At 51.0% G+C, this 71,375-nt stretch overlaps 2 protein-coding genes across 3 annotated transcripts; one reads left to right on the top strand and one right to left on the bottom strand.

Moving 5' to 3' along the window:
- Positions 1 to 11,993: 11,993 nt before the first annotated feature.
- On the bottom strand, positions 11,994 to 12,401 carry LOC112885384. Its single transcript, XM_025951016.1, has one exon. The coding sequence runs from the start codon at positions 12,399 to 12,401 to the stop codon at positions 11,994 to 11,996; it is 408 nt and encodes a 135-aa protein (XP_025806801.1).
- Positions 12,402 to 43,683: 31,282 nt separating this feature from the next.
- On the top strand, positions 43,684 to 50,256 carry LOC112886009 (alpha/beta hydrolase domain-containing protein 17B-like). Of its 2 annotated transcripts, none has more exons than XM_025951744.1 (5): positions 43,684 to 44,424; positions 46,507 to 46,543; positions 46,629 to 46,865; positions 46,982 to 47,035; positions 49,395 to 49,487. In XM_025951744.1, the coding sequence occupies exons 1-5, from the start codon at positions 44,123 to 44,125 to the stop codon at positions 49,485 to 49,487; spliced, it is 723 nt and encodes a 240-aa protein (XP_025807529.1). In that variant the 5' UTR covers positions 43,684 to 44,122. The 2 variants fall into 2 exon arrangements, with proteins under 2 accessions (XP_025807529.1, XP_025807528.1); XM_025951743.1 differs by having other exon boundaries at positions 43,709 to 44,424; positions 46,982 to 47,029; positions 49,379 to 50,256.
- The last annotated feature ends 21,119 nt before the right edge of the window (positions 50,257 to 71,375 follow it).

Below are 71,375 nucleotides of genomic sequence, written 5' to 3'. Positions count from 1 at the left end.
TGTTCGTGGAACTGAGAGCTTGTCCCACTAATCATGCGCGCTCTCCCTTTTATAGGCTCAAGGGGAGCGTGTACACTAAGCGGGGTCCCGACAGGTGGACCCGGCAACATATTGAATAACGTATACAATTGGAGCCTTGAATGCCACAGATTCGGAAATCTTCCTCTTCGGCCCCCGTGCATATCCTCTTCCAGGGTATGGTCATGTGCCGTCTCGCTTGCACAGGGTCTGTTGCCAGTGACATGCGTAGTGGGAGACATGCTGTCACTGTAGTGTCAGTTCCCGCTGACAGGCGAAGGGGCTATGTTGACCTGCCGTGCGGTAACCTCTTCGAACTGTAGTAGTGCACGCCATGGCCTTCCTGCAGCAGGTCATAATAATCCCTCGCTCACGCGCACGGCACTACGATGTGACTACATGCCCCCCTGCACACGCGACGCGGTGATGTGACGCGCCGCCTCAGTAACTAGCGGGCTTACCGTGGTGTCAGCGTACCCAACGTGTTAGTGGGCAGCCCATGCCCTGTCTCGGGCACGCGCGCCCCAACCACCCGCATTTAATGTGGTAGTTGGGCTGGCTCCTTGCTGAAGGCTGGCTGCCACCGGACACATGGCGGTGTTGGTTTAGCAGCCGTTTCCCCAGGGGCACGTGGCGACACCGGACCTCCTCCCCGGTGGGAAGGGGGGTCCAGGCCCCCACACGTTGGAGCCAAAGACCACCCCGCGGCGGTCCGGGTCCGCGGTAGCCGTTCCTGAGCACCTTGTTCTTGCGGGCACGTGGAGTCGCCGGACCTGCTAGAGCGTGGGGGGAGGTCCGGAGACCGTGTCCCCAGCTGTCAGGCCCGGGCCGTACGCCCCATCACCCCAAGGCTAAGTGCGAGATTACAGATAACCTCACGCCCCTCGGGCTGGACACTCTAGTAGGAGGTACCCTGTCTGTATGTACCGACAGAGGCCCCCAGGCCCACCTCGGTTGAGGAACGAACCCGCAAGTGGGGCCACAATCTTGTGCCGTGCTGGGTGGATAGCTTGCGCCCATAGCGAAGGGGCAGGAAGGACTTTCCCCACCGGCAAGATCTCCAAGGCATCATCCACTGCCCGCGTTCTGTGCGCCTGACGGTTCAGCTTCCTGTCTTATCCGTGCACGTCCTGCCGTACTGGCGGTTCGGATTCCACTTTTCCTCCCGCCTCCAGCGACCACACCTTTGACCAGCGGGCCCGGGCCCACCAATCATAGGGGGTGAGAACCAGGCGCCTGGTGCGAACGACTCTTCGGATTCCCCTCGGTCACCATGGAGTCCAAGGGGGGATCAGCTTTATATAAAGGCATGTGCCGTAGGGATCGGCTACCTTTTCGCACTTGCCTTCTCCAGACACCGCAGCGCCCTTTCATTTTCACTCGCACTTTTACAATTTGCCTTCTGTGCCCGGTGCTTTCTTCTCTTCCTGCATCCTTGCAATCCTTCCCCTCGCATCCGCAGTGATCTCCACCATGTCTCCTCTTAGCCATCCCCGCCGCTTCCAGCGCCAGGAAATGCTCGGCGTAGTGCGCCGCCTCTTGGGATGGACCACGCCGGAGCTCGCTGGGAAGATCTGGGCAGGCTCGAGCTCCCTCAATGACCTGGCCGCGGGGGAGTTTGTCCTCTTCAACGCGTATATCTCATGCGGGCTAGCCCCTCTGATCTCCTCCTTCTTCCTTCTGCTCCTGGAGGAGTTCGGTCTTCAGCTTCAGCACCTCACCCCACACTCCATCCTCCTCGTGTCCATCTTCGTTCACTTTATGGAGATGTTCATGGGGTCCATCCCTGCGTCACCATCTTCAAGCACTTCTACGCCCTGGTCGGGTTAGGGTACATCAGCGCCTTCTCCAATGCCAAGTGGGAGGACTGGCGCATGGACTGGGTCATCGCCATGATCGATGCCAATGACCGCCTCGAGCTGCCGATGAAGGGGCCCCTCCTCGACCGCAGCAGCTGGAAGGCCAGGCCGTCCCTACCGGCGGAGCTCGACCCAGTGCTAGATCGGGTCAAGACTCTGGCGAGGGGCGGCCTGACGTCCATGATGGTGCTGGGCGACTTACTGAGGCACCGCATCGCTCCCTTGCAACAACTATCCAAGATGGCCTGCATGTTCACCAGGGTGAACAACTGCAGCAGGATCGTGCACGGGGTAGGCTCAGATCTATCCGGCGCGGAGCAGGAGGTCCTGATTCGGGTGATGACCGGTGAGGCGTACGCCCCCGAGCTGTTGGTGCTCCCGAGAGGGATCAAGGCCCTGTGCGATGACCAGGCGATGCAGACAGTGGTCCTGGCATCGCTACCGACCCTCGACGAGGGCGGCCTGGCAGTCCGGCAGGTGAGGGGCGACCCCAATCGCGGGGTCCGGATCCTCGACACCTTGCCCGACAGCCACCAGCGCGCCGATCCAAGCCCCGATGGGTCCAACCGTGGAGGTCCGGCACCCTCCGGCAAGGAGAAGGTGCCGGAGGCGGCCACCTCGCGGAGCAGCCGGGATAGCGAGGAGGACAGGTCGCGGAGGCTCCGCCGTGGCGACGGATCCTTCGTGGGGCAACCGGCCCCCAAGCGCCAGAAGATAACGGAGTTAGGGGGCAGAGTAACTCCTGGGCTCCGTCGCCACCGCTGCATCACCAGCAGCCGCACGGGAGGCCAGAGGAGACGTGGCGGTCACCGAGACAGCAGCGACCACTGCCACCACCTTCGCCTCCGCCCCAGCGACGGCAGCAGGCCCCACCGCCGCCACCACCACCGCAGCAGCAGCAGGCCTCACCTCTACCACCAGAGACGCCTTCGGCGGAGAAGCCCTGCCGGTCGTCCGGGGCATCATCCACAGGAAGGAGGGAATCCCAAGTCTTCCAAGCAGGATGGGGGGTGCGGAGCTCCACGTGAGTGGTTAACTCCTAATGTCTTTTTGATTCATTCGTTCTTTGGGTCCTTATCTTGATGATGTTTGCCAGGACTACTCGCCCTGCCACAACCTCCACCTCCTCCGGCGACACACCGGCCGGGAGGTCCGGCCCCCAGCCGGCTTCTTCCACCACCACTGGGGAGCCGGCGGCATCGTCAACAGCACCACCGTCCCCACCCTCGTCCGTGGAGGCCCGAGCCAGAGCTCCGGCGGCCAAGGCCGTACCCCAGACGGAGGCGAACCCTCCAGCCGCAGAGGGCGGAGAGAACCGGGAGCCACGGCAGAGGCTCCCTCTGCAGAGCCAGCCGTGGAGGATGTTGCGGCGATGGCGAGGGCAGCCACAGCAGCAGGAGTCGCAGGGGCTACCAGCTCCGGCCCCCAGCCAGCGCAGGAGGACGTGCCGGATGTGGTGTACGGGAGGCACCTTCTCCCGAGCCCGGTGGAGGTCCCTCTTCCCCGCCTCCTGGTCAAGGCCCAGCGGGCGATCGAGGAGGCGGAAGCGGGCTTCCGGCGGCACTAGGAGAGGCTGGAGGCTAAGCGCCTTCGGCTCTCTGACTAGGAGCGCCGCCTGGGGGACCGCATCCAGGTGGTGGCCTCCCGCGCCGTTGAGGAACAGGCCCAGCTCGAGCGGGAGCATGAGGTCCAGCGCGAGAAGATGCGCAGGGTCATTGACCGGGAGATGGCGGTCGCCACCTGGGAGAAGGCGGTGACCCGGAAGGAGATGGAGGTGGAGTTGAAGGAGCGGTCTGCTCGTCACACAATCGACACTACCAAGGCCATGGCAAAGACGATTGATGACGAGCGAGCCGCCCTCAACCTTCAGGAGGTGGCCGTCCAGGAGGGGGAGGCACGCCTCACCGCCCACCGGTTGGACCTGGAGGCCCGGAACCGGGACCTCGAAGAGCGGGAGGCCAAGGTGGAGGGATTCCTGGCGGAGCAGCGCGCCGGGGTCGAGCGGATCGTCAAGTGGGTCGGTGAAGCAAGCACCACCCTGGAACCCCTTGGGTTAAGTCCCATCAAGGTTGCAGAGGCCCCTTCTTCACTTGGCGCCGTCCTTCCAGTGCTGGATTCTGCCGACAAGCGTCTGCAGCGCCTGGAGTCCATTCTCGTCGAGCGCCTCGCGGCTGAAGGATGGGAGCTCGCTCGGGTGGTGGTAGACCACGTCCTTACCTGCTTCCGAAGCCACGATCCCACCATCTCCTTGACTCCAGTCCCGGAGGGCCCCGTTCCAGAGGCCGCCGCCCGGGAAGGAGTGCAAGAAGCGGTGGAGATCGTGGCCGCCCGCTTCGAGTGTAGCATGGGGTCAGACCTGTAGAAGGAGAAGGCCCCTCCGGAGCCGAAGGACTAGGAGTAGTCTTTTTATTGTTTTTGTACAGATTATGAGTAATGTAACATTCTGTGTATGACAAGAAAAACTTAGCTATTTTTCCATTTGCTTGTTCTATCATGTGCTTTCTGGACTACCGAGGTCCCCTGGCCCCCTGGGAGGTAGTCGCAAGGGATTGGGACTAGCTACCATAAAAACGAGGTTTAGTCCTGCACATGACTTAGGATTGACGCTTAGCAATCGTTCCCACGGGGTCGCGGACCTTACCGACGAGAGTCCTTTGAGATGTAAGACTAGGCTTAGTGAATCAGAGCGCCAGGACCCAAGCTCAAGGATGGAAGGAGTCCGGACTTCTGGATCCGTGGTTCTAGGTACTATGGTACTTATCCTAGGGAGGTAGAGTGTGCGGGCTTAGGGTACAAAACTAGGCTAAGCAGCTACACAACTCTGGACCCCGCTAAGGACAAGTACGCTTAACCGAAGCCAGTCCACAGAAGACCGGACCCTTCCTTCCTGTGAAGGAGAGGTCCTGGGCGGAGACACAACCCAGCAACTCAATTTGGTCCTCAAGCATAGCACGAGGATAAAGGACCACATGGGGGTTAGGGTAAGCAGGAGACAAGAAAAAGAAACTGAATTGCATAAACTACAAAGGCAGGCGAAGAATAATTTTTTCCTTGATAAATTGGTACAGGTAGAACATGTGATGAAAGCTAGGGGCCGGGTTTACGAGGACGGACCTCCACCGCCCTGGTCCACACAGGGGTGCTACCATATTACAAAGGAAAAAATTTATTCTCGGCTAAGCCCCTAAGGATAAAACTTACGGAGGTGCTCAATGTTCCATGGGTTGGGCAGTTGCACGCCCTCCTCTGTAGCTAAGCGAATAGATCCAGGTCGACAGACCTTTGACACCTTGAAGGGGCCCTCCCAGCTGGGGGAGAGCTTGTGGAGCCCCTCTCGATTCAGGATTCACCATAGGACTAGGTCCCCGACCCGGAGCTCCCTACTAAGCACGAACCGTTGGTGGTAACGCCGGAGCGCTTGGTTATACCGTGCATTTCGGACCGTTGCGCGCCATTTTCACTCATTGACGAGATCTACATCTTGACGACGCTGCCACTCCTGCAATTCCTCATCAAAAGCTTGGACCCATAGTGAGCCCATGGTGATCTCCGGGGGAAGGCATGCTTCGGCCCCGTAGACCAGGAAGAAAGGGGTCTCCCCGGTCGCTCGGCTGGGTGTGGTCCGGTTCCCCCATAGTACGCTCGGAAGCTGGTCAACCCACTTCGCACCATGCTTTTCAAGATTGTTGTAGGTGCGAATCTTGAGCCCCTTGAGTATCTCAGCATAGCCCGCTCCACTTGGCCATTGCTTTTGGGATGTGCCACAGAAGCGAAGCATAGCTGGATGCCGATGTCCTTGCAGTACTCTTGAAAATGCTGGCTCTTGAACTAGGTCCCGTTGTCGGTGATGATTCAGTTCGGGACCCCAAATCTGCACAAATTGACATGAGGAATGCAATTGCCGATGCTTTGGTGATGTTGACCACAGGGGTTGCTTCCGGCCACTTGGTGAACTTGTCGATGGCAACAAAAAGGTACCGGAACCCGCCGACGGCCCTGGGGAAAGGTCCCAAGATATCCAACCCCCATACAGTGAAAGGCCAAGAGGGTGGAATCATTTGCAAAGCCTAAGCTGGAGTGTGTATTTGCTTTGCATGGAACTGGCATGCTTTGTAGGACTTTACCAGCTCAGCTGCATCCTGGAGCGCTGTCGGCCAGTAAAAGCCATGCCGGAAGGCATTTCCAACCAGCGTGCGGGATGAAGAATGACTTCTGCACTCGCCTCCATGGATCTCTGCGAGCAAGTCGCAGCCCTCTTCCTGGGTAATGCACCGCATGAGGATGCCATTGGCGCCATGGCGGTAGAGATCCCCTTCTACCACCATGTGTCACTTAGCCAACCGCACTATGCGCTCAGCAGATGCCTGGTCTTCAGGAAGGATGTTGTCTTTCAGGTAGTCCCGGATCTCGGAGATCCATGCATTGGGACCCCCCTAAGAAATTGGATGTGGCTCCTCGAGGTCTTCGGGACCCTCGAGGGTGCACACAATCCTTGGCGGACCCCATGGATGGAGCGCCGCCGGGACCGCTAGTTTCGAGGTGCTAAACTGACCCCCTTCGCCCAGTTCGGCAGGCTGGGCGGATGGCTTCAGCAGCCGTCTTTGAAAGACGCCCTCTGGCACGGATGCCTGAGTTGATGCCCTCGTAGAGAGTGCATCTGCCGCTGAGTTGCCCTCACGTGGAACATGTTGCAGTTCCAGTGTATCGAAATCCTTCTCCAGCTTCCTCACATGGATGAGGTATGCTGCGAGCTGGGGGTTGTTGCAACTGCACTCCCCCCGGACCTGCCTAATGACGAGTTGGGAGTCTCCCTTGACCAGGAGCTCCAGGACCCCCAGGGACAGAGCCACCATCAGTCCAAAGATCAGGGCCTCGTATTCCGCCATGTTGTTGGTCGCCTCAAAGTTGAGGAGCACCATATACTTTACTTGTTCACCATTTGGGTCGATGAGGACCACGCCAGCTCCAGCCTTCTTGTTGCGTGCGGACCCGTCGAAAAGGAGCATCCACTGGGATCCAGCGAATACCGGAGCCCTGGCTTCTGGAGGTGGGGTCCGAACCGTGGTCCGGACCCCCAGGGACGCTTGATGTAGGAGTCCACTCTGCAACAAAGTCGGTAAGGACTTGACTCTTGATGGCGTGGCGGGGCTGGAAGTCAAGTTGAAATCCAGCAAGCTCTGCAGCCCACTTGGCAATGTTGCCCATGGCATTGACGTTGTGGAGGATGGCCCTCAATGGGCAAGAGGTTACCACCATAATTTTGTGAGCCTGGAAATAATGGCGGAGCTTCCGGGACGCAATGAGTATAGCATAAAGGAGCTTATGCATCTCGGGATACCTGGCCTTTGCTTCATGTAGGACCTCGCTGATGTAGTAGACCGGCTTTTGGACAGTCTTAACTTTGGCAGCAGGACTGGGCCCTTCTCCCTGAGCTGGGGACACACCGGACCCCAGGTCTTCTGGCTCTTTCCCGGGTCGGGACCCGGCTGGACCCCCCGAAGTAGGGTTGGTTGTCACATTGGTGGGGATCGGACCACCACTTCCCATAGGGGGGTCCATGGGGGTCCCCTGCATGAGTTGCTCGGACCTCTCAGCGACCAGCACCATGCTGATCACTCAGACCACCACTTCCCACAGGGGGGTCCATGGGGGTCCCCTGCATGAGTTGCTCAGACCTCTCCGCGACCAGCACCATGCTGATCACTTCAGTTGTCGCTGCAAGGTACAGAAACAGCGTCTCACCCGGGTCCGAAGCTACCAGAACCGGCAGGGAGGTGAGATACTGCTTCATCTCCTGGAAGGCTTGCTCTGCCTCCTCAGTCCATGTGAATGGATTGGACCCCCTCATCAACTTGAAGAAGGGGAGGGCCCTCTCTGCCAGCCTTGAGATGAAACGGCTGAGGGCTGCAAGGGACCCCATCAACCTTTGCACGTCCTTGAGTCGTGCTAGGGGTCTCATTGCTTCGATTGCCTGGATCTTATCCGGGTTCACCTCGATCCCCCGGTGTGACACCAGAAGACCGTGGAGCTTCCCCGCTGAAACGCCAAAGACACATTTCTCGGGATTAAGCTTCGTGTAGGTCGCGCACAGTTTGTCAAATACTTGAGCTAAATTTTCTAGAAGTGAATTCGATTCTCTAGTCTTGACAACGATGTCATCAACATACACCTCAACTATGTCTCTAACCAAATCACCTAATGTAATGTTCATTGCGCGAGCAAAGGTGGGTAAAGCATTAAGCAGTCCATATGGTATTACAATATAGCAATAAAGATCATCCACTGTTACAAAAGTTGTATGCTTCCTATCAGCCTTGGCCATTTTGATTTGATAAAAACCAGAATAGGCATCTACGAAGGATAGAAAGTCACACCCGAAGGTGGAATCTACAATCTGATCTATACGTGGAAGTGGATAGGGGCCTTTTGGGCATGCCTTATTGAGGTTGGTGTAGTCGATGCACATCTGAAGCTTCCTGTTGGCCTTTGGAACGACGACCGGATTGGCCAACCACACAGGGTGATGGACCTCTTTGATGAAGCCAGCTTGCAGCAACTTGCGGACCTCTTCATGGATGAAGTTCTGCCGCTCGATGGACTGCTTCCGTGGCTTTTGTCGCACTAGCTTGGTGTCAGGGTGGATCTTTAGATGGTGCTCAATCACCTCCCTAGGGATGCCAGGCATCTGAGATGGTTCCCAGGCGAACACATCAACATTTGCCCGGAGGAAGGCGATGAGCGCGCCTTCTTAATTCTCTCCCAGATTCCCCCCGATACGGGTGGTCTAGGAGGGTGAAGCGTCCCCCTTATCAGGGAAGACTTAAAAGTGTTGCTTTATCAGTCCCAGGAGGCTGATAACACTTTTATTACATCGGATGGTACATCACCGTACAACTCTACGCGGTAATGGGCAGTGAAGCGCCACTATCGCGAGGATTACAACTAAAACCCACACTACTACACTGGCTACGAAAAGAGGGTCATCAGAGTCTTGCGCCATGCGGAACTCCGGCGGTGGCCCTGACCACAGGCAAGACTGGGTGCAGGACGAAACCCTACTCGACGTCTTCGGGATGTAGTCTGGACCTTCTGCTGTAAGAAGTAAGAATGGGGTGAGTACAAACATACTCAGCAAGTCCAATCACACCCACAGGGGGGAATATATCAGAAATTAATGCACAGGACAGTCCAAGGATAAGGTTAGGGTTCATTTACGGAAAACTCAGTTATGTGCAAAGGTTCGTTTAAAACAATTTTCCAAAAACAAGTTGTTAAGCATCAAGGAGCACATGGTGTTGATCCACACAGGATCCAAGTTTTAAACTGCTACCGGACTCCCCATCCGCCGTAGCACACGGCACAACTGCCGGACACTTTCCAAACAACCCACACTAGCTCAACCATTCCCAGAGAGAAACACTAGTTATGTGACCACACCATAACTTACCCAATACCGTGGGCACGGCTATTCGAATAGATTTTAACTCTGCAGAGGTGTGCAACTTTACCCACAGGTGGGGTACCACAGCACGATCACCTTAGTGTCGGTGCAGATCCCAACTAAGCCATTACCCACCTTAGCTAGACCTGACTAGCCACCACGGGATCCATCAAGGGGTCATTCGACCTATCTCCGAGGTTTAACCGGGGCATAAGCCACACAGAGCTTATCCCTTTTCCTTAATCACCCGTTGCTCTCAGCCCTCCTGATGGCTATCAGACTAACTAGTGGGATTTATGCTAAGCCGTTGCCCATACAACGGTCAAGTGGTTTGCATGACAGGAAGCTAGGTGAGATGACACATCAACTCGGTCCTTAGGGGTGACAAGATGGATATCTCCCTTCTTCGCTCTACCACACAGGTTCGAGCATACCCACGGCAATTCCCACAGAAATGCCATCCATCCCGTCTGACTCATCTTTCAAAACCACATTTTACCCCGTCCCACACACACGCACTTTCTTCATAAAACCAAGTAGTCAAGGTGTGGTTATCACAAACAAGGGTGGCTATCCTACCCTGTTTTCGACAGGCAAAACCATGCAATTTTATAAAACAGGCCACTGGGTCGTGTTTATAAAGACTAGGACAGAAACATGCATCAAAGGGCGGGATTGAACTTGCCATCATCAAATCCTTGCGGGAGGTCTTGACCGAAGCACTGTCCCTCGGGCTCGGGGTCGCAGAACTGGTCCTCGTTCGCTTGATCACAGTCAGAACCTTACTCGTTCACTCCATCTCCTACGACGCAAACAAACAGGCACACAATCAAGCGAAAGAACTAAAAGCTTTTATCGTTGGGCTTGAATCGGAAATAATTTAGTTATAGAGATAGGGGTAATATTTTTGGGCGGTTTCTTAATGGCATGGTTAGAACTATACTAGAAAGGGCGTGGTAAAGTTTCGAGTCGATCGGAGACCGTTTGGCGCATAAAATGACGAGTTAAAGAGGGTTCGGGGGTTAAACAGGGGTCCAGGGGCTCATTTGTAAATGGTTATGAAGCGGAAAAGGGCTTGGTTATAAATTTTAGGAACATTTGGGGTATGTTAGAAAGGTGTAGGGACCTAATTAAGATTAAATATATGAGACGGGGGTCTTAGTTTCCTGAATAGCTAAAAGCAGAAGGCCTATAAGCAAAAGTGGCACAAGGGGGTTCTTTTTAGGGAAAAAGGGAGAAAGCTAGGGGGTTTTGTGGAAAGCTTCCTCTTTCTTCCTCCTCTCCCCATGGGAAACAGAGGAGGGGAGGTGCAGGGCGCCGGCGGCGGTCGATCCGACTGGTCCAGGCCCGGCATCAGCCGTGGAGGGGGGGGAAAGGAGGAGGGAGGCGAGGGGGACTGATTCCCGGCCTCACCTCGGGCCGGGGCGGCGTGAGGAAGCGGGGCGACGGAAGCAGGCGGCGGCGGTTGCAGGGGCACGGTGGGGCGGCGTAAGGAAGTGGGGCGACGGAAGCAGGCGGCGGCGGTTGCAGGGGCACGGTGGGGCGGCGCCGGAGCTTGGGGAGGCAAGGGGCTAGGTGGCGTTGTAGGTTGTGAGGGTGCCGGGGGTGCTCCTCGGCCCCTTTTATAGGCGCTTGCGGCGGTGAAGGCCGAGGTGCGGTGGTGGCGGTGCCTGGCGGGCATCGTGGGGCGCCATAAATGGCGCTCCGGCCGCTTGTGGTCGTCGCGGAGCGGCGCACGGGTGGCGAGGCGGACGCCAGGGGAACGGGACGTCTCGGGCGAGCGGCGAGCGACGCGACAGCTTGGTGTGGCCGGACGGCGGAGGGTGCGGCCTGCAGTGCCGCACGTGGGCGCGCACAGAGGCGGTCGGCGGTGAAAGCGGGGCGCGTACGCGGGTCTGCGTGCTGGCGGACGCGGGCTCGGGCGCCGAGGTAGGCGGGCGGCCCAGCGGCACAGCGGGGCAGGGCGCACAGGTGGCCGGAGTCATGTAGCTAGCGACGGGCAGCGCGGCCACGCGCGGGGGAACGCGCGCGCGTGCGCGCGCAGCGCGGCGAAGCGCGGGCCAGGGGCGTAGTGCAAGCGACGGGCGGCACGGCGCGGCGCACGGCCACACGCTGCGCGTGCGCGTGCGTCGCGGCATGGCCGGGGTAGAGCAGGCGCACGGCCCGGGCGGGCGCTCAGGCGCGCGGCAGGGGAAAGGAAGGAAAGAGAGAAGGGAGGAGGGGGAAAAGAGAAGGAAGAAAGAAAGGAAAAAGGAGAAAGGGAAGAAAAGAAAAGGGAGAAAAGGAAAAGAAAGGGGGAAAAGAAAATAGGAGGAAAATGGGAAAGAGGAGAAAAAGAAAAGAAGGAATAGTGAAAAAAAAGGAAGGGGAGAAGGAAAGGTGACGCGCGTTGGCGATTTTCGCGGCGGCGACCGCGGCTGGTCGGCCACGCGCGCGCGGCATTCGCGCGCTGCGCGAGGAGAGGGGGGGATTGCGTCGGCGCCGATCGCGGCGGTTGGTCACGCGTGGGCGACAGGCCACCGAGCGGTGCGGAATGGGACGGCGGTCATGTTCGTGTCTGTTGTCAGGGTGGCAGGGGAAAACGGAGAAGGTTAGGGTTAGGGTTTGGATGGGCTTTGACGACGATTAGGTTTTTGATCGAAAGATTTTAGCGCGTAGTTTGGTTTGATAAATTTTCAGGGTGTCACAGAGGGCTCCGCTCCAACCTGGACGGTTTTCACGGGAACATCGTCCGTATCAGACGGACGGACCTTGGGCGCCTTGGCTGGTGCCCTAGCACATGAGGGTGAGGGGTCGGACCCCTTTGCACCGGCAGCCAGGACGAGGTCCGCTGCTAGTGCGTGCAGCTTCTCAACGGTCACCACAGCAGCGGTCCGGTCACCCTTCACGGTGAGGACCCCTGCAGGGGACGGCATCTTGAGGATCAGATACCCGTAATGCGCAACAGCCATGAACCGGTATAGAGCCGGCCTACCAATAATGGCATTGAATGGGAGGTTGACCTCCGCAACATTGGACTGAACGTTCTCTGTGCGGAAGTTTTCCTCCATCCCTAACGTAACCGACAGGGAGATGGTCCCCATCGGGTAGACGGGATGTGGGCCCACTCCTGAGAATGGGCGTGTGGGTCCAGTCTGGACTCCGGGATCTGCAGCTACTTGAAAGCTGCATAGCTGATGACGTTGAGGCCGGCGCCTCCGTCGATCAGCACGTGATGGAGCTTGATGTTGGTGATGGTAGGGGCGGTGACAAGTGGTAGCACCTCGGCCCCTGCCATGTTCTCCGGGCAGTCGGATGGCCCGAAGGAGATGGTGGTGCTCCTCCACCGTTGGTGGGGCGCCGCTTTCGGTGCCCCCGGCTTCACCGAGAAAACTTCTCGTCGAAGAGTCTTGACGTCCCTCCGGGAGACGAGCTCTGAGCTGCCGCCGTACATGACGTACAGCTTCTTACGGCGCTCGTCCCCCCTAGACTCGGAGTCAGACCGGTGGAAGAGACCCTTAAGGTCCTTCTTTGGGGTTTGGTACCCCAACTCCCTCTCCGCCGTGGCTGCATCGGCATCAGAGACCTTCTTCTTGCTGGACCACCGTGGCAGGGAGGAGTCATCCTTGGAGGCTTGGTCGCGCCTCTTGCTGAGGCGCTCCGCGAGTTTCTGGATCTCACGGCATTCGGTGGCGCTGTGGCGGGCCCCAGGATGAACAGGACACGACCCAGGGTCGGTACGCTGTTTGCGCGGGTGCTTGCTGCGCGGGTTCTGGCCCCCGACCGCTGCCACTGCAGCGACCGGAGCCCCAGTCTGCGGCTTGTTCACGCCGTGGTCTTCTTATTCTTCTTCTTGCCACTGCCAGGGGCAGCGACACTGGAGCCTCCCGTCTGGGCAGGCCCTCCTTGAGGGGCAGAGTGCCATGCACGGCCCTCTGCAGCCCTGGCGCATTTGTCCGCCAAGGCGAACAAGGTGGTGACAGTTTCCACCTGGTGTGTCGCCAGCTTCTCCAGCATCTTTTCATCACAGACCCCCTGTCAGAAAGCCGTGATAATAGATGCATCGGAAATACGTGGAATGGTTCCACGTACCTTGGTGAAGCAGGAGATAAAGGCCTGGAGGGTTTCTCCGGGTTGCTGCCTCACAGCGTGGAGGTGGGCCTCCACGCCATGCTGCTGATACACGCTGGCGAAGTTCGCCGTGAACTGCACGCAGAGCTCTCCCCAGGATTGGATGGATCCTGGGTGAGGTTCATGAGCCACGTCCGGGCTGGCCCGGTCAAGGCTTCATGGAAGTAACTTGCCATAACAGCATCGTTACCCCCGGTCGCCGTGATGGTGGTGATGTAGACTTGTAAGAATTCTGACGGGTTGGTTGACCCGTCGTACTTTTCCAGCAGGTGGGGCCGAAACTTGGATAGCCAGGCCACCGCTCGGAGGTGGTCTGTGAGCGCTGCACAGCCTACCCCGGCCACTGGGGCCTGGGCGAGTCCTTGCAGCTTCGGCACAGCCGCATCGAGCTCGGCCACAAGGTTCCAACCCTCGATATTGAGCCGGCGCACGCGCGCCCGCTCGATGGTAACACGGGCGTCCTCTCCCGCACGTCTACGGTTGAGTTCTACCAGTAGGTCCTCGGTCCGGGCACTCCTCACTGTTGGGGAGTGCACAGAGCCGGATGCGTCGCCTTCACGGTGATGCTGCCTACACACAAATCCCCCTGCTGAGCCTGGGGTGACCTGCGCCAAGTTGAGGAGGCGGTCGACGTCGTCACGCCATTGCCTCAGCACGTCAGGCGAGGCTGCCGTGTCCGGCGGATTGTGGAGCAGCTCCCTGGCTGCCATCAACAGCCCGTTTTGTACGGGCTGCGACAGGGCCCTGGAGGCCTGCCCCGCAGCACGCTGCGGTGCGACGGGCGCCACAACCCTGGATGGAGGATGGCGAGAGGCATGCAGCGCAGATGACGCCACTTCCTCCCCCATCGGATGGTCATGGTGTTCGACTACCCGTGGCATGGTGATCAAGAGTCTTGATCTAGCGCAAACCAAACCTATCCCCCTACCTGGCATGCCAAATATTGGAGGATTTCTCCAGTCGGGTGGCGGGGTGCACCCGCCTAATCCTAGCTTAGGATAAGTTTGGGGGAAGCCAAGGAATGCTAGATCAAGAGACGTATGAACACGGAAAGCACACAAGAGTTTAGAGTGGTTCAGGCCGCCGGAGCGTAAAACCCTACGTCCACTATGAGATGTATTGCCTGAGCTTGTGAATTTTGTGGTGTGTGTGTGTGTGTGTGTGAGCTTGAGAGCTTGTGAAACTTCTGTGTTCGTGGAACTGAGAGCTTGTCCCACTAATCGTGCACACTCTCCCTTTTATAGGCTCAAGGAGAGCGTGTACACTGAGCGGGGTCCCGACAGGTGAACCCGGCAACATATTGAATAACGTATACAATTGGAGCCTTGAATGCCACAGATTCGGAAATCTTCCTCTTCGGCCCCCGTGCGTATCCTCTTTCAGGGTATGATCATGTGCCGTCTCGCTTGCACAGGGTCTATTGCCAGTGACATGCGTAGTGGGAGACGTGCTGTCACTGTAGGGTCAGTTCCCGCTGACAGGCGAAGGGGCTATGTTGACCTGCCATGCGGTAGCCTCTTCGAACTGTAGCAGTGCACGCTGTGGCCTTCCTGCAGCAGGTCATAATAACCCCTCGCTCATGCGCGCGGTGCTGCGATGTGACTACACGCCCCCCCCCCTCCTGCCCGCCCCGCCTGCGCACGCGACGTGGTGATGCGACGCGCCGCCTCGGTAACTGGCGGGGTTACTGTGGTGTCAGCGTACCTGCCCAACGTGTTAGTGGGCAGCCCATGCCCTGTCTCTGGCACGCGCACCCCAACCACCCGCATTTAATGTGGTAGTTGTGCTGGCTCCTTACTGAAGGCTAGCTACCACCGGACACATGGCGGTGCTGGTTTAGCAGACGCTTCCCTCGGGGCACGTGGCGGCACCGGACCTCCTCCCCGGTTGGAAGGGGGGTCCGGGCCCCCACACGTTGGAGCCAAAGACCACCCCAAGGCGGTCCGGGTCCGCGGTAGCCGTTCCTGAGCACCTTGTCCTCGCGGGCACGTGGAGGCGCCGGACCTGCTAGAGCGTGGGGGAGGTCCGGAGACCATGTCCCCAGCTGTTAGGCCCGGGTCGTACACCCCATCACCCCAAGGCTAATTGCGAGGTTACGGATAACCTCGCGCCCCTCGGTCTGGACACTCTAGTAGGAGGTACACCTGTCTGTATGTACCGACAGGTATGTTTGGCAGAGCTTCCAGAGCTGATTCTCTACTAAATCCAGCAGGAGCTCTACCAAACAGTTTTTTAGAGAGAAGTGATTCTCTGCTGATTCTGTGTAGTGATTATGTGAAATGAACTAAGAGACTGGGAGCTGAAAAAAGTAGATTCTCCTGATTCTGTGAAGTGATTCTCTATTCTGACTTTAAAAGTTTATACTAGAGAATCAAAGAGAATCACTTTCAGCCACAGAATCACTTCTCTCATAGAATTAGCTTACATAGAAAATCAGAATCAGATGGAGCTCTACCAAACAGACCCTAAGTAAAGCCTCAGAGAGACCTCCTCTTGGTCAGTTCCTCTGAAATTTGTAATGTTTACATCTTCCAGAAAATCAAGGACGATGCTTTCAGATCTCTGGTTGTTTGTAATGTTTACATCTTCCAGAAAATCAAGGACGATGCTTTCAGATCTCTGGTTGTCCGACGGACGACAAAGACAATCTGAACCACATGTATGCATATGAAAGGATAAAAGCATAGCATCAGTAAGGAGGAAACTTTAGATCTTCTATGTGTGGTCCAACATTTTTTTGCACAAGCTTTATTTTGTTCGTATAAAGAAGGCATTTAGTTAAGAAAAGTACTTTCAAAAACAATTAGCACATAAGTTATTGTTGTATATGCCTTAATAATAAGACCAATGGATAATGACGTAGAAAAAACATCATACCATTGTGCCGAGGGACTCAATTAACCAGCCTTTTTATACCACTACATTTGTGGAGAAGATGAAACACAATTGATGCATAGGCATGGTTTTGTGGCCTCTGTATTATCTTCAGCGTCTTGCAGTCCGGAAGTTTGATGGTGTCATCCAAAAAGTAAGCGTACTTGATCGTTTCCTACCAAAAGTTCTAAAGAAGATGACACAAGTAAGAACGAGATTTGTATGTCTTTCACTAAGACTCTATTTGGAAGCTTGGAATTGAATTTATGATAGACTTATATCTAAATTTTGGAAAGCGGTTGAAAATGGTGAGATATTAAATTATAAGCCAAATAGTCTAATTTATTAAGTAGATTTCAATTCCTCCAAAACTAAAATAAGAGAATCCAAACGGTTCCTAAAAGAATTGACAAGCAAGAGCAAAGCACTGACGACGCACCGGTAGAATTTTAACATGCAGGGTCAGCTCGCCGGCGGTGTGAAACCGTTGCAGCAAACCTGCCACTGGCACAGCCTCCAACCGATCTTCCTCGAGGAGCTGCACGTCCAGCAGCCGGAGATGGCGCCCAGCCTCCACGATCTGGTCGCTGCTCGAGCCGTAGGCGCTGTGCCAGACGACCTCCTCCAGCTTCGGTGCATCATGCGTGTGGCTCTCCGGGAACTGTCACCGGAGATCCGGTTGGGATAGAAGCACCTGGAAGCCTTGAAGCTGACAAGCCTTGGGGTCTCGACGACGAGCTGTCCGGAGACTCTGATGGCAAGCTCTAGCCGCTCTAGCGAGCCAGAGCAGAGGGAGAGGCCGGCGACGCCGTACGACCCCATCAGCCCTTCCAGCGCCAGCTCCTCCAGCCGCGGGCACTGCAACGAAACGACGCGCTACAGTCATAATTTTAATTTGCCGGCTAAAGATGTTTAGCGGCGGAGCTGCTATTACAGCGTTTAGCGGAATATAGCCGGTCTTAGCGGATTAAATGCTATAGAAGCTGCTCTTCCTAGCACCGGCCGCAGCAATAGCTGGCCATTTACAACCTTGGCTCCAGGCAGTGGCGGAGGACGAAATAAAATTAAGGTATGGCGAATTCAATAGACCAAACGATCCTCAGACCCTGTGTAGTCCAACACAGCCAATTCACCGAAGCATATAAGAAAACAAGTGCAAAAAAATTTTAGATCAAATTGGTATGTAAAAAATTGCAAGTTCCCTGTCCTGCAGATCCATCTTCACTTGCACACAGCACCCCTTTAGCCTTAACCTGATGTCCTGAACTCTTGATCGCTACCTCACTCCTCCCTTACCTGCTAGGCTGTGACGCAGGTTCGCTTTTGGACGATTGAACCTGCATGCGGCCGTCCACGCTGGCAGCCGGCAATTGCGACGTTGCGCTTTGCGGGCGGCTTGCTTGCTGCTTGCGCTCGTCCGCCGGTTGCTGCTTCCTCCGTCTCTGACGGTTCAGTTGCTTCGCAACTCGCGTCGATTCAGGAAAGGGTTGAGGGCGTGGGATGATGGGATCGATGGGCAAAGCCGCAGCCCGCAGAGGTGGCCAGGACGCCAGGTGGGTCAGTGAGGCCGTGGCTCAATATAGCATCTTCTTCCTTGCATCTGCGTTGAGGTCGGAAGGGCATCACGACAGCAGCCATGGTGCCAGGGCAGGTGAAGAGCCGAGGGTATTTGCGACCGAATCAAGGTATGGCAAGCGCCACACCTTTCCATACCGGGTCCTCCACCCCTGGCTCCAGGTCAGAGCTTTTGGAAGTCGAAACAGGCGATACTCAGGACGCGCAGCGCCGCGAACGCGCCGGCGGCGGGCCGAAGTGCGAGATGCTCACGCGGAAGGGCAGCTCCAGCTCCCCGGCCCGCACGAACCTGCGGCGCCACCGCGGCGCGATCCGGAGGCGCAGCTCGCCCTCGCCCGCAAGGGGCCGCGACGCGAGGCGCAGCCACCGGGCGACGCGCGCGGCCGCGGCGGGGTGGTGCAGCGTCTCGGCGGCAGCGTCCGTGACGTCGATGCTCAGGCAGAACAGCTCCGGGGCGGCGCTGGTGTCGAGCGCGGCGTCGATGGCGTCTAGGGCGGCATCGAGGAGCGCGACGCCGGATGCTTGGCGCCGTCGGAGAAGGAGATCTCGCGGAGGTGCGTCCAGAGGCCGCGCCACCGGCTGGAGAGGGTGCCCGTGCGCGCGGCCGCTTGGATGCAGTCGAGGCGAGTGACGAACTGAGGATGCAGAGGAGGAGCTCGTCGGGAAGGGCGCTGATGCGGTCGACACCGCCGCCACGGCAGTGGCGGCCATGGCCACGGCCGGTGGTGCCCATGACGCGCGGCAAGTTAGGGCAAAATAAAGGTGCAGATCACAGGTTCTGGCTTAATCAGGGGCGGAGGACCCGGTATGGCAAGGTGTGGCGCTTGCCATACCTTGATTCGGTCGCAAATACCCTCGGCTCTTCACCTGCCCTGGCACCATGGCTGCTGTCGTGATGCCCTTCCGACCTCAACGCAGATGCAAGGAAGAAGATGCTATATTGGGCCACGGCCTCACTGGCCCACCTGGCATCCTGGCCACCTCTGCGGGCTGCGGCTTTGCCCATCGATCCCATCAGTGGCGGAGGATGAAATAAAATTAAGGTATGGTGAATTCAATAGACCAAACGATCCTCAGACCCTGTGTAGTCCAACACAGCCAATTCACCGAAGCATATAAGAAAACAAGTGCAAAAAAATTTTAGATCAAATTGGTATGTAAAAAATTGCAAGTTCCCTGTCCCTGCAGATCCATCTTCACTTGCACACAGCACCCCTTTAGCCTTAACCTGATGTCCTGAACTCTTGATCGCTACCTCACTCCTCCCTTACCTGCTAGGCTGTGATGCAGGTTCGCCCACGCTTGCAGCCGGCAATTGCGACGTTGCGCTTTGCGGGCGGCTTGCTTGCTGCTTGCGCTCGTCCGCCGGCTGCTGCTTCCTCCGTCTCTGACGGTTCATTTGCTTCGCAACTCGCGTCGATTCAGGAAAGGGCTGGGGGCGTGGGATGATGGGATCCAGGGGCGGAAGACCCGGTATGGCAAGGTGTGGCGCTTGCCATACCTTGATTCGGTCGCAAATACCCTCGGCTCTTCACCTGCCCTGGCACCATGGCTGTTGTCGTGATGCCCTTCCGACCTCAACGCAGATGCAAGGAAGAAGATGCTATATTGAGCCACGGCCTCACTGACCCACCTGGCGTCCTGGCCACCTCTGCGGGCTGCGGCTTTGCCCATCGATCCCATCATCCCACGCCCCAGCCCTTTCCTGAATCGACGCGAGTTGCGAAGCAACTGAACCGTCAGAGACGGAGGAAGCAGCAGCCGGCGGACGAGCGCAAGCAGCAAGCAAGCCGCCCGCAAAGCGCAACGTCGCAATTGCCGGCTGCCAGCGTGGACGGCCGCATGCAGGTTCAATCGTCCAAAAGCGAACCTGCGTCACAGCCTAGCAGGTAAGGGAGGAGTGAGGTAGCGATCAAGAGTTCAGGACATCAGGTTAAGGCTAAAGGGGTGCTGTGTGCAAGTGAAGATGGATCTGCAGGGATAGGGAACTTGCAATTTTTTACATACCAATTTGATCTAAAATTTTTTTGCACTTGTTTTCTTATATGCTTCGGTGAATTGGCTGTGTTGGACTACACAGGGTCCGAGGATCGTTTGGTCTATTGAATTCGCCATACCTTAATTTTATTTCGTCCTCCGCCACTGGGCTTAATCGATGGAAAAATAATTTCTATGCGAATCTCAGGCAACCTAAGGACTAGCTAATGTAATCCACCGGCCATTACTAGAAGAACCCTAGCTAGTCCCAGGGCTTATCCGTACGATAAAAATTAGAACCGGCACAGACAGGTGCCAAGATCGATTCTTGTCAAAAATAACTACAGACAACTTCTGGAATGTGTTGCTATCAATCTAGTGATATATTGTGTGAACTTCGTATATATGAGAAAAGTTACACACAAACATTAATTGTTCTGCTTACACACAGATATTAATCTTACTAGGGATAACCTAGGCAAGAGAGGTTGTCTGTTCTGTAGTGAAAAAGAAACCAACCAGCATCTTTTCTTTGAATGAGTAGTTGCAACTAGGATGTGGAAACAAATATATTTAGCTGTTGGGGATGATTTCAAGCTGGAAGTTGAACAAGACACTCCTCCCCATACAGATCAGTGGATGAACGCTGAAGAACCAGGACCCCAGGGATGCAATGCTAGGGAGATGTTTCTGTCGAAGGGATGGGTTGTTCGATCCGGTGGTGAAAAATATGTAATCATGTTACTCAAGTTTGTATCCCTATCTAATCTCGCGGTTGTTAGCTGATACTCTTTGTCCCATAAAAAGTGCAATCCTGCGTTTGAAAAAAATTTCACAAAGAGTGCAATTATAGAGATTGAATCTCAACTACCTACCTAATTAAATGCTCACATTTGATTTTCATGCCAAAACTAACCGCATGTGGCAAATAAATGAGAGTATTTGAATCTTTTAAAAATAACTAGAATTGTATTTTTTATAGGAGGGAGGGAGTAGCTTAGTAGCTTCCTGTCCGAGAGGCCATGTGTAACCACCTCTGAATCGTACTGAATCGATTACAAAACGGTCTTGTGCATTTGTGCATTGCTCAATGCTTATGACGGGGCTCGCCCCTAAAACTCCCTGTCGCAGTCACATGGTTCAGCGTAGAGCTCACCGGGCCTCATATCTAGGACTGGACTGGCCCATCAAGCGTGGCGGCGGTGTAGGAGGTGTAGGAGAAAAGGGAATTTTTTTAAAAAGGGATAAAAAATTAAATTCGAAAAAGGTGTGCCGTTTAGAAATTTTTTGAAAAATAGGTACCTCCCGCCCAATCAACGGGCGGGAGGTGTGGGGCTGGAAACCTCCCGCCCATCCAACGGGCGGGAGGTGCCAAATCTTTTCACGAGGCCCTCGGGAGGGCGTCTTCGCGAATAAAAAAATGAAGAGACCTCTAAGGCATCCCGCCCGTCCAACGGGTGGGAGGTTCCCTAAGGCATCCCGCCCGCCCAACTGGTGGGAGGTGCCCGTTATTTTTTGTTCGAATTTATATTTTACAAACTATATAAAATTCATACTTTTTTGAAATACAAGATTTATTCGCCATACTCTTTTGTATATATAAAAAAAATTTAGTTCAATTTTACGAAGAAGATTACGGTATCTAAAACTCGTATGAAGATGGTTAAGCGATAATGTTTTGCAACATAGAATCCAAATATTACGATAGTACGATACATCAAGCCACTAAAAATAAAATAGTATGATACAAAAAACAGTTTAAATATACACAATCCACCGAATCAGGAGTATCTACTCCACCTGTCCCGATCCTCACGCTCTCTTGGTCCTCCCCCCCTAGTCCTAGGCCGTCGGCGTATGTGCCCCTCCGAGTACGTGAGTGCATCCGGAGCACGGTGAGGACGAGGCCGAGGAGGCGCCGGCGTGAACGGGTCATCCTGGGACTATGGAGGTGGAACGTCATACATCTGGGAGGGGCCAATGATGTCTAGCCCGGCGCCGCCGCCCTCCAACTCCGACAAACTGACGGAGCTGCTGTCCCAGTCCGGCACATCGAACAGACCACCATGTGCAGGAGCTCCCATCGACCACGCATGCTGACTATAGCCCTGAGAATACGGAGCAACTGGCGTCGAACCCGACTGGAGAAACGTACCAGGAGCATAGGCGCCAAACGTCTGAGGCTCCATTCTAGTAGGAGGAGGCCCCATTGCCATCGAGTGCATGACTATAAAAACAAACGAAATTAATCGTGTAAATCAAAGTTGATCGAAATGGCAATTATAAAGGACTTATAGCTCAAATTGGCGGCAGTACCGCTGGACGCTGCGTGCGGTGCTGCAGAGGTCGATGGGTCAGATGTGTACACGTGGGCGGACGCTTGAGATGAACTGGAGGCCCCCACATCATCTCTATTGCAACACGTCAGTGCACGTAACGCTCGCGTAAAGTAGTCATGAATCCGACGAAAGCTCTCTTTGTACTGTGCCTTTGGTACACGCACGCCTCGGTCAAACAACGTGATCTGGGATGTAGCTTCGACCTCCGTGCAGTGGATCAGATCGATCTGCATGAGTAATGGGAAGCAGAGTAATACTGTTATCGACTTTTTAAAAAAAATTAATAATTTAAGTCGCGAAAGACGTACCGCGCCACGCTGCCCCTGATCACGGTACAAGGGATACGTGTCCGAGATGGTCGGCGGGTGCTGATGCTCCGCGTCATCAATACGTGAAAGAGTGACGTACAGACGCGTGCGAGTGAGGTACTGAAGCGTCCCCCCATCTGGGAAGACTTAAAAGTGATGCTTTATCAGTCCCAGGAGGCTGATAACACTTTTATTACATCAGATGGTACATCACCGTACAACTCTACGCGGTAATGGGCAGTGAAGCGCCACTATCGCGAGGATTACAACTAAAACCCACACTACTACACTAGCTACGAAAAGAGGGTCATCAGAGTCTTGCGCCATGCGGAACTCCAGCGGTGGCCTTAACCACAGGCAAGACTGGGTGTAGGATGAAACCCTACTCGACATCTTCGGGGAGGTAGTCTGGATCTTCTGCTGTAAAAAGTAAGAGTGGGGTGAGTACAAACGTACTCAGCAAGTCCAATCACACCCAGGGGGGAATTATAACAGAAATCAATGCACAGGACAGTCCAAGGATGAGGTTAGGGTTTGTTTGCGGAAAACTCGGTTATATGCAAAGGTTCGTTTAAAAACATTTTTCAAAACAAGTTTTTAAGTACCAAGGAGCACATGGTGTTGATCCACACAGGATCCAAGTTTTAAGCTGCTACACGGCACAACTGCCAGACACTTTCCAAACAACCCACACCAGTCCAACCATTCCCAGAGGAAAACACTAGTTATGTGACCACACCGTAACTTGCCCAATACCGTGGGCACGGCTATTCGAATAGATTTTAACTCTGCAGAGGTGTGCAACTTTACCCACAGGTGGGGTACCACAGCACGATCACCTTAGTGTCGGTGTAGATCCCAACTAAGCCATTACCCACCTTAGCTAGACCTGACTAGCCACCACGGGATCCATCAAGGGGTCATTCGACCTATCTCCGAGGTTTAACCGGGGCATAAGTCCCACAGAGCTTATCCCTTCTCCTTGATCACCCGTTGCTCTCAGCTCTCCTGATGGCTATCAGACTAACTAGTGGGATTTATGCTAAGCCGTTGCCCATACAACGGTCAAGTGGTTTGCACGACAGGAAGCTAGGTGAGATGACACATCAACTCGATCCTTAGAGGTGACAAGATGGATATCTCCCTTCCTCACTCAACCACACAGGTACGAGCACACTAACGGCAATTTACACAGAAATGCCATCCATCCCGTCTGACTCATCTTTCAAAACCACATTTTATCCCTTCCCCCACACACATTTTTTTTATAAAACCAGGTGGTCAAGGTCTGGTTATCACAAACAAGGGTGGCTATCCTACCATGTTTTCAGCAAACAGAACCATGCAATTTTATAAAACAGGCCACGGGGTTATGTTTATAGAAACTAGGACAGAAATATGCATCAAAGGGTGGGATTGAACTTGCCATCCTCAAATCCTTGCGGGAGATCCTGATCGAAGCACTATCCCTCGGGTTCGGGGCTGTAGAACTGGTCCTCGTTCGCTTGATCACAGTCGGGACCTTCCTCGTTCACTCCGTGTCCTACGACGCAAACAAACATGCACACAATCAAGCGAAAGAACTAAAAGCTTTTATCATCGGGTTTGAATCGGAAATAATTTAATAATGGAGATAGGGGTAATATTTTTGGGTGGTTTCTTAATGGCATGGTTAGAACTATACTAGAAAGGGCGTGGTAAAGTTTCGGGTCGATCGGAGATCGTTTGGCGCATAAAATGACGAGTTAAAGAGGGTTCGGGGGTTAAACAGGGGTTCAGGGGCTCATTTGTAAACAGTTATGAAATAGAAAGGACTTGGTTATAATTTCTGGAAATATTTGGGGCATATTAGAAAGAGGTAGGGGTTTATTTGGTATTAAGTTTACATGGTGGAGGCTAGTTACTTGAATAAATAAAGGTGGAAGGGCTTTTATACAAGGTGACGTATGGGGGGAAGAAATAGAGGGAAAGGGGGGGTCTTTGGGCAAAATGCCCTTCTCCTTCCTCTTCCCCACACAGAATAGAGGAGAGGGGGTGGGGGCGCTCGGCGCCGATTCCCGGCGCCCGGGGCACGGCGGCGGCCGAGGATAGGGGCAAAAGAGAGGGGAAGGCGAGGGGATTCCATCCCCGGCCTCACCTTGGACCGAGGTGGATCGAGGGGGCGTGCCCATGGGAGCAGGAGGCGGCGGCGTTGGGGGCTGGGAAGGCAGCGGGCGGTGGCGGTGGAGACCGTGGGGGAAGGGTGAGCGGGGCGGGGCCTATTTATAGGCGGAATGAGGCGGTGGGGAGGCTAGGGGCAGGTGGAGGCCGGCGAGCGGCGCGGAGCGCCATTAATGGCGTTCTGCCGTTCGCTTGCGTCGTGACGCGGCGTGCGGCGTGGGTGTGGGCGTCGAGGCGTCGTCGAGCACGTGGGGGAGATGCGAGCACAGGGCGATGGCGGGATGCGGCAGGGGAAACAGTGGCGGGCGGCGCGGCAAGCGACGGGCGGCGCGGCCACGCACGGGGAGGGCGCGCGCGTGCGCGCACGGCGCGGCGATGCACGGGCCAGGGCGGGGGCACGAGCGGCGGGCGGCACGGGCGCGGCACGCGGGGCACGCGCGGGGCGCGCACGTGGGCGCGGGCAGCCGAGCACAGGAGCGCGTATGCGCGCGCGAGGGGAGGGTGGTGTTCGGGAGCAGAGGAAGGGGAGAGGAGAAGAGAGAGAAAGGGAGGAGGAGGGAAAAGGAAGGAAGAAAAGGGAGGGAAAGTAAAGGAAAAAAAGAAAAGGGGTAGGAAAAGAAAAGAGAAGGAAAATGAGGAAAAAGAAAGGGAAAAGAAGAAATGGTGGAAAGGAAAAAAAAGGAAAGAGAGAAAGGGAAAAAAAAAGGTGTCGCACGCCGGCGATATTCGCGGCGGCGACCGCGGCTGGTCGGCCACGCGCTTGCGACATTCGCACGCTGCGCGAGGAGAAAAGGGGGAAATCGCGTCGGCGCTGATCGCGGAAAGGCGGTCGCGCGTGGTCGACAGACTGCCGAGCGGTGCGGGATGGGACAGCGATGAGGGAAAAGAGGGCACTGATATTGCAAAAAGGGGGGGTCGGGCAGACAGCTGGAGTCGGGCGTCAGAATGGCGGCGAATCCGGGAGAGGGTCAGGGTTTAGGGTTGAACGAGCTTTGACGACGAAAAGGTTTTGAACAAAAATATCTTAGCGCGTAATTTAATTTGGTAAATTTTCAGGGCGTCACAAACCTACCTCACTTAAAATGAATCTCGTCCTCGAGATTCGACTGGTTCCTAAATAGATGGGGAAACTACTTCTTTAGAGCCTCCTCGCGTTCCCAAGTTGCTTCCTCTACTCCGTGTCTGCTCCATTGAACCCTGCATATCCGTACTTCGGAGTTTCTTGTCCTCCTAGTGACAGTGTCCAGAATTTTGACTGGTACTTCCTGGTATCGCAGATCCGGCTGTAGATCTATTGTTCCCACTGGCACGTGTTCTTCCTCGGGTACTTTCAAACACCTTCTTAATTGCGAAACATGAAACACTGGGTGTATATCCGACATTTCTTCTGGTAACTCCAGTCGGTATGCCACTGCTCCGACTCTCTTCAGAACTCGATACGGTCCAATGTATCGAGGGGCCAACTTTCCTTGTACCTGGAATCTTCGCGTTCCTCGAATGGGTGAGACTTTGAGATAAACAAAATCTCCTGGGTTGAAACTTATTTCCCGCCTCTTCTTGTCTGCGTAGCTCTTCTGTCGGGACTGAGCTGCTTTCAATTTCTTGCGGATCTCCGCTACTTTTTCTTCTGCTTCTTTTATGAGTGCGGGTCCAACTAGGGCACGTTCTCCAACCTCCGACCACATTAGGGGGGTCTTGCACTTCCTTCCATAGAGGGCTTCGAATGGTGACATGCCCAATCTTGCTTGGTAACTATTGTTGTACGAGAATTCTGCATAAGGCAGACTCTGCTCCCAATCCTTTCCATAGGTCAGGACGCATGCTCTCAGCATATCTTCCATAATCTGGTTTACCCTTTCGGTTTGGCCATCCGTCTGTGGGTGATATGCAGAGCTGAAGTCTAACTTGGTGCCCATGGCTTGATGCAAGCTTTTCCAAAACCTAGAGGTGAATTGGGTTCCTCTATCTGAGACAATTCTGCTAGGCACTCCATGTAACTTTACTATGTTTTCCATATAAAGCTTCGCCAGCTTTTCTCCACCATAATTAGTTCGTACGGGTATGAAATGAGCCGATTTAGTGAGTCGGTCCACTATTACCCATATGGAATCGTGTCCCTTCTGTGTTTTAGGTAGACCCACTACAAAGTCCATTCCTATCTCATCCCATTTCCAAACCGGGATGGGTAGGGGTTGCAATAATCATGCTGGCTTTTGATGTTCGGCCTTGATCCTTTGACAAGTATCACAATGAGCCACAAATCATGCAATATCCGCCTTCATCCCATTCCACCAATATTTTTGCCTTATGTCCATATACATTTTGGTGGATCCTGGGTGGATGGAGTAGACCGAGTTATGGGCTTTGTCCATGATTATCCGCCGGAAGTCTCCATTCTGGGGTACATAAATCCTATTCTCGTACCATAACGCTCCCTTATCGTCCACTCTGAAACCCGGTGCTTTGTTTTCTCCAGTTTGTTTGCAGATCTTTATTAACTCCTGATCCGAGCCTTGAGCCTCTCTAATTCTATCCTCTAGTGTTGATTGGACGTTCAGCACATGGCTGGAACCTCGAGGAACAATGTGCACATTTAATCGTGCCATTTCCTCGCGCAGATGGTCATCTTTAGGCCCATAGGATTTCCGACTTAAGGCATCGGCTACCACGTTCGCTTTTCCGGGGTGATAATGGATTTCCAAATTGTAGTCCTTAACCAACTCCAACCATCTTCTTTGCCTTAAGTTTAAATCCGGCTGGGTGAAGATATACTTCAGACTCTTATGGTCGGTGTAAATCTCACACTTATTTCCAATCAAGTAGTGCCTCCAAATCTTAAGGGCATGCACTACGGCTGCAAATTCTAAATCATGGGTCGGATAGTTCTGCTCATGAGTCCTGAGTTGGCGGGAAGCATATGCAACGAAATTCCCATCTTGCATCAGCACACACCCTAATCCTTGTCGGGATGCGTCACAATAAATGACAAAATCCCGATGAATGTCCGGCAGGGTCAGTACTGGGGCGGTTGTCAACCTTTGCTTTAATTCTTGAAAACTTTTTTCACAAGATTCTGTCCAGGCGAACTTCTTTTCCTTCTTAAGAAGTTCCATCATGGGTCGGGCTATCTTGGAGAATCCCTCAATAAATCTCCGATAGTATCCAGCTAATCCAAGAAAATTTCTGATTTCACTAACATTAGTCGGTCGCTGCCAGTTGGAAACTGCTTCGACCTTCTCTGGGTCCACTGCTACGCCCTCCGCGGTCAGAATGTGACCAAGGAAAGCTACTCTCTCCAGCCAGAATTCACACTTGCTAAACTTGGCATATAGCCTATGTATTCTCAGCTTTTCCAATACTACCCGCAGATGTTGCTCATGTTCCTGAATACTCTTGGAGTAGATAAGTATGTCGTCGATAAAGACTACGACAAACTTATCCAGCTCGTCCATAAATACTTTATTCATGAGGTTCATAAAATAGGCAGGGGCATTGGTTAGTCCGAAGGACAGTACGGTGAACTCAAACTGCCCGTAACGGGTGACAAAAGCTGTCTTAGGGATGTCACTTTCTCTAATCTTGAGCTGAAAATATCTTGACCTTAGGTCGATCTTGGAAAAGTACTTGGCTCCTTTTAGCTGATCAAAAAGGTCATCAATCCTGGGGAGGGGGTACTTATTCTTAATGGTAACCTCATTCAGTGCCCGGTAATCTACACACAACCTCATACTCCCATCTTTCTTCTTGACAAACAGAACGGGGGCTCCCCAGGGCGACGAGCTTGGTCTGATGAAGCCAATTCATTGCAGTTTTTCTAGTTGCTTCTTTAATTCCGTCAACTCAGAGGCTGCCATCCTATAGGGTCTCTTGGCTATAGGGGAGGTTCCAGGGATAAGATCGATGACGAACTTTATATCCCTGTCCGGTGGCATACTGGGAAGTTCTTCGGGGAAGACATCTGGGTATTCGTTTACTACCGGGACTCCTTCTAAGGGCTTGGCTTCCATGTTAAACACCATTGGGTTAAACTCACTTTCCCGGGTATGGCAGATTACTTGTACTCCTTCGGGGTTTGTTAAGCGTACCACTCTGTCAGTACAGCCGATGAGGCCATTGTGTTGGCTTAACCAATCCATTCCAAGGATCACGTCTATTCCTCTAGCCTTAAGTACTGCCAAGTCTGCTAGAAATTCTACCCCACTTAAATTGATCCTTACCCGTGGACAACCTAGTTGACATTTGATGTCGCCTCCAGGCGTCTGGGTTAATAGGGGTGTTTTTAGTAGTACTGTAGGTATTCTGTGTTGTTCTACAAAACTTGAGGATATGAACGAGTGCGATGCTCCAGAATCAAATAATACCGTTGCCAGAGCTGAGTTGACTAGGTACTCACCGAGCACTACACCCTGAGCTCCTTGAGCCTCCTGCGCGTCGATGTGATTGACGTGGGCTCGTCCAAATGATTGCTGGGGCTGCTTCATCAACTGACTGTTGTCGTTGTTGTGGATGGGTACTCGGTTGGCACCGGTCAGGGCTGGTCTGGATCCATTCACCGTGTTGGAGAAGGCTGATGTGGCCGGCTTATTCTTGGCATAAGGGCAATTGGCAATGAAATGCCCTGTCTCACGGCAGTTGAAACAGGCCTTAACATTGTTGTTGTCGGAGGCAACCAGGCTTGCATTGCTCTGCGGGGCCTTCATGGTATTCTGGCTCCCAAGCTGTGTGTTAGGGGCCCGTGGTCCTGTCACTTGAGACTGAATCCTATACTGCATTGGGGCCTGAGATCTCGGTGCAGTGTAGCTGAAATTCCTTGGCTTTTGGAAACGGTCCTGTTGGCGGGCCTTACTTTCCAGGAATTTGCGTTTGTTATCCTTCTTCTCTTCGGTTTTGGCCCTTTCCGTAAGGATAGCCTTGTTCATCAGGGTATTGAAGTCAGGATAGATCTGAGGGGTAAGCAAGGTCCGGAGTTCTGGGTTTAGTCCCTTCTTGAACATGTCTTGTTTCTTGTCATCGTCGTTCACTTCCTCCGGTGCATATCGGGCCAACTCCATGAACCGGTGGGTGTACTCTTCCACCATCATGCTTCCTTGCTGCAGTGAGCGGAACTCGTCCGCCTTGCACTTCATGGTGGCCGAAGGGATGTGATAACGGCGGAACTCCCCCACGAATTCCTCCCAAGTGATGGTAAAGGCATCTTCGGCTGCGGCACAATAATTTTCCCACCAGGCTAATGCTGTTCCGGTGAGTTGGTGGGCTGCCAGAAGGACTTTGTCTCGGTCCTGGCATTCAAACGGTTCGAGTTTCCTCTGAATTACTCGTAACCAGTCGTCTGCATCCAAAGGGTTGCAGGATCCGGCAAAGGTGGGCGGCTTGGTCCTCAGAAAGGCTGTCAGCTTGTCATTCATGTTCTGCCCCCGTGGTGGCCGGTTAACGAGGGCATTGGCCAGTGTTTCCAGTATGAGGGTCTGGTTGTGGATTATCTGTGCCAGGTCTCTGAGGGGTGGGGGTGGTGGTAGTTGCTCTCCTCCTTGATGTTCTCCTCGGTTCTGGCTTACTTCCTGTTCTCCCTGAGGAAGATTTTGTCCAACAGACTGCACTCCGGCACCAGCGGCTGCGGGGTTCCGGCTACGGGAGGCCCTTGTGACGCTCCGGGGAGCCATCTGTTGATTGGGTAGAGTGGGGTTACGATTATGTGATGTTTAAGTTGTTTAATTCGTATATAAGGTAGAATCTACCTCCTGCCAGTAGTCACATAAACAAGCAGCACACAACAAACCAGCACACAACATCACACACAACAAGCACAAACAACTTCATTACTGCAAGGGGGTACAGCTTGGGGTAAGACTAGGTCTCGTACTACTCGTCCGAGGTCAGGCCTGAGGGCACGACTTAAGCAAAAGCGGCTGAGGACACATCACTAGGGTGGCGTCGGTTATTTTACTCGCGGGGCGTGCCTTCTTCTGGGGTGGGGAGTGTGAGTACTCCTTGCTCGCCGTTCTCCGGATTTCCATTTGCCAAAGGTTGTGCAGCACCATCTCTTTCTACGGCGGTAGCAGAACCTTCAGGGTTCTCGGATGGGGCTGGTGAGTTTCCAAAGAGTGTTCCCCATCCTATGACGGGTGTCCCGAGTAAAACATGGTCTTCTCCAATCGCCGGGACTGGTGTTCCACTTCGGGTCCATTCTTGCATGCGCCGGTCTCGGGCCTGCCTGAGGCTCTCTTGGGCGACTGCTTCGCTGCTAACCGTGGCTGCGGCTCTTGCCTCGGCTTGGGCTGCTCGGATCTGCTGCAGTCTTACTGCGAGCTCTGCCTGCTCGGCTCGATGGGTCTGCTCTCTCAGAAGGTTGGCTTGCTCATCGAAGAGTTGGTCCAAGGCGGCTAGATAAGTAGCCACTTGGTACAGAGGGCCTTCTTCATGGCGACGTCGTTCCAGACTTCTCATGCGTGCTTCCCAAACTGGGGTTCTGATGGCCGGCGGGAAGAACCTCACTGGTGTGGGGGCGAGGTGTCTTTCAAAAATCTAGCATAAATAACGGAGTGCTTTTCTAACGGCCAAGGGGTAGGTGTCTTGGTGCCTAAAGCCTATGGCAGTCACTCGCCATGGCTGGATGTCGGGATAGCGGTTGCCCCTGGCGATGACCAGGATCACCCTGCAGCGGAGGGTACCATGGTGTTCGTACTCTCTGCTGTAGTACCTTGGGCGTTCCGTAACGCCAAGGCTTTCTAGGGCGTTGATAAAAATGCTGGGAAAGCCAGGTGCTGCTTGGCAATCGCCCTGGGTCCATCCTTCCTCAGCCATCTGAAACAAGGACAGGGTAAACAATCTAGCACAGGTACAAAAGGGAGTAGATAACATTTATTATTGCAACATGGGGGTACAGTTTCCATGGATATGTGGTTATTAGGGTAGGGTTCTAACTTGAAGTGCTACTCCTATCATGGGGATTCTTCCCCGATTCTGATAGGGCGCTTCTTTATTGGGAGGCACCGATCCATCACCTCATCTTCGGTCTGAGTACCTTTATCCCAATGGGTTTCCTCAGGTTCCTCTTCTTCCTCTATCCATCCACCTATTCCTCTGCGGTTTTCGTATTCCTGCATCTGGGCTTGGAGGGTGGCTAAGGAATACTCGGCGCGTGCGGCTCTTATCTGTTGTTCTTCTAGTTCCTGGGTTGCCTTTCTACCCTATGGATTAGCTGCTTCAGTTGTGCCGCCTGTTCGCGGTAGAGTTCATCCAAGCCGGTAAGGTAGATGGATAGGTGGGAGACCATATCTTCTAGGTCTTCTTCTTCTCTTCCGAGTCCTCTCATCCGGGCAATCCAAGTGTGTCCTCTTCCTTCAGTAGGTGGGAAAAATCCCATAGGAGTCCGCTGAAGGTGGTGCTCGTAGATTACACGCAGTCGTCGCAGGGCTTTACGGGCGACCTTTCGGTAGGTGTCAGGGAAGCGAAAGCCAGAGGTGGAGATGAACCAGGGGTCCACATCAGGGTAACAGGTGCTTTTTCCCACAAAGACCATCATGTCGCACCGAAGGGTGCCCTTGGAGGTGTATTCTCGGTAGGCATACTCTGGTGGTTCCATAACTCCGATGCGTTCCAGGCTGAGTATTAATAACTTAGGAAGGCCGGGTTCTGCGTGGCAGATTCCGTCAACCCATCCAATATCAGCCATCTGGAACAAGGCAAGAACCAGTGGTGAGTGAACAGCTAAATCAGAACAAGTCCTGGGGCCGGAAAAGGGTCTCGCTTCTAGGGTCACGTCCTACGGCCAGCCTACGGCTCTGATACCACCTGAAGCGTCCCCCCATCTGGGAAGACTTAAAAGTGATGCTTTATCAGTCCCAGGAGGCTGATAACACTTTTATTACATCAGATGGTACATCACCGTACAACTCTACGCGGTAATGGGCAGTGAAGCGCCACTATCGCGAGGATTACAACTAAAACCCACACTACTACACTAGCTACGAAAAGAGGGTCATCAGAGTCTTGCGCCATGCGGAACTCCAGCGGTGGCCTTAACCACAGGCAAGACTGGGTGCAGGATGAAACCCTACTCGACGTCTTCGGGGAGGTAGTCTGGATCTTCTGCTGTAAAAAGTAAGAGTGGGGTGAGTACAAACGTACTCAGCAAGTCCAATCACACCAACGGGGGGGGGGGGGAATTATAACAGAAATCAATGCACAGGACAGTCCAAGGATGAGGTTAGGGTTTGTTTGCGGAAAACTCGGTTATATGCAAAGGTTCGTTTAAAAATATTTTTCAAAACAAGTTTTTAAGTACCAAGGAGCACATGGTGTTGATCCACACAGGATCCAAGTTTTAAGCCGCTACAGGGCACAACTGTCAGACACTTTCCATACAACCCACACCAGTCCAACCATTCCCAGAGGAAAACATTAGTTATGTGACCACACCGTAACTTGCCCAATACCGTGGGCACGGCTATTCGAATAGATTTTAACTCTGCAGAGGTGTGCAACTTTACCCACAGGTGGGGTACCACAGCACGATCACCTTAGTGTCGGTGTAGATCCCAACTAAGCCATTACCCACCTTAGCTAGACCTGACTAGCCACCACGGGATCCATCAAGGGGTCATTCGACCTATCTCCGAGGTTTAACCGGGGCATAAGTCCCACAGAGCTTATCCCTTCTCCTTGATCACCCGTTGCTCTCAGCTCTCCTGATGGCTATCAGACTAACTAGTGGGATTTATGCTAAGCCGTTGCCCATACAACGGTCAAGTGGTTTGCACGACAGGAAGCTAGGTGAGATGACACATCAACTCGGTCCTTAGAGGTGACAAGATGGATATCTCCCTTCCTCACTCAACCACACAGGTACGAGCACACCAACGGCAATTTACACAGAAATGCCATCCATCCCGTCTGACTCATCTTTCAAAACCACATTTTATCCCTTCCCCCACAAATATTTTTTTTATAAAACCAGGTGGTCAAGGTCTGGTTATCACAAACAAGGGTGGCTATCCTACCATGTTTTCAGCAAACAGAACCATGCAATTTTATAAAACAGGCCACGGGGTTATGTTTATAGAAACTAGGACAGAAATATGCATCAAAGGGCGGGATTGAACTTGCCATCCTCAAATCCTTGCGGGAGATCCTGATCGAAGCACTGTCCCTCGGGTTCGGGGCTGCAGAACTGGTCCTCGTTCGCTTGATCACAGTCGGGACCTTCCTCGTTCACTCCGTGTCCTACGACGCAAACAAACATGCACACAATCAAGCGAAAGAACTAAAAGCTTTTATCATCGGGTTTGAATCGGAAATAATTTAATTATGGAGATAGGGGTAATATTTTTGGGTGGTTTCTTAATGGCATGGTTAGAACTATACTAGAAAGGGCGTGGTAAAGTTTCGGGTCGATCGGAGATCGTTTGGCGCATAAAATGACGAGTTAAAGAGGGTTCGGGGGTTAAACAGGGGTTCAGGGGCTCATTTGTAAACAGTTATGAAATACAAAGGACTTGGTTATAATTTCTGGAAATATTTGGGGCATATTAGAAAGAGGTAGGGGTTTATTTGGTATTAAGTTTACATGGTGGAGGCTAGTTACTTGAATAAATAAAGGTGGAAGGGCTTTTATACAAGGTGACGTATGGGGGGAAGAAATAGAGGGAAAGGGGGGTCTTTGGGCAAAATGCCCTTCTCCTTCCTCTTCCCCGCACAGAACAGAGGAGAGGGGGTGGGGGCGCTCGGCGCCGATTCCCGGCGCCCGGGGCGCCGCGGCGGCCGAGGATAGGGGCAAAAGAGAGGGGAAGGCGAGGGGATTCCATCCCCGGCCTCACCTTGGACCGAGGTGGATCGAGGGGGCGTGCCCACGGGAGCAGGAGGCGGCGGTGCTAGGCGGCTCGGTGTGGCGGCGTTGGGGGCTGGGAAGGCGGCGGGCGGTGGCAGTGGAGAGCGTGGGGGAAGGGTGAGTGGGGCGGGGCCTATTTATAGGCAGAATGAGGCGGTGAGGAGGCCGGGGGCAGGTGGAGGCCGGCGAGCGGCGCGGAGCGCCATTAATGGCGTTCGGCCGTTCGCTTGCATCGTGACGCGGCGTGCGGCGAGGGCGTGGGCGTCGAGGCGTCGTCGAGCACGTGGGGGAGATGCGAGCACAGGGCGATGGCGGGATGCGGCAGGGGAAACAGCGGCGGGCAGCGTGGCAAGCGACGGGCGGCGCGGCCACGCACGGGGAGGGCGCGCGCGTGCGCGCACGGTGCGGCGAGGCGCGGGCCAGGGCGGGGGCGCGAGCGGCGGGCGGCACGGGCGCGGCGCGCGCGTGGGCGCGGGCAGCCGAGCACAGGGGCGTGTGTGCGCACGCGAGGGGAGGGCGGTGTTCGGGAGCAGAGGAAGGGGAGAGGAGAAGAGAGAGAAAGGGAGGAGGAGGGAAAAGGAAGGAAGAAAAGGGAGGGAAAGTAAAGGAAAAAAAGAAAAGGGGTAGGAAAAGAAAAGAGAAGGAAAATGAGGAAAAAGAAAGGGAAAAGAAGAAATGGTGGAAGGAAAAAAAGGAAAGAGAGAAAGGGAAAAAAAAGGTGTCGCGCGCCGGCGATATTCGCGGCGGCGACTACGGCTGGTCGGCCACGCGCTCGCGACATTCGCACGCTGCGCGAGGAGAAAAGAGGGAAATCGCGTCGGCGCTTATCACGGAAAGGCGGTCGCGCGTGGTCGACAGACTGCCGAGCGGTGCGGGATGGGACGGCGACGAGGGAAAAGAGGGCACTGATATTGAAAAAGGGGGGGGCGGGCAGACAGCTGGAGTCGGGCGTCAGAATGACGGCGAATCCGGGAGAGGGTCAGGGTTTAGGGTTGAACGAGCTTTGACGACGAAAAGGTTTTGAACAAAAATATCTTAGCGCGTAATTTAATTTGGTAAATTTTCAGGGTGTCACAGGTACCAGCGGAGGTATGCACTGTAAGACGCCTCTGTGTGTGGCTGCGGCTCGTCCCACACATCGTCAGGTGCGTCTAGCCACCCTCCTACGTACTCCTGCAGCTTGACAACCCAATTGACTTCGTTGGCATGATATCCCCTGCGCGAATATCTGTTGCAAACATTTGGAAGATAATATTATTTCATGATAACGGTTATATAATTAATAGAAAATGAGTTATCAGAAATTTACTTGTGTACGCTTCGCGGCACGGCCTGGAACGCTCAGGGTAGGAGAGGGAAGTGTTGTCGTCGCCCGAACTGTCTCATGACTCGTTCAACGCAGTACGGCTCCAGCTAGTGGTTATTATACCGTACCTTGCACCATCGGTACCGTAAAGCAACACCCACTTCATGTTCGGTTCATTCTCAATCCATTCAGAAAAGGTTTTCACCGCTGATCCGGACCTCCTCCGAGTACGTGCAGTATCTGTTGGCAAAGGACACAAAGCCTCTGCTTCGTCCTGTGCAGTTATGATTTTTGCTGCGTCCTCGCTTCTTTTCTTTCCGGTCAGTTCATCAAGTTTCTGCCACTGCTTGTTAAATTTTTGTTGATTTGTTTCCTGGCATAGCCTCTTGAACATATCCATAAGGTGCTTAATCTTGAACTGCCTGAAAAAATTTGCACCGATGTGTCTCATGCACCACCTACTGCAAACATCACGCCACTTGGCCGGCTCTCCGGTCTCCACACACCCCTCCTGCAAATCTAATATTGCCCTTAGTATGCCGGCGTGACAATCATGTATCAGGCACACATCTTCCCTGTCTCGAACGACTGCAATCCTAACCCGTTCCAGGAACCAGTACCAACTGTCTGTGTTCTCGCTCTCAACGAAAGCAAAAGCAACCGGAAGCAATTGATTATTTCCATCCACTGCAATGGCTGCCAGCATTTGCCCTCTATACTTTCCTGTGAGAAAGGTCCCATCGATACACAGGATAGGCCGGCAGTGTTGGAATGCGTTAATGCATGGACCCAAGCTGAAAAAGGCCCGCTGCAATATGAAGGGCGGACCTTGTCCTCTGTCTAGACTTTTCAGGTTATAATAGCTTTCAGGATTTCTCTGACAAATGACGGCCAACAATCAAGAAATATTATCATATGCAGCCTCGAATGTGCCAAACGTCATCTCTAACACCTTCTGTTTTGCACTCCACGCCTTCCCGTATGAGATGGTATACTTGTACTTTCCTGAATATACCTGATAATAGACTTTGGTTCATATGACATATTGGCTACTATCATCCCGTACATCTCGTTTGCAATGTATTGCGATGTAAGGTTGCGATGGGACTTCTGCACGCCCGGCAAATGACAAGTATGCTAAGTGACAATTGAACATTCCCAATAATCTTTCCATTTGCCCTTATAGGCATGCACCCGCCACAGACAGCCCTCCTTCACACATACCACATCGTACTTACGAGACTTACACTCAACTATTTTGAACTCTCGCATAAGAGAGAGAGACCAACACTTAACAGCTTCCTTCACCTTATCAATTGACTGGTACCTCACACCCTAGACAACTTCGTTCTCCCTGCATTCCCAAGGCACGCTAGGTCCCTCATCTATGACAAGATGACTGAAGTCGCTGCTCACCCATTCTTCAGGCACATCCTCGTCATCATCAAACGAATCCGCATTTATTGCTTCATCGAACTCACGATCTTCGTCTCGCAGCTATTCAACAATATGGGATATGTTCTCCCCCTTATCAACCACGTATTGAGGTGCTGCGGTGCCACCTGCCTCAATATTTGGCTCCTCAACTTCTTCATCAACATCTTCATCTCCGGCAGCAGCTTCGATATTTATCAAAGGCTTCTCGTACACACTGACAAGGAGTACCAGTGGCCATTGCCAATGACTTGCATTTTGCAGATAACTTAACCAGTCATCGTTGCTTGCAAGTGGCATCAGCTCTCAGATCAAAGCGTGAGTGGTACGATTTATGACGCACTGAACACTCACAGTGTGTATCTCCTGATTAATCCTTAGTCCGCTCATTAACCAGTTGCATAGGGATTCAAATGTCCTCTCGTGCGGTCTGGTAATTCTTCTGACCGCACAGTTGAATTCACTTAAATCTACCCCATTCGGCCCATAAATCATATTTCCTTCTCCGTAATATATACTAAAAATACCCTTCTCGGAAGACATATCTGTCAATTATTAATAAACTAGTTATACTACATATTAATACACAACGACCCTAAGTTTCAGCGATATCCAGATTATATTTTCCAGATTCTAAACTATTCAGAACATAAATTATACTAAAAACAATTGAAAATACTAAAAACTATTCAAAATATAACTACCCTAAGAAATATTTCTAAAACAATTGAAAATACTAAAAATTATTCAAAATATAACTACCCTAAGAAATATTGCTAAAAATAATAGAAAATGCTAAAAACTATTCAAAATATAACTAATCTAAGAAATATTTCTAAAAACAATTGAAAATAGTATAAACTATTCAAAATATAACTACTCTAAGAAATATTTCCTAGATTATAGTTATTTTCAAATAATTATACGACTAGAACGAGAATATACCTCCAAACCGACGTGTGAACAGGGCTTCGCCGCTTCCTCTCCTATTTTTTTTTTCTGATTTTTGCTGAATAAAATGGCAATTTGGGGGCAGGTGGGGGCTTATATAGAGGTTGCGGAACCTCCCGCCCGCCCAACAGGCGGGATGCCCCTCCGCAGTCTACGGGCCCCGTACCTCCTGCCCGTTGGGCGGGCGGGATGCCTCCGCGCCTGCGTCAGGGGCCTCTTCGCGAATAAGAAAAGTTTCTTATTCGCGAAGAGGCCCTCCCGAGGGTCTCGGGAAAAGATTTGGCACCTCCCGCCTATTGGATGGGTAGGAGGTGTCCGGCCCCACGCCTCCCGCCCGTTGATCGGGCGGGAGGTACCATTTTTCGAAATTTTCTAAACGGCACCCTTTTTCGAATTTAATTTATTTTTTATCCTTTTTCAAAAAAAATTCGGAGAAAAGGCATGGTGAAGAGCCCAGCTAGACTTTGGCCTATCAAGCGTGGTGGCGGTGTAGGAGAAAAGGCCTGGTCAAGAGCCCAACTAGATTTTGGACCAGTTAGATTGATCCCTCTCACCATTCGACGTCCATCGGCCCATCAAACTTCCTTTTTGTGTGTGTGTGTGTCTGACTGTCTGTGTGACGCAGTGGGCCTACAACAGAATTGTGCCGTGTGCCCCAACTTTTGATTTGGCTATTATTCAATCATGCAATGCGTGTTGGAACAGTGAGCAGATTCGGTAGTAGGACCGTTGTGGCCACTCGTTGTTGCTTCGCATCTCAACGGTCACAGTGAACACGCAAGACGGAAGCTGGAATACACAAGAAAAAAGATTGAAACCGCGAGCACAGCCGGGCGGGAAGCTCGCGTAGCAGCCGCTGGCCATGGCGGCTCCGGCCGGCAGAGCGGCGGGTGCAGGCCGGGTAAGCTAGGTAGGCGGCCGCCAGCCGCTAGGGAAAGAAAGCGAGGCGCCAGCGAAAGGGACGCGACAGGCGCGCACGTGGAGCCTCTTTCCGTGGGAAAAGCGGGCGCGAGTGACAGGCAGACACGGACGGACGGGCGCGGATCCCCAAACGCCGCTGCGCTGCCCCCCTCCTCCCTTTCCCTCCTCTCTGCTCGCCTCGCTTTCCGGCCGGCGATTGGACGCGCCAAAAGCCGCCCCCGGACGCCGGGCCTCTGCCTGCCTGCCTGCTCTCTCGCCCTGCTCCTGCTCTCTCTGCCGTGTCGGCCGGCCGAGCGAGCAGCGTCCGGGCTGCGCTGCGGCGCGCGGCCGTTGTTTCCGTGCGCGCTGCGTCTGCGCGGCCGTCGCCTTGGTGAACGAACCCCTCTCTCTCTCTCTCTCTCTTAATCAGGCGGCCATCATTGCCCGAACCCGACGGCACGCCTCCCTCCGCGGTGTAAGGGTCCGTTTGGTTGTGGAGCAACTTGAATGGAACGGCTCCATTTCAATTTCTGAGAATGGAATCGCTCCATTCTACGTTTGGTAAACGGAATGGAGCCACTCCATTTTTTATTTGGTTGGAGAGCGCAGTGGAGCAGAACCATTCCGTTCCGCGTTTGGTTGGAGAATCATCCCATTCAACACATAGCCGGCGAGCGGTGGCTTGGATCCTTCGGCGGGGCGCCGCCTGGATCCTCCGACGGGCAGGGCGGGGGGTGGGGGGAGCGGCGGCGGCGCCTGGCCGCCTAGATCCTCCGGCGGCGGGGGGGGGGGGGGCGCGGGCGCCTGGGTTCCTCCGGCAGGGGGGGCGCCTGGCCGGGGGCCGGTGCCTGGATCCTCCCGGGGGGGGGGGGGCCTTGGTCCTCCGGCAGCCGGGGGGTGGAGGCGGGCGGCGTCGGGGGATGAGGGGGGCGGGAGGCAGGAAACGAGAGCGCTCGTGTCCGGTCGTTTTGGGCGAGCGCTCTCGTTCCGAATCTCACAGGAATATTCCGCAATGGAGCCATTCCGCTCTTGCTTGCTTACAACCAAACATGCAGAAAAGGGGAGCGGAGCGGCTCTGCTCCGACTCGCCCCCCAACCAAACACACGGTAAAGCAGCGGGCGGACCACGCGCCGCGGCTTTGGGCCTGCCCGCGCGCGACACCGGCCACCACGAACGCGTCCGTTTCGCTCTGCCACACCGAGCGCGCACGGGGGAGGGACGTCGCGCTCGCGCACGGTGCGCACAGACGGGTGGCGTCCGTGCCCCTGATCCATTCGGCCATGGAGAGGTGGAGACGTGTGCCGGGCGTGTGGGTCGGGTCGCTCGCAGCCTCGCACACCACGGCATGGCATTGGCCGGCCGGGGCCCCCCGGATGGCCACGATGAGCAACTGGCCTCCGGGTCGCGACGGGCAGCGTACAGTGCTCGGTCTGTCGGGGCTCGCCGGCTTACCGCAGACGTGGAACAGCTGCCTGAGTCGAGATGATGCTCCGGCCGGCTAGCTCCGGCACGCAACCGCGACACTCGCCGTTGGACTTTACCTGCAGGAAGGGAAAAAACACACTCCAAAACATAGACGCTTGCGATTGGTGCCTGCTGAACTGGCTGCAGCTGCTGCGCCGTAGCCTGCGTCTGCCTGCCTGTAGGCCGGACGTCGCGTCTCCACATCTCTCCGCCATGAATGCGGCCCATGCATCGACGACGCATCGTCGTAATCCTTCTTCAAGGCGATAGATAGGATCGTGTAGGAGCCGCGGGGGGGGGGGGGGGGGGGGGGGGGGGTGTTGGGGCCGAACCGGAACGGGCGGAGCCGGGAAGGAGGAGGAGGACGCGTGATCCAGAGGGTGGCTCCGGTACACGTGCCCACGGAGCGCGTTGAAGGCCCGAACGGAACGATTGAGAGGTGCCCGGCCAATGTACGGTGCGCGCACGCTGCACAGTGATTGCACTGCACCAAGTCGAGCGCTGAGGCAATCATGCCGGAACAGTCTGTCTGTCCAGATGCAGCTACTGTTCGCGCGCTTACGTGGCGTCTCGCGGTGCCCGGATGGCCAGGGGCAGGCATGACCGCATGATCAAGGCATCAAGGATACCTGATGGAATCGCACTTTCGATGAGGAAAAGGCTGTCCAAATAGAGTACACCAAAAAAAAATAAGGAAGGAGTACAGCAAAATTAAGACCCCCGCACTTGGCCACCGATACGAAGAAACATAAAAATAAAAAACTGAAATAAAGCACAATAAATGTTCGTGCCTGTAATGGCACTCATCCAATACATGGAACGAAGCTTGCTACAACCTGTACACGTACCCCCCGCCCCCCAACCACCACCAAAAAAGGAAATCTAAAAATGTCAAAGTTTGTACCTTGAGGATTTGAGAGCCCGTGCAATGTAATGTGAGAGAAGAAACAAGGTACATAGTCTCCACATTGGTTGTTTTCGTGGTTTCTCTCCTTGTTGATTTGCATAGAAAAATCATCCCTCAGCCCTTGGTGAAGTCTTCTTAAGTGATATGCTGTCCAGTCTCACAAAGGTTCTCAAAGTGGTAGCGTAGAGAGGTGTTCATTTGGACAGGGATCCTCTGCAGTACCACTCTCTGCAGTTGAGCCACTGACACGTGGACTCGGGCCCGCACATTAGCGACTCAAGTGCAGCAGCAAGAGGATCTGGTTCCGTCCATTTATAGGGTGGTGTGTGGATTGTATGAGTGTGTCAGTATTGTGTTTTGAGGAACAAATAACTCATTTGCCAGATCATGCAACAATTTTTATTTAAATTGTATAACTACAAATTCCACTGAATATTTCATGACATACATCAAACCCAACTAAGGAAAATAGTAGGTTGGCGAGGATTGTTGACGCTGGTACTTGTCGTTCAGCATGGTCCCATCAAAAATATTAAACAGCTCATAGACTTCACCTTGACTTGTAAATTTCATGTAAAAGTTCTTAGAGTGAAATCGCTATTTGAAATTTCAATATTATTTTAGAGTGGTAACTTTGGCCTTCATAAATTTCAATATTATTTTAGAGTAGGTACTTTTGGCCTCCATAATGAAATTTTGTTTTTATTTAAAGAGTATAGTCCATCAGCAAGTATCAAACTTGTTCGAGGATGCCACATATTTCAACGAACTAATCCAGATTCTTAAACTTATTAATTGTGTTAATTGATGTCCAAGTATCAATAATTAGCATATAATTATCCTTTTTTATGACTGGGTGATATGGCCATCTCTCCTCCATCCTTCATGACCAACTTGGAGCTTTAATCCTGGAGAGAGAGGGGGGGGGGGGTGGGGCGAATGTTAGGAAAATATGTGGGATATAATGGAATTTTACTTTTTTTCATTGCTTGTTTTGTAGGGTCAATTGGGATAGATAAAAATGAAAAATTTGGGTGACACAAATGCCATGTAGGCAGATCAATTGCAAATAAAGATGTTTGTACCCGAGTTAAGTGCTTAATAATTAGTAATTCGGGAACTGTGTAACACCCTCGAATAATTTAGGCTCTAAACTTGTATTATTTCTCACTGGAGATCCAAATATAAATAATTATTAACACAAAATTGCTATGTTATGTGTCGTGACAATATGTTCATGTCTCTCTCCACCTTTCATGACCAACTTGGAGCTCTCACCTTACTACCATATACGCATTTTATTTTGAACTCTTCCTCTTTAATCCCGTCAATCATTGAAACATCTCTGTCAAAAGATTCTTTAGCACCAATGTTCCTTTTCAACTCTGATTTCTATGCATCTAGATTATTCATATGTTTGGATATACATACATCATGCCCCCAGCTTTTACGGCCGTTGAAAACGACGTCGATAAAGATAAATTTTTTTAATTGGCACTTTTCACTTCCATCTGGCTCAAAATGCTACATGAATATTTGTACTATCAAAAGAGATACTACGGTTTGAGTGTTGGTGGTTCTTGCTAAACATTTAACCCGGAAAGGTACATTGCTTGTACACGATCTGGAAAGGTAAGGTACATCTGGAAACAGTACTCACTGGAAGAATTTAATTCGAACGGAGTAGTGCGCTAGTTGATAGTTGGTGGCTACAAACAGCATCTCATAAACGATGAATCACTCATCCTTTTGTTTTTTTTCTTATTTACCAAAGCCAATAAGTCTCTCCACTCCACAAAAAATTATGTTGCAAGGTGACCATGTAACTGAAAATATTACAAAAAGGAAGAAAATTCTTAGAAAGGTCTTATCATCTTCATATACTAGGAATTACAAGATTACTCTGAAGATACCTTCAAGCACCAACCATAAACTTAGAGCACATTAGCCGTCCACTTTTTAGTTGGACATCGGAAAAGGGCAACTGATAAGCCGAAGTTCAAATCCATCTAAAGAGAGAAGAATGAGATCTGCTCTATCAAGTCCCTGTTCAATAATTGCGAGGAGGCTCATCGCTATCCAAGGTACTATAAGGACCCATTATCAATATGTACCTATAGAAATTATTTACTTACTACTTCCAAATCGTTCAGTTATTACTTATAAAATTAGAACATTTATCGACTACTTCTTAATTCCCGAAAGGGTGCCTGTACTGAAAATGCGTTACTGGTTCGACGAGCTATCCACCATCTGGGAAGAAGCCGCCGGCGGCGCACCAGCAGCCGAGGTGAACTCAGCAGCAGCCAACCCGCCACGGTCCAAAACCAGAGCCGATCGAGCGTGAAACGACTCGCCCCTGCCTCAGCTTGACTCGAGGACCTCCTCGCACGCCGCGCAGCACCGGGCAGCTCGCTCGCTCTCGCTCCCATCCCCACACCACCATCCACTCCACTCCACCGTCTCACGAGTACCAAACCATTGAGCACGCGAAAAGGAAGCAAGGCAACCCACCCGAGGAGGAGGAGGAGAGGGGAGAGAAAAAAAAACCAAGAAGCTTTCGCTAGCTGGCCAGCTAGCTCCCCTTCCGATTCGAGCTAGAAAGGCCGCCTGAGCGAGCTCACTAAGCTCAGAGGAGCGAGAGGGAGGGAGGGAGATCGAGGAGGGGCGGGATGGGAGGGGTGACGTCGAGCGTGGCGGCGAAGATGGCCTTCTTCCCGCCGACGCCGCCGTCGTACGCGCTGGTGGAGGACGCCGGGGCCGGGGTCACCACGCTCAGCGGCCAACCCCACCGGGAGAACGTCGAGGTCCTGCGCCTCCGCACGCGCAAGGGGAACACGCTGGCGGCCATGTACGTGCGCCATCCGGACGCCGAGTCCACCGTGCTCTACTCCCACGGCAACGCCGCCGATCTGGGCCACCTCTACCAGCTCTTCCTGCACCTCTCCTTCAACCTCCGCGTCAACGTCCTCGGGTGAGCTCGCCTCCCTCGGCTGCTTTTCCCCTAGTGTGCCTAGCTTCGCGTTGCTTGCTGTCCTGTCCCCTTCTCGGTTTGGCGTGATCTGTGGATGCTCTTAGGCACGCGCCTCTTGGTTGCCGTGCTCCTGGACTACGGGATTGCTTGATTTGTCGCCGTCGATGTGTGAAATCTCACGTTTTGATGCCAAATTCTTTCCTTTTGCTCCCTAGTTTGTTCTGAATTTTACTAATTTGGGGGAATTTCGTGCTTTTGGTATGCTTGTCTCACTTCCCTTTCCTTTGTCCCCGTTAGTTGACTTCCCGTAATCTTCTGTGGGTATGCCCATATTTGAGGATTTTTACGCTTTGGCGTGGGAATATTCATTTCCTTCTTCATAGGTTTCTGGCTTCCTTTCGCCGACTTGGGGATATACATGACGTGATATATGATGATGCCTCGAATTTTGGGTTTACTTTGCTAGTAAAGTTGATGCAAATAGGCTGTGCTTTCAGAATCTTTTTTTAGTATTTCGGATTACTGTTTTTTGGGGGAAAGCGATATATTTTTGTGGGAGTTCGTCTTCGTCCTTTTTTTCTGGAACTTTCTCTGATCTGTTCATTGTATCACGGAATGTTCAGCTACTGGGCTGAAACTTCTGCGCTGCTCAATATCTTGCCTGGCTATTTTGGGGTTTGGTATAGCAGCTTTTCTTGAAGAGGGAAACAGATTCTTGCGCCGGGCAGTCGGCCTGTCATGATGATAGTTTCTGGCTGCCAGCTTTTCTCGAATGTTTGCTATACTTCGAGTGTATTGCTGAATTTGGAATTCTTCAGCTCTTATTTTTTTTTCTTGAAAAAGAATTCTACAATTCATGTTGTGGTTGACCAGTTGATCCTGTGCTTACACCAACTTTTGTATTAGGAGCTGACTTATCCTATCCAAGGGAGAAGTCAGTGACGGTCTTAGATTTTGTTTGACATGAAATAAACGATGCAGTCTCTCCTGGTCAGCTTGATGTGCAATCTGGTTTATTATAAATCAAACAAAAATACTCATTCTTGTAGACTTGGCTCATTGGCTTTGCTAGTTCCTGGGTGGTGCTGAGCAGTACTTCTGTGGTAGAGCAAAACAGCTTCAAAGCTGGTTTAGCTTATTCTTCTCTTTTAATTGGTTGGAGGATTGGAGTGTTCACTTTTCCTTGGGACTGCAAGAAGCTATGTTCTTGTTATATTGTAGGACTAAACATTTCATTTATATTCTCCCTTCTTGCATTACAGATTCAATGTCTCTGCTTGTAGAGAGGTTTTGACATTGCTAAATTGATCTCTTTTGAATCAAATAGACATTTCTGACGATTTTATCTCAGACTGCATATTCTGTCCGGAGTATCTTTAAATTATGCCACGCTACAGACGGCTGTTGCTAAAATGTAACCGTAGTGTCGATGATTGAGACCAATATACTAATTTCATGGCAGATCATTATCTGGATATGTTTCCATTATTGCTATCTTCTTGATGGGCTCTAAATAGATTCCAATTTATGCTGCATCTAGCACTGGATTCTTTTCCATTATGGGATGGGACTGTTTGATAGAGTTTGTTTTTGGCATGTTATGTGTTTGGTAGTGCTTGATTGTCAATTGGCATACTTCAGTATCGCTTCATGATATCCTTTATGGGAAGTTCATCAATGAACTGTAATTGATCTATAAAGTACTGTAAAGTACTTTGGAGTTTTCTAACTTAGGTGCCTCTGTTTATCTCAAGATGAATCTATTTGAAGGAACTTGGATTCGGTCATATTGTCTTATAGTCATTTCCTAAAACAAAAATGGTATGACAGAAACTCAGTCGTATTGTCTTATAGCTTCCATAAAATGAAATTTGGAAAATCAACAGTATTTTGGCACGGATAGCTAGAAGTCAACCTATGAATTTGTTTGCACGTTGATAATATGGAGAACTCCTTGGTTTTTAATTTTGATAGAACATAAAGAACACGTTCCTATGTAAAATTGTAATAAACAGCATAAGCAACTTGTTACATGGTTTTTTCTTGTAACCAGAAGCTAATAGTAACTATGAAACTATGCAGGTATGACTATTCAGGATATGGGCAATCATCAGGAAAGGTATATTGAAGATGAGCAATGCTATTTTTCATAACAAAACCAAGTCAAATCTACTTCGCTAAGTGTTTCCCTTGTCTGGTTTCAGCCGAGTGAGCACAATACTTATGCTGATATAGAGGCCGCTTACAAGTGCCTCATAGAGAACTTTGGTGCAAAGGAAGAAGAAATAATTCTTTATGGACAATCTGTTGGGAGTGGGCCTACAGTAGATTTGGCGAGTCGATTGCCTCGGCTGAGAGCTGTTGTCCTGCATAGTCCTATATTGTCAGGGCTGAGAGTTATGTATCCTGTGAAACGTACATATTGGTTTGACATATACAAGGTTTGTTATGATCTGCTACTCACTGCTTTCAATATTGAGTCACCTGATCTATGCTCTCATGCCCTGCACTATCTCTATTTTATGCTGACAGTTCTCTATTGTTCATTTGCTTCCAGAATATTGATAAAATCCCTCAAGTTAGCTGTCCTGTGCTCATCATACATGTAAGTGTATCTCCAACTTACATTTTTTTTTCCTCTTTCTCAAATTCAATTTGACAATCAATAGTCATATGTCAAGTTATAATCGATAGGTCTGCTTGCTTTTCAATTGTTGCTTTATACGATATGAGAAAAATATTTCAATTATATGCTATAAAAGCAGAGATAAAACCTTAAATTTGGAGTACATAAGTTATTATTAGCCTGCCTATCAACTTGCATTCCCACCTGAAACTCGGATAAGCTACCGCTAGGGGCTTAGTTCATTTGGAGGTGGTTGCCATATAGGTGACTGGCTGTTTGTCCCGGTTGGGTCATTGTTTGTTGTCATGGGCGTGAGTAACTGAAGTCTTGCCGTGTGGGTATGTGTGCATGTGTTTTGGGTGTGTTGCAAACTCTGTGTTCTTAATGCAATGATATGCAGCTCTTTTGTGCATCCGACAAATTTTTTATGGATAAGTTACAAGTGTCGAAGTATATATCACACCTTTCCTCAACAGAATAAGCTTTTGTGGATCCAGTTGCTGAATAAAATTCAATTTTGCATTTGTTTTTGTCAGTTGAGACCCAATAATCTATTAGTCTGGTCTTTGTTGCTCTGTTCTATGTGATGCAATTAAATTATAGTAGTTTCATACAAGCCACTGCTTGTTACTTTGGTCTATCATGTACTTTCAGTTTGCCAAAATGAAAGCACTATTTACAGGTCTGATAAATCATTATCCATGTACTGGACACAGTTCTTATTTTTAAATGTTTGGGTTGCTTCTTGATAACTGGATAAGTTGTGGCGAATAGCTAATAGATCAGTGTATAGTTCTTATCTACCAAAAGCCTCGTCTGATAAAAAGGTTACGAAAGACAGGGTAGTGGGACAAGTGCAAATGATTTGTTAAATTTGCCGTTTTCTTGAATATCTGATTGTTATGCTTGACACGAAGATAGTATGAGATAAGCAGATAACAGTTACTGCACACTAAAATAGTGTTTGCTCTGTTCTGGAAATTTATTATTTCAGTGCACTCATGTTCAATTTGTGCACCTATATGCCTGTGAGTTTTTTTTAAAAAAAACTAATTTGTCGCACCTGTACACCCTTGAGATTTTTTTGACCCGCATTTCACTAAATATATCAACTGGAGGTCTTCTGGTGTTAATAGTGTAAGTAAATGCCCTAGGCTAACGTCATTGACACGATACAGCAACTTGCATTCATCTAGTTGAGTTTCTGTGTCTCTGCTCATCTGAATATTCAATATTGAGTTATTTATGAATATGTTGCATTCTGGCAATGCAGTTTTCAGAGTTGAAATATTGTGTTATCTAATTAGGTATCTGGATCTTACATCAAGTAAGCAGCGCAAACAACACACTCAATAGAAAGCCAAAATAGAAAATACATACAATGATTGTCCCAAGCCAAAATAGAAAATAAATACAATGATTGTCCCCTGGGCATCAACTCGGCAAAAATAAGAATCATTTGAAAAGACGACGTAAAATTCTTCTATCTAGTAATCTGTTGATTGAATATATTTTTCCTTCAAAATTTATTAGAACACAAAGTCACAAACCATTGGACCTATCGTGGTCTGTAACATGTGGACCAGCTGAACACATATAGGACTTTGGATACACCATGCATTACCCTTTTTGGGTTCACATGTCCTTCCCATGTCTCTAGGTACTAGAGGTCAACATTTTTGGAAAAAAACAGTGGGCCATGAATGTCTCGCAGTCATCAAAAACAGTTTGAAGGTGTGATCTGCAGATTTTCTGATGTTAATAACTTGGCCTACCTTTGAATGCATTCTATATGGTAATATTTATGAATGGATGTGCATACTAGGTGAAGTTATATATGGTTTAGAACTCGTATCCACATAGTATTATGGTATAGAGCATGCCTTCTCAATCACATGAGCTATGTAACATTGAAACCAGATGGGTGAGACTTGAGGTCGGTGTAGCTCAGAGCATGTTAATTTGTTAAACAATTCATAGTGCCCTAATATGTGTAGCCACATTGCCTTTTTATCCCCATCTGCAGTCAACTGTGTTGGACCCTTGCAGCTCATGCCATTTGAATGGCACATCTGACAATATGAACAATGTTCATGTGGTCTGAGCTTGTACTCCAGCGCATACAAATAATTGGAGTTACTGTTATGCACATGGAATAGATGGGAACTTTACAGGGATCAGTATGCAATTTATCCTTAGTTGTGGATGAATTTCAGTGCATAACGTTTTCACATTAACCAGAACATTTCTTGGTTTAATTTACTCAAATTCACTCTGCATGTTATTTGCTTGGTTACTGGTGTTGATAACTCTTTTGGTGATATGTAGGGAACTGCTGATGAAGTGGTGGATTGGTCTCATGGTAAGCAACTATGGGAACTTTGCAAAGAGAAATATGAGCCCTTATGGCTCAGGGGAGGGAAACACTGTGATTTAGAGCTCTTCCCAGAATACCTCAGGCACCTCAAGAAATTTGTCCATACAGTAGAGAAGTCACCATCCCATAGGCAAGCCTGGAGGGAAAGTGTGGATCGGATTGAACCATCACGAAAGAGCATCGATTTCTTTGAACCCTCGCGGAAGAGCACAGACCGCAGGGAGAAATCAAGGTCAACCCGAGACAGGACGAGAAATACTGAGCACAGATATAGCAATGTTGAGAAGGTGGACAAACTAAAGATCTCATTCGATCAGTTTGAGAAATCCAGGAGAAGTGTCGACATTTTTGAGAGGCCAAAGAGGAACATTGAGCAGCTGGACTGCGGCCGGAAGAGCGTGGACAGATTGGACAGGATTTGGGCCAGTTGATAAAAAAAGACTTTTTAACATCCTATACAGGTTATACATGGGGGTCGGTTGTTTTGGGGATTTTACTTCTGTATTTATCTGTGTTCACCCATGTGCTGGAAGGTGTAGCATAAGAGTTTGGTGTGCCAATGCAAAGAAAGGAGCGAAGATGAGCTAATCGCTGACGATGGTTTTCTCTGTAGAACTCGTGATGGTTGTTTATGTGGTGGAAGACGTGTATGTTGGTGCTCAACAAATTGTTATTCTGTTAGGGGTGTTAAAACTAAATGACATTTGGTACTAGCCATGGCAGCATTGTGTATAATCTGTTGCTTTGTACCAATAATGTTTTCTTCTCTTTAGTTGAATTGAGCTTACCTATTTGTGCAGATGCTCTTAGTGCTTATGTCTTTTTTAAAGAAGGTTTCCCTGTTTTTATAGAATGCATACAAAGTGTGTTGCATTCTCCTGGGAATTTCAGCTAAGAGTTGTGGGCTGCCCTTCGCTACCAACGTGTAAGAACTGTTGGAATATTTGGGTCCAATAGTGTAAAGGTTCACCATGTAAATTCAAATAATTCCAATAAAATCTCAAAAGCCCATTAGTGCAAAGGTGCATGGCAACAATTTAGTCCCACTTTACTAGTGGAGGTCGAGAAAATCCAACTTAAATAGTTAGATGCTCTCTATGCTCTTGCAAATGTCGGTGAGACGAAGAAGCAAGAACAAGCAAGCAATCACTCGTCTTGCCTCGCCGGGCTCGGGCTCGGGCGAAGGGCGTGCGCACGCGACGTGCGCGTGAATGGTCCGCAAAAAATCCGGTCCAATCCTTGTGGGAACGCGGCTTCCTTTTGCAGATTTGTTTTGCGTGACTGCTTGAACGCTTCCACATCGCCGTCCTCTACGTCCTCGTCGCCACGGCTCGTCTTCCTCCTCGTCAGTGGGGCGCGACTCGGCGTCGTTAAGCGTGCGGAGGTGCTGATCGTCACCGTCATCTTCTTACCCGGTTATTCCGGTCAGCCTAGAGACGTACGGTTTTCTGTCCCTAACTACGTCTTTCATACCTAGTAGAATCTGGTTAGGGTTGATCTTGTTGCTGCAATATTTTATCTTGAATCGCTTAATCAGCATGTTTACATATGTTCGTTTTCTGTACGCACTTTTCTTCATGGTCATATTTTATCTTCGGATTAATTTAAAACTGAAACTCTTATTTATTCAATCAATCCAAAAACCTTATTATAGGAATTTCAGTTTTATGGTTGAATTTGTTGATGCTCTAAGGCCCGAGAAGTTCTCTGGCTAGCACTTTAAGAAATGGCTGTCGGTGTTTTACCAGCTGCCCACCGAGGGATATACCCTAGGTGGTAAATTTGGGTGAGGAGACACCGAGGTCAGGAACTCGAAGGTGCAAGGAACACAAGATGTAGACAGGTTCAGGCCGCGAGGCGCGTAATACCCTACGTCCTGTATGGTGGTTTGTATTCCCTTGGGTGTAGGATGATCTGATGATCTTGTTTTGAGAGGGTCCCTGCCCTCCCTTATATATCCGGGAGGTCAGGGTTACAAGAATCCTAACCGATATCAGCCAAGGAATCGTATCAGAACATATCTCAGTTAGATTCCTTCCGTATCGGTTAGTTTTATCTCTTATTTAAACGGGATAAATAAGAGATAAACGAGATGAATAAGAGATAAGACGGACTTAATCTCTTAAACCTCTTTAAACTACGTTATGTACAAAGTCCCGTGGTCCCGGGTCTGACAAGCCCCCAAGCTCTTCGTAGCTGAGTACTGCAGGCTTATCGAGTACTTTTCGAAGTAGTCTTCGGCTTCTTTGAAGCTCCGTCTTGAAGTCCTTTTTCGAGTACTTACTTGGTTGCATCGAAGCTATGAGGTGCTCATGCCCCGAATTTTATCCTTGATATGGTGTGCGATTGAAAAATCGCACTCCATATGGAGTAGCCCCCGAGCCTTAGGTTGAATCGGAGAATCAGGCTGAGGGTCACATTAGTCTGTAATCCTCCTTAATTTTCAAATAAATTGGAAAAATAAGTAGTCGATGCCACGTATCCTGCAGCCCCCGAGTCTTGAATCCAAATCTCTCAAATGTGGAAATAAGGATCCAAAAGTCGTGGCATGCAATGAAAAAATGTTCCCATGTGAAACAATTGGAACAACGGTACAAGTGATGGAAATTAGATTTTTATAATTCGAAAAACCCCTTTTTTCGGGACAATAGACCCTGAAAAAATGATTAATCGAATAATGTATCCAAAAATCCATCAAACGACCTCTCGGCTTCCGAATATTCCCTTTGACGATTCGTTCCCCTCCGGAATAGTAAAACTGAATCCAGTCGTCGGTTATTTAACCCCGCGGTAACTTGGGGTAAAATCTGTGCTTCCAATCTGCAATCCGCCAAGAAAGCCCCCAAGAAAAACAATGATCTGCCTTCATCCTCTTGAAGAGCCCCAATCCTCCCCCAATCTCCCCGCCCCTCTCCCCGCAGCCCCAGAGCAACTCGTGGCAAGCGGATCCGGAGATGGCGCCCAAGAAATTAGAGAAGGATGGGAAGAAGAAGGAGGTGCAGCCGCCAACCGGGGAGTGGACACACAGTAAGTGCTCCCTCAACGAACTCAATAGGCTTGTTTATGAGGGATTGCTCCAAGACAAGAATTTGTCAATTGGCACCCCTCATTCCGCGAACCATTCCCCATGAAAAATGTTGACGAAATCATCACATTTTACCATTTTGCCGAACGGGGTCTGGCCCTCCCCTCTTGCTCCTTTTTCCGTGGCCTTCTTTACTACTACGGGCTTGAGCTCCATCATCTCAACCCAAACTCCATTTGCCACATCTAAATTTTTATCCATTTCTGTGAAGCCTTCCTCGGAATCGAACCCCACTGGGATCTTTTCTGTTTCCTCTTCCGAGTCAAACCTCAACCCACCACCAAGAATCCATCCATTGTAGGGGGTGCCGGCATCCAACTGCGACAGCAGGCCGGCGACAAGTACCTCTCATACAAATTCCCCTCCAATATTCCCGGGTGGAAAAATCATTGGTTCTATTTCAAAAATCATGCCCCCCAACTCTCAGAAAAAACAAATAATCCACCTGTTGTGAGGCCGGAGTGGAATATTGAGATTTCCAGGGGGGACATGGATCAAGTCGAGGAACTGCTAGAGATCATAGAAGCTAATAAGCTGATGGGAGTGACTGGCGCATCCGTTATGTTCTCCTTCTTCAAGCGCCGAGTCCAGCCGATCCAACAGTGCCACAAACTTGGATTCGAGTACACGGGTGCTGAAGATCCGTCTCGCATGTGCGCAGAGGAGCTGTCAGACGCCGCCGCACTCCTCCGAGTCAAGCGGGTGTTGCTGGATGTGGACGCCGTCCCCTACATCCCAGGATTGTTTTCTGCATGAAATCCTCCGAAACTGGTGAGTATTCGACTACTTTTTGTTAGAAACAAACTCTGTTCTACCGCTACTAACTGAAAACCTTCTGCAGGGGCACACAGGACTGTACCGCAACTACCCGCCGCAACCCGACGTCCCTCAGCTGGACCACCTCCTCCCCAGCGCCGCTGTCGAAGCAAAGAGGGCTCGGATAGCCCAGGCTCTGCACAGCAGCGAGTCCACGAAGGACGGGAGCCCCCTGCAGAGAAGGAAGCCGAGGGGGAGGCGAGGAGGGACAACTCCCCCAGACCAGCCGTGGAGTTGACCGAAACTCTGCCTCAGGTCCCGCAGGGTCGTCGGGTGACGCGCAAGCGGAAAGCACAAGTAGTCGAGTCTTCCAGGTATGAACTTGCTGCCCTTGTTGAATCACCAAACATCAATATGATTGCACACTGACAGTATCCAGTTGTAGTCCTTCCGCTTCTCCACCCAGGACCGAGCTCGAAGAAGTGGGAACAGAACCGGCATCAGCTGCAACCGTGACCATTGCCGTGGCGGGCACCGCACCATCAGCTGGTGTGACCCCGTCGCCGGCGACGAGCACCCCACGATGGGCCATACGGGTGAAGAAGGCCGTTATGAAGAAGTCGACTCTGTAAGTTTGCATCTTGTAGCATAGTAATCATTCTGCTTTTTTCGACTTGTGTGATGATATAACTGAATCGGCTTTGTTAGGTCTGCAAGCGCCGCTCCACCCAAGTCGAAACCAGCCTCGACGACACCAGCCCCCGAGCCATCAGCCCCAAGGGAGTCCACGCCCACGGAGCCAACCACGACTACTCCAGCCCCCGAGCCATCAGCCCCGGAAGAGGCGACGCCCACAGAGCCAGCCCCCAAGGCAGACGCGGCGCTGCTCGACTTGCCGCCTCCCGAGCTCCAACAAGGCGAAGCCAGAGCTGGCGGCGAGGAACAAGTCGAGGCCTCTGATGCCGCTCCTGCGGATGGCACAGGTAAGCGTCTGACCGCCCCGGGCTGGCTACTAAGACCCCAGGTGTTATGTGCTGAATGCCTCCTGTCTTGCAGGTGCTGAACAATCGCCTCCTGAAGAAGCCGCGGAGGCCGTGACCCCTAGGGAGCTGCTGATGACGGGGCCCGGGTACCAGAACCACATCCCCACGGAACTGATTGACGATCCATTGCTGACGGCCAGCAATAAAAAGACCTTCAAGCAGGCATACAAGGAACTGTATAACTATGCTATGGTAAGTCGTGACAACTCCTCTGCTTGTAGTCGTTGTCAAATGACCTGTTTTTAATCTCACTCCCTATGCAGAACGTGATCACTCAATCAGAGAAGAAATCCGATAAGCTGAAAGCCGTTGTGAGTGGTCACCGGGAGCTTGCTGCCAAAGACAAGCGCATATCCGAGGAGATAACGAAGAACTGCTATCTTCAGAGAGAGCTCGACATGCTGAAACATGAACGGACTCGAGAGACATGGCTCCTCAAGAATGACCTGCGAAACCTTGAGAAAGCCAACTCCAAGCTCCAAAAACAACTCGAGGAACAACAGACGGCGCACCAGGAGCAACTCAAAGAGCAGAAGAAAGCACACCAAGGTAAGCCCTTGCTGCCCTCGAGTACTTTTCCTTAATGGGTTTCTTTGGACACTGAAAATATCTTCACCGCTGAGCTTAGAAAAATCTTAAAATACAAATAAGAGCTGCTTACTGACGTGAAGAATATGCTGTATCGCCGTACAGATGACATCGAGAGGCTGCAGAAGGTAGTTGCCGATACTGAAGAACAGTTCGCCGACTACCTTCGGCAAATCAAGATGCTGGGCGAGGAGAAAGGACGGCGGGAGAAGGAACTGGAAATTCTCAAGGAAGCCGCCCAGACGCTCGTGGATATGGTGGATCCAGTAGAGGAGGGCGAAGTAGACAACCAGCCCCTGCTTGATCGACTTCGCAGGGCGCCCGGAAGAGTCATGAAGATCTTTACGGAGGCCCCCGTCGCATGCGTCAGCCATGCCCTAGCATTTGTAAAGTCCTTTTGGCTAGAGGCTTCACTGGGAATGTTCGCACAGGGAGTGGCTGCGGAGTGCACGGAAGAGCAATTCCACGAGTACCTCCAAGAAGCCCAACCTGTAGCAGAACAGATAGTACAAAGTGTACTGCAAGATTAGGGTGTAAAGAACAAGTACTCATTTTCATGTGTATATTTTATTTGATGTCTCTACTTGTATATGCCTTAGCTGAATTGTCATCCAGGCTTAGAGGCTAAGTAGTAGACACTACCCCGGGTGCACCGACCCTGGAAGTAGTCGTAGTAGCTCCGAGTAGGAACCCAGCTAACAAGTTAGCCGTAACCCGAGCGGGTAGGTCTAACCTGTTAGGAAAGAACGCGAGCATCGTCACGAAATTGCCGTGTTTATGACAAAGAAAATGAAACTACCCCGAGCGCGCTGACTCTGGGTGTAGTCGAGATCGCTCCTCATGTGAGCGCATCCAACAAGTTAGGTATAAACCAATCGAACGGATCGATCTTGTTGGGAAAGATGTGATCATCATCACGAACGACCATCTAAGGTCATGGCGAGAAGTCGATAAAGCAAGGACGTGGCCGTAGCCTCCATCAATCTTGCGACAAGAAGTCAGTTTGTATAAAACATGCACGTGGCCGTAGCCTTTGTATGTTCACAGAGAAATTTACAATCCAAATCTTGTGGCGCGAGGCCTCCAAATTGATTCGGAAGAGAAAAAGACCACCTGAGCGCCTGGAGATCAGCCATCTTCGAACACTTTCTCATGGGTAGAACTTGCGCAGGTTCTGAATGTTCCAAGAGTTCGGAACATCTTGGCCCTCGGGATATTGTAGTCGATATGATCCCGGTCTTGTAACCTGCTTGATGACGAATGGGCCCTCCCACCTTGAGTTGAGCTTGTGTAGGCCGGACTCGTCTTGAATGCGACGTAGGACCAAGTCACCGATGCTGAATGACCGTTCCCTCACGTTGCGATCGTGATATCGCCGAATCCCCTGCAGGTATCGGGCTGACTGAATAAGAGCGGTGCAGCGAGCCTCTTCGACAAAATCAAGTTCTAACTGCCTCGCTTCATCCACCTCACCTTCATCATACATTTCGACCCGTGGAGATTTCCACATGATGTCAGCTGGCAGGATAGCTTCAGAGCCGTAGACGAGGAAGAATGGAGTTTGTCCTGTGGCTTTGGACGGCTGAGTCCGGAGCCCCCAGACGACATGTGGCAGCTCATGTATCCACTTTCCTCCTTTCTTGCTGTTTTCATCATAAAGTCTTTTCTTGAGGCCCTCAATTATCATGCCATTCGCGCGTTCGACTTGACCATTGGCTCTTGGGTGTGCAATAGAGACATATTTGACCTCGATGCACGCGTTTTCACAGAATTCTCAGAACTGGTTGGCCATGAAGTTTGATCCCAGGTCCGTGATGATGGTATGGGGAAGCTGAAGCGATGCAAGATATCAGAGATGAAGCCAACAACCCAATCTGGCATGAGCTTGGCTATCGGCTTGTACTCGATCCACTTGGTGAACTTGTCGATAGCCACCAAGACATGGGTGAAACCGCCTGGCGCCGTCGTGAAGGACCCAATCATATCTAGGCTCCAGCAAGCAAATGGCCAAGATGGTGGTATGGTGATGAGACTGTGATTGGGACATGAGATTGCTTTCCAAAGAATTGGCAGTTTTGGCATCTCCTCATGAGGTCTTCAGCATCGGACACTGCAGTGGGCCACCAGAAACCAGCTCTGTATGCCTTTCCCACCAGTGTTCTTGAAGCCGCGTGGTTGCCGCAAACGCCCTCATGTATCTCCCGCAATATGTTGTAGCCGTCTTCTTTCGTGACGCACTTCATGAGCACCCCGGACCGCGCGCCATGCCGATAGAGCTTGCTGTTGACCAGGATGAAATCCTTGCTTTTGCGCATGACACGAGCTGCCTTTGCGCTTCTTGCGTCCACCTCGGCCGGAAGTTTTTGATCCTGAATGAAGTCGATATAAGCCTCTCTCCAGTCCTCCCCGAGCATCATAACCTCCCGATCAGGCTGTTGAAGGCCATCATCAGTGGTTACCTGCGGTGAGGACTTAATGGATGGCTGTTTTAGCTCCTGAATGAAAACTCCCACTGGAACCTGTGCACGAGGGGACCCTAGCTTGGAGAGCATGCCAGCACCAACGTTATGCTCCCGTACCACATGATGAACCTCCAGGCCGGAAAACTTATTCTCCAGCTTGCGTACTTCCTGTACATAGGCATCCATCGTCTCCTTGTTGTAGTCCCACTCTTTGTTGACTTGCTGAACCACAAGAAGAGAATCGCCATACACAAGTAGTCGCTTGATCCCTAGTGATATCGCCAAACGAAGCCCGTGAAGCAAGGCTTCATACTCGGCTTCATTATTGGATACCTCCCAAAGGATCTGAAGGACATACTTCAATTGTTCGCACTGTGGAGAAATAAATAGGACTCCAACGCCACCGCCGTCGAGCTTGAGAGATCCATCAAAGTACATGGTCCAATGCTCTGGCTTGTCGACTGGAGTTGGAATTTGATTTTCTCTCCACTCAGCCATAAAATCGATTAGAGCTTGAGACTTGATTGCAGTGCGTGGCTTGAAGTTGATAGACAAAGCCCCTAGTTCCACTGCCCACTTTGATATACGCCCTGTGGCATCTTGATTATGAAGAATATCTGCCAACGAAAAATCCGTAATCACGGTGATCTTATACTCGTTGAAATAATGGCGCAGCTTTCTTGATGCAATTAAAATTGCATATAAAAGTTTCTGAACTGCCGGGTATCGTACCTTGGATTCAAAGAGTACTTCACTGATGAAATAAACATGCCTCTGCACTCCAAATGCATGGCCTTCCTCGCCTCGCTCGACTACAATAGCACTGTTGACAACATGAGTTGTTGCCGCGATGTAAAGTAGTAGATCTTCCCCTGGCAATGGTGTTGCAAGGATTGGTGGAGACTGAAGGTGATGTTTCAGATCTTCAGAGCCCGCTCGGCCTCCTCCGTCCATTGGAACTTATCTTGGCGTTTCAGGAGCTTGAAAAAGGGTAGTCCTCTCTCCCCGAGTCGAGAGATGAACCTGTTCAGGGCTACCATGCATCTTGTTAGCTTCTGCACATCTTTGATTGTGGCCGGAGCCTCCATAGCAGTGATGGCCGTGATCTTCACAGGATTGTCTTCAATTCCCCGGTTGCTGATGATGAAATTGAGCAATTTTCCTGATGGCACTCCGAAAATGCATTTGGTTGGGTTGAGCTTCCACCGAAATCTGCGCAGGCTGCTGAACGCTTCTTCCAAGTCTGCGATCAAGTCGTCAGAATTCCTGGTCTTGATGACCACGTCATCCACATAGGCTTCAATGTTCCGATCCAGCTGATCAGCAAAGCACATCTGGATCACGCGCTGATAGGTTGCTCTTGCGTTTTTCAACCCGAAGGACATAGTCTTGTAAGCATATGTCCCATACGGGGTGATGAACGCGGTCTTGATTTGGTCATCCTCCTTGAGCGCATCTGGTGATAACCTGAATAACAATCAAGGAAACAGAGCAGAACGCAGCCCGCCGTCGAGTCGACGACTTGATCAATGCGCGGTAGCCCGAAGTGATCCTTCGGGCAATGCTTGTTGAGATCGGTCTAATCAACACACATCCTCCATTCATTATTCTTTTTTTGTATAAGAACGGGATTAGCTACCCACTTTGGATGGATTACTTCTTTAATGAATCCAGCCGCGAGGAGTTTAGCTATCTCCCGTTTGATTACCTCACGCTTGTCGTGGGCAAACCTTCACAGGCGTTGCTTTTTGGGCACGGCCTGTGGGTGTACATTCAGACTATGCTCGATTAGCTCCCTAGGCACCCCTGGCATGTCCGCTGGTTTCCACGCGAATATGTCTCGGTTAGCCCGAAGGAAGCTGACGAGCGTGAGTTCCTATTTTTCACCTAAGCCCGCGCTGATGACGGTGGTCTTAGATGAGTCACCCTCCTAGAGCTGGATCGTCTTGAGGGCCACGTCGTCAGTCGACTGAATGCTCGACTTGCTGGCCTTCTTTGAAGGGATCTCCAGCCCGGATTGGGAGAGCTGCTGCGCGGCCGCAAGTACTTCCCCTGAAGCATCTGGCACATGAGTAGTCAAAGCGTACTGGATCGCCTCCTGATTGCAATCGTACGACTTCTTCAAGTCGCCTCGGAGAGTGAGTACTCCACTGAGTCCTGGCATCTTGAGAAGCAGATAAACATAATGCGGCACTGCCATGAATTTGGCGAGTGCCGGATGACCCAATATGGCATGATAAGAGGATTCGAAGTTAGCTACTTCGAATTTAATGAACTCGGTGCGGTAGTTCTCCCTTGTGCCGAAGGTGACTAGAAGAACTACCGTACCAAGCGGGTGCGCCGCGTTACCTGGGATGATTCCATAGAAGGGGGACTTGCTTGGAACCAGCATATCCGCGATGTCTAGACCCATCTTCCTCAGAGTGCTGTCGAAGATGAGGTTGAGACCACTCCCACCATCGATGAGCACCTTGGTGAGCCTGACTTCAGCTACCACTGGATCCAGGACCAGGGGGAACTTACCGGGCTCCGAGAAGCTCGTCCACTGATCCTCACGGGAGAACGAGATGGGGACCTCCGACCAACGGAGTGGTTGTGGAACCGCCGGCTCGATGGACATGATCTCCCGGAGAAGCAACTTCTGGTCCCGCCTGGAGCCGAAGTCACCGCCGCCCCCGAAGATGACGTTGACAGTCTTCGAAGCATCCTGAAACTTCACGTTGCGCCCTTGGTCTTCTTGGTCGTCATCCTTGGGTTCCTTGTCTACCAGCTTCTTGTTCTTCTTGCCACCACCGGAGTTGCTAAATGTCCTCCTGAGGTGGTAACAGTCGATAGCCGCGTGATTGGATCCTGGATGCCACGGGCACTTCTTCTGCAGGAGCTTCTCGAACTCCTCCAGCGTTGTCGACTTCTTGCCCCACGAAGGACGATCCATAGCCGCGATGAGATCATCTGGCTTGCATTTTCGGGGTGGACCCGAAAAGTCCTGCTGGCCTTTATCGTTACGGTTGTCATTTGGACACCTCAAATTGCTATCTTGGCACCACAGAAACCGCTCCCGCATCTTCTGCTCCTGTTCGGACCAGTCGTGCTTCATATCACGAAGGCCCGCAATAGTTTTCGGCCTGTTCTGCCCGAAATCTCTGTAGATGCCTGGGTCGGTGATGCCGTTGTAGAAGCAGTCGATAATGTCGTCCTCTGAGATGTTCGCAATGGTAGCGCAAATGTCGAAGAAGCGATGCGTGTAGGACCGCAGAAGCTCATTACGTTCCTGTTTACACTAAGCAAGATCGTGACGAGTACCTACACGGGCGATCGCCCCCTGGAAGTTGTCGATGAAGACCTTCTTGACCGCTACTAGGAGTCGATTGAGTTGTTGCTGAGGCTCTCCAGCCATGTGAGCGGCGCAGTGTCCAAGGCCATCAGGAAGTAGACAACCTTGGTGATGTTGGAGCCCCCTGCGACTTCAATGGCCGTAGAGTAGCAGCGCAGCCATTGTTGAGGAGCTTGCTTGCCGTCGTACTTGGTGATGCTGATCGGCTTGAAGCCCTCAGGGTACTTGTAGCTGCTGAACCGCGCAGAGAAAGCTAGAAAGCAGTCGCTGCAGTCAGTACCTTCGGTCTCGACTTCTTCGTGTACCTTACGCCTGGAGTCGATCACGGACCGCGCATCGCGGCCTTCATTGATGTGCTGACGCAGGTCTTCTGGAAGAGGCCGGTGATTGGCCCGCCGCGGGTTGCCCACTGGAGGTGGCTGCTGCCTCCCGCCAGGGGCCTGACTCCCATGGGCATTATCGTTGTTGTGGCTAGGTTGAGGTCGAGGACGACCGCCAGCCGTTCGGCTATGAGCCTGGCTCCGGCTCTCACCCACGCGCTCCTCCCGGACGGTAGATGCCAGGTTTTGCTGATCCAGCTGGATCCAGGCCCTCTGCGTGTAAAGAAGTGCTTGACGCACATTTGGATCATTACTGCGCTCGAGTATGGCCATGACCCTGGCGATGTTGGCCACCAGAGTCCTGAAGCCCCGCTCGCTTACGGCGGCGAACTCAGGGTCAAGCTCACGATGCATAGACCGCCTGCGCTCGTTGACCCTCCTCCGCCGGATTGTGCGGGCTCTATTCCTGGCCCTCCGCGCCTCACGATCGGCGTCGTTCTCATCACCGGCGTTGGCTGTGACCTCATCTTCAGATACAACATCGAATTCGATGATGGGGAAGTCGCCATCATCCTCGCCTTCTTCTGCCATCAGCACCTGGCGAGAGACGAGCTCATCGGAGCTTGCGTCGACTAGTTTAGTTGACTCCTCCGCCACGGTAGCCAACGGCCTACCCTCCTGGAAAGGCAAAGGCTCGAGGTGTGCCACCAGCCGATCATCGTCTTCGAGTAGATCGGAAAGGCGCATGCCCTTCCAATGCACGAAGCGCCCCTCGGGAGTGGAGGTGACCATCAGGTTGTTGGCGCCAAAACAACCCGAAGCCCCCCGACATGCGGTGGCTTCAGGCTTTTGGAGTAGAGAATCCAAGTCCTCCAATATGGAGAGGGACTCGGAGCTGTTGGCCTCCTGAAGATCAGTGGCTAGATCACGTTGACCGAGTCATGATCAGCTACGCGAATCCTCAGATTGGAACGAGTCCAACCCAAGGAAAGTTGCTGCAGCACCGGATGAAGTCACGCTGGAAGCAGACTCTTCTCCGATCCTCATTGCGGAGCCACAAGTTGACAAATCGTCGAGATCGTTGACGAACTTGTCGAGGTCGCCTTGAAGAAGCGCCGTGCGGGTTTTCGGCTTCACGTCGACGAGGAAACGACGGAAATCACCCTCGCCATCTGCGATGCAGACCCACGAGCCAAAAATAAAGGTTGTACCCTGAGAAGGTACTGACCTGGTGAACCGGAAAGATGCCATCGAGTTCGCCGGTGGATCTTCGATGCGCTCCCCTACCCGGCGCGCTAGCTGTCGGTGTTTTACCGGCTGCCCACTGAGGGATATACACTAGGTGGTAAATTATGGTGAGGAGACACCGAGATCAAGAACTCGAAGGTGCAAGGAACACAAGATGTAGACAGGTTCGGGCCGCGAGGCACGTAATACCCTACGTCCTGCATGGTGGTTTGTATTCCTTTGGGTGTAGGATGATCTGATGATCTTGTTTTGAGAGGGTCCCTACCCTCCCTTATATGTCCGGGAGGTCAGGGTTATAAGAATCCTAACCGATATCAGCCAAGGAATCGTACCAGAACATATCTCAGATAGATTCCTTCCGTATCGGTTAGTTTTATCTCTTATTTAAATGGGATAAATAAGAAATAAACGAGATGAATAAGAGATAAGACAGACTTAATCTCTTAAACCTCTTTAAACTATGTTATGTACATAGTCCCGTGGCCCCGGGTCTGACAATGGCAAACGGGAGTGATTCTGTGGCTCTCTGCCATGAACGTGCTGTGGGTGTCCAAGGGCAAACCTGAGGGGCCTCTTACCCCTGAGCAGGAGAAGGCCTTTACCGAGGCCAACACACTTTTTGTGGGTGCTGTGATCGGTACACTCGTAGATCATCTACAGGATGGGTACCTTCATCATACAGACGCTAAAAAGTTGTGGGATGCCTTGGAGGCTGACTATGGCGGCGCGCTAAGCTTTACATTATGGAGCAGTACCATGACTACAAGATGACCAATAGGAAATCTATAGTCAAGCAGGCTCATGAGATACAGTGCATGGCTAAGGAGCTTGAGCACCTCAAGATCAACCTACCCGACAAGTTTGTGGCTGGTGGCATCATTGCCAAGTTGCCTCCTTCATGGAGGGATTTCACCACTACTCTCAAACACAAGAGGATGGAGATATCAGTGTCTGATCTGATAGCATCCCTTGATGTTGAGGAAAAAGCTCAGGCCAAGGATGGACGATCTAAGGCTGCTGAGGGCCATACTAGTGCCAACATGGTGCAGAAGTCTCGCGGCAAAGGCAAGGGCAAGGGAAAAAAGACCAAGCCGCAGCCTACCACTACTTTCAAGAAGAAGAAGTTCAAGGAAGGTCAAGGCTGTTTTGTGTATGGATCTACCATTCATTGGGCAAAGAAGTGCCCACACCGCAAAGGAAGGAAGCCTTCACCTGAGTAGAAGACTGCAAACACGGTCACCATGGCTGGAGTGGAAACCAGTGGGTATAATTCTTTACCTTCGGTTTTTTTAGTATTTCAATCTACTAGTTAGTGGATTGATACTGATGCAAATGTTCATGTGTGTTCTGATGCTACCTTGTTTTCTTCTTACCAGACTGCTCGGGATTCTACAGTGATGATGGGCAATGGGTCGCATGCTACTGTTCGTGGGGTTGGCACGGTCGATCTGAAACTTACTTCAGGAAAGATTGTGCAGTTGAGGAACGTGCAGCATGTCCCTACTATCGGCAAGAATCTAGTTAGTGGCTCCCTTTTGTGTAGGGATGGTTTTAAAGTAGTGATTGAGTCCAATAAATTTGTCATATCTAAGTGTGGACAATTTATCGGTAAAGGCTATGAGTGCGGAGGCTTGTTCCGTTTTTCAGTTTTAGATTATTGTAATAAGTCCGTGAATTTAATTTCTGATGGTATAAATGAGAGCGATGCATCTGTTTGGCACTAGCGTTTATGTCATCTGAATTTTGGCTCTATGTTTTGAGTTTCCACCATGAGTTTAATTCCAAATTTTTCCATAGTCAAAGGTTCTAAGTGCCATAGTTGTGTGCAATCTAAGCAACCTCGAAAACCTCACAAGGTGGCAGAGAAGAGACATTTGGTACCTCTAGAACTCATCCATTCAGATATCTGTGAGATTAATGGCGTGTTAACAAAAGGTGGAAAAAGATATTTCATGACCTTGATTGACAATGCAACTAGATTTTGCTATATGTACTTGTTGAAAATGAAAGATGAGGCTCTTAACTGCTTTAAAATCTATAAGGCTGAAGTAGAAACCTAACTTGAGAAAAAGATCAAACGACTTAGGACCGATCGAGGAGGTGAATATTTCTCTAACGATTTTGACTTATTCTGTGTGGAACACGGCATTATTCATGAGAGGACGCCTCCCAATTCACCCAAATTAAACGGGGTTGCCGAAAGGAAGAATCGCACGTTGTCTGACTTGGTTAACGCCATGTTAGACACCGCTGGATTATCTAAGGCATAGTGGGGGGAGGCAGTATTGACTACATGTCATGTCCTGAATAGAGTTCCCATGAAGAATAAGGAAAAGACTCCTTACGAGGAGTGGATTGGGAGATGACCTTCACTCTCTTACTTACGCACATGGGGTTGTTTGGCCAAGGTGAATGTGCCAATCAACAAGAAGCGCAAGTTGGGACCTAAAACTGTGGATTATATTTTTTTGGGTTATGCACATCATAGCATTGCTTATAGATTTCTAGTAGTTAAGTCTGAGGTGCCTGATATGCATGTAAATTCACTGCTTGAGTCTTGTGATGCTACTTTCTTTGAGAATATTTTTCCTATAAAAGACTTGCATGTTATATCTTCATTACCTCTGAATGAAACAGTGAATACAACTCCTAAATCTGTTGAATTTTCTGAGCATAATGAACACACACTTGAATCAAATCATGAGGAGATTCATAGTGATGATCCTAGGAGGAGCAAGAGGCAAAAGACTGCAAAGTCTTTTGGTGATGATTTCACTATTTATCTCATAGATGATTCTCCCAAAACAATCACTAAGGCATTCTCATCTCCCGATGCGGATGATTGGAAAGAAGCTGTCCGTAGCGAGATGGACTCCATTCTCTCCAATAGAACTTGGGAGCTGGTCGAAAGATCGTATGGTTGCAAACCAGTGGGTTGCAAGTGGGTGTTCAAGAAGAAGCTTAAGCCTGATGGTACTATTGACAAGTACAAGCCTCATCTTGTGGCTAAGGGTTACACCCAGAAAGAAGGCAAAGATTTCTTTGATACTTACTCACCTGTTGTGAGATTGACCACTATTCGTATTCTACACTCCCTGGCTGCCTCGCATGGTCTTCTCATCCATTAGATGGATGTTAAGATAGCTTTCCTCAATGGAGAGCTAGAAGAGAAAATCTACATGACACAACCTGATGGTTTTGTAGTAGAGGGTCATGAGGACAAGGTGTGCAAGTTTTATAAATCTTTGTATGGCCTGAAGCAAGCACCTAAGCAATGGCATGAGAAATTCAACTCGACACTCATATCAGCAGGCTTTAGTGTCAATGAGGCTGATCGATGTGTGTATTACCGCTATGGTGGGGGCCAAGGAGTTATATTGTGTTTGTATGTCGATGACATACTGATCTTTGGCACTAGTCTTGATGTAATCAACGAGGTCAAGATATTCTTGTGTCAAAGCTTTGATATGAAAAATCTTGGTGAGGCTGATGTTATTCTCAACATGAAGCTGATCAAGGGAGAGAATGGGATTACTCTTTCGCAATCCCATTATGTGGAGAAAATGTTGAATCGGTTTGGCTATAAGGATAGCAAATCTAGTCCAACTCCCTATGATCCGAGCTTGATCCTTCGAAAGAACAGAAGAATTGGCAGAGACCAATTGAGATATTCACAGATGATTGGCTCACTCATGTATCTTGCGAGTGCAACGAGGCCTGACATCTCTTTTGCTGTTAGCAAGTTGAGCCGGTTTACTAGTAATCCAGTAGATGATCATTGGCGTGCGCTTGAGTGCATAATGTACTACTTGGTGGGTACTATGGAATACGGGATTCACTATTCTGGTTTTCCTGCAGTACTGGAAGGATACAGTGATGCTAATTGGATATCGGATCGAGATGAGCTGTATGACTAGTGGATACATTTTCACTCTTGGCGGTGCTGCTGTTTCATGGAGATCATGCAAACAAACGATAATAATGAGGTCTACTATGGAGGTAGAACTCACAGCACTAGATACAGCTACAGTGGAAGCCGATTGGCTTCGTGAGCTCTTGATGGACTTGCCTATTGTCGAGAAACCATTGCCGGTAATAATGATGAACTGTGACAATCAAACGGTGATTGCCAAAGTAGACATTCCAAAGGACAATATGAAGTCTTCAAGACATATCAAGAGACGGTTAAAATCAGTCAGAAAAATGAGAAACTCCGGAGTTATCACTGTGGGTTATGTCCACACTAAGAAAAATCTGGCTGATCCGTTCACCAAGGGGCTGTCACGCAATGTGATAGACAATGCATCCAAGGAGATGGGTTTGAAACCCGTATAAGCTATTCCCTAGTGGTAACCCAACCTATGTGTTCGGAGATCCTGTGAATTAGGATCTGGAAAGAACAAGCTAGAGGTTAGCATGAGAGTAACCTTTTATACTCACTCGAGAAGGATGCAATACTCTTGATTACTGCATGGCAGGTTGGCATTAGCCTTAATGTATTCTGTTTGCTTTAATTAGCAAAGATGTTATCCTGCAGAATGTTCTTGAAAGAATACACCTATGTGAGATTCGGGTGATCTCTATTAAGCTCATGAAGAGACCAGGGAGTACGACCTATATGCTCCAACCGCGAAGTAGCCTACTGGAGGTCAAGTATCAGTTTGACTGTAAGTGAAACTCATTTTCACAAAACTTGCAATTTGTAACATCCTAGTGTAATTTCCCTAGTTTTTAAGGAATTTATTTGGGCTTAAATAAAAATTTCCAGGCTTTTCTTTAATTTTTGTGGCATTTAAAGTAAATTTATAACACAAGAAAATAAAATTAATTATAAGGTCAACACGTTTGTGTATTCATGCTGGAGCATTGTTTTATTTGTGTGGAGCTTATAGGATTTGAATTCAAATTTATTTGAATTCAAATAGGTTGTTTGAATGGTTTGAGTGTAGAAAAGAAAAAGGTAAAGAAGAAGGAAAGAAACCAGCCCAACCCTCTCTCAGCCCGGCCCACCTCCTTTCCCTCTCCCTCCCTCACCCTCGGGCCCTTTTCCCCTCCTCTCTCCCGCATGGGCCACCCGAGGCCCAGCTCTCCCTCTCCCTCTCCCTCTCCCCTCTTCCTTCCGCGTGGGCCGCGCCCCGGCCCAGTTCTCCCCAGCCCCACGCCTCTCTCTTCTCTCTCTTTCCCTCCGCGGCCCAGCCCGAGCCAGCTCTTCCCCCCTTCCTCTCTCTGGCAGTGCGGTCCCACCGGTCAACACCCTTCTTCCCCCTCTCCTCCTTCTTCCCCGGCGCGCAACGTCCCGCGAGATCTCCGGTGACCTTCTTCCCCCGGGCCCGCACGCCAATGGGACCCCGCCGCCCTACAAAAGGGGTTTCCCCCGTCCCTTGGAACCCTAACCCTAAGCTTCGCAGGACCCGAGGCACCCTAGTGCTACCCCGGCTCTGCTCCGCCGCGTTCCCCCTCTCTGCGCCCCCGTGGGCACGCCGTTTTACCGCACCCCGGCCCGCTCGAGCCCCCGCATCAGCTTTGCCTCACCACCCAGGAACTCGAGCGCCCTTCACCCTCGACTCTGGTCTGCTATTGTGCCCGAATTTCTCCCGAAGGTCATCACAGGTGAGCACGGCCGCCGCAGCAATTGCTTGCCGCCGGAGGACCGCGGGCCATCTTAACACTTTGGTCACCTCCGCAGGAGCTTCCCGGATCGATCCCCGCAATCCAGAGGGCCCGGCCACCTCGGCATCACCCTCCTCCGCGAGAGCCCGATCTCCTCCGCCGCAGGACCTCGTCGCCGGCCATCCTCCGCTGTAGCACCGGCCACCACAAGCCCCTGGTGAGCACCACACTCTCTCCCCGCAGCTTATGCACTAGATGTCGAAGCCCGGGACCCTTCCTAGCCCCTGGAACGCCAATCGCGGGCGATGTCCGCCACCCCAAGCCGCCCTCACCATCGATACGCCCTAACCGAGCCCAAGTCCACCCCCGCGTGTGCCCAGCTGGGTTCCCCGTGTCGTGCTGAGTCTCCTGGGCTTGATCTCGTCGTGAATTGTCCCCGAGAATGCGTAATCGCGTGTCTCCGGCGAGCCGCCACCGCGGGAAGGGAGCTCCGGTGACCTCCTCCGCCGCCCGTGCGCCCAATGGTCCCGGGCCGTAGGATCCAAGGCGAACGGACAGGATTAGACCGAGACTGAGGTAGATCTGAGCCGTGCAATCGAGATCCGGTGGTTCGGGTCAAGCAATACCGGTTCGGTGTGAGATGGAGTCAGAGCCGTCCGATTCAAGATCTGCGATCTGGATTAGATTCGTTTAAGTATAGGTCCGGACCGTTCGATTTAGATCGGATGGCCGTGGTGCGCGCGTACCCCTTCGCGGGAGAGATCTAATCTGGGCCGTTAGGATTAGATCTGACGATCCAGATTAAAGCGTACCGCTTCGGCCTGGCGTTCTTGCTAAAGAGCCCCTATCTTTTAGAGAAATCAACCCGCAGTACTCTTTAGTTCAAAAGTATTTACGTTTTAGTCCTATTTTATTTGTTTAGACCCCTGAGCTTTCCAGTTTTAGTGCCTGCCGTCCAAGCCCTGGGTTTTCACGTGTTAGCCCCTGCGACTAGCCTTTAATTACGTTTAAGCCCCTGGTTTTTGCGCAGAACCCCCTGGAAGTCCTATTTTTCTTACAGAAAGGTCCCTGGATCTTGTTTTAGCCCTAGATTTCGCGCCTTAGCTCCGTTTTAGTTGATTCTTGCGCTCACGTGATCGTTGTAATGCGTAGAATAGTTCTAGGCCAGTTTTGTGTGCTGTTCTACTGTATTGGTGTACTGTTTTCTTATAGTTTGCTATGGTGGTGCATGTGTGTATGTGTGGACTATGCTTGATGATCGTGAGTAGACGCGGAGCCTTTGGATGAGTACCAGGAGCAGCCATCTTCCGAGCAGTTCGAGCAGCAGCCGGGAGAGTACAAGGAAGGCAAGTATAACATGAATATCCTAACACTTTTAAATACAATTTCATACTGCATTTTAATACTGTATGCCTATAAGGACTTTCCTAGCCACTTTATATTCGATATATATATCCTTTGGGTTGCATTTTGGTTAGTTGTGCTAGGTTGCTGCGCTATAACACACTCGGTCCTTTGTAATTAAATTTGATTAATGGTATATGCAACTTAATTATGAGAGTGGCCCTCTGTGCTGTGTGCTTGAGCGGCTCACGTCTCCTTAAAAGATGTTTTGATAGAAACATGGTTTAGGGGGCCAGCACGGTGCTTAGTGCTTGGTTGGCCACTCTCCATAAGGACCGGTTCATAGAGCGACAACCTGGGATAACCGCGCAACCACAAGACTGGAATGGGACGGTCTTGACTTACTAATTAGGTCGTGTTGGTTCGGGAGTAACTTACCTGCGTGGGCAAGAGGGGTGGTAAGCTTCAATGGTCCCTGCTCCTCCGGCTTGGTCTGTGCTGTGTGTCTTGTACCCCCGGAGGTGGGCCCCATCGTCGCTGATCCAGAATCCTTAGCGGTTACACCTTACCAACGTGATTCTTTGTAACGGTCTCGTAGTGTGCTTGCTAGCCATCACACCTAAGGAAGTGTGATGAACAACTAGCGTAGCTCACGACTTGTGGGTAAAGTTGTGCAACCTCTCGAGAGTGTAAAACTGATATATCAGCTGTGCTCACAGTCATGAGCGGCCCAGATCCTCCTTTTGATTAGTGGGGTTATCAACCTTTGATTAGGGAGATTCCCCGGGTGGTTTCGGTTTGGATGGTTCCCAGTAGTTCTTAATTAATACTGATTAATTTATTATGCAATTGGGTTTATGGTAATTCATCTACTTGTAGTAATTAGCTTTAATAAAATTTGCCAAGATTTAAAAGCTAATGCAGTCGAGTCAGCTAACCTTAGAGCCTCATATTCGTGTTATACTTGTTGAGTACAAGTTGTGTACTCACACTTGCCTCTTCCTCTCTTTGATTCTCGTTGGGACATCCTCGACTGCTGCTCAGTACCAGGCGACATGGAGGACTACATCGGCGGACTCGACGATTTCTAGGCATTGTCTCCCAGTTGACGTCCCTGTGGCGCCCCGCACTTCATGTACTTATTTTACGCTTCCGCATTCCTTGAACTGATTCTTGATTCAGTTGTAATAAAGATATTCCTTTTATAATTTATACGCTTTTATTCGTGACATGTGTTGTGATATCTTGATAATCTGTTGTATATATGCGTGACTTGATCCTGGCGCATATATGATTGCTCGATTTATGTTCTTATAAATCGGGTGTGACAGATTGGTATCAGAGCCGTGTTGACTGTAGGACGAAGCCTAGATAGATCTGGACGAGTATAGGACTTCTCCTCCTTTGCCTTGCTTCCGCAAATATTCTAAAATCATTCCCTACTTCTATTCCTTGGGTTCTAAACCTCGAGTTTGCTAATCCTCCCCGCATTTTTCCAAGGGTTAGTTTGATATATCCCGTAGACGTTGGCCTGAATTCGCTTAACCCTATAAGTTTAGGCTATCCTAATAATAATACGCTAGAACGAGTGTGTTAGTCGAGTAGTGTGATAAACTCGACTAAGTTGTGAATATTGGATGTTTGTTATTGTGCAAATGTTTGATTTGGATTTTTGGTTGATTGCATAGTTGAAAGTAAAACTTGTTCATGCAAAACGACCTTAAATACGAACCTGAATTAAATAATCAAAAGTTGAGTTAGAACGTTGGGGGTAAAACCGTATATTCTTTTCTCCCTATTTTATCCTGTCAGAGTTTTCCTTCCCGAAGTTATACCCTATCTATCTCTTATAAATTTCGCTATGCTGCAAACAGATGGTGAACACCAGGAGCACCGGCACCGGTTCTGGCCAGCAGGGGCAGAACAACCAGAGCACCGACCAGCCGCTGCCGATGCCTCCACCTCTGACTCCGGAGCAGTTCTTCCAGCTCCAGATGCAGATGATGGCCACCTTCAACAACACAGTTCAGACGCTGCAGCAAATTCACGCTCAGCCGCCACCGCCTCCACCGCAGCAACCCCGCGACAGGCGCGCGGACTTTCTGAGGGGTCATCCCCCGACGTTCGCTCATGCGGCTGATCCACTTCAGGCTGACAA

This window comes from Panicum hallii, chromosome 3, assembly GCF_002211085.1.
Source record: "Panicum hallii strain FIL2 chromosome 3, PHallii_v3.1, whole genome shotgun sequence".
Lineage (NCBI taxonomy): Eukaryota > Viridiplantae > Streptophyta > Magnoliopsida > Poales > Poaceae > Panicum > Panicum hallii.
This window is presented reverse-complemented; position numbering and strand designations above follow the sequence as displayed.

Bases quoted from the DNA above. Each gene is read 5' to 3' on its own strand.
- LOC112885384 (XM_025951016.1), bottom strand. From the start codon at position 12,401: ATGGGGACCATCTCCCTGTCGGTTACGTTAGGGATGGAGGAAAACTTC.
- LOC112886009 (XM_025951743.1), top strand. From the start codon at position 44,123: ATGGGAGGGGTGACGTCGAGCGTGGCGGCGAAGATGGCCTTCTTCCCG. The intron at 44,425-46,506 runs GTGAGCTCGCCT...GAAACTATGCAG, and splicing joins CTCCGCGTCAACGTCCTCGG to GTATGACTATTCAGGATATG. The intron at 46,544-46,628 runs GTATATTGAAGA...GTCTGGTTTCAG, and splicing joins ATGGGCAATCATCAGGAAAG to CCGAGTGAGCACAATACTTA.